Below are 72089 nucleotides of genomic sequence, written 5' to 3'. Positions count from 1 at the left end.
TGTTTTACTGGGAATAAATTCCGCAACATTTTTATTAAAAGATGTACTCTGATTTTTTTTATAAAGAATCAACAAAATCAGTCTTTTCTGGCTGTGAAAATGGGGATGTCACATTGGGTGCTGGCCTACCCCTTTGATCCTTTTGACCAGTTTCAGGGATTATTTCACCCCCTACTACTACCACGTAATAACATTGCATACAAGCACGTAAATCTCAACCGATAGTGACATACCAGACAATTATCTCTACTGTAACAACTACTAGTGAGCTGGCATTCGTGCCTACGACCCACTCATACCGGGAATGCAACTCACTTCAACTCTGTGTCGAAATCGTTCTCCTTGGATGGCTTGAGACTCCTTTCCCTAAAGCATAACAAGTCCCCTAGTTAGTTATTAGGTCCAGGTATAACTCTCTTATCACCCAACTTCTAATTCATGTCCTAAGGCAAGGCCCCCTAGTCCTTGCTGTCACACCCCAAAACCAGGAACGGCGGAAACGTTCTGGGGCGGAGGACGTCATGTATAATATCAACAACAATGTAAAGTAGTAAACAAGAAACAACATCATCCATTGCATTAATAATATAATTATTATACAAATGTGTTCTGTCAAATTTTGATAAACACTAAAGCATAAATAAAAATTGAAAGATAAGTCTTGAACAAGCTCCATCTTCCTTTCTCCTTGCATCGGTACCTGTCTATGATGACCTGAGGATACAAGAAATTTTGAAAGCGAGTATCAGCTTTAAAGCTGGTGAGATCATAAGTATTTAGTGTCTTAATTTGTATGTGAGAAAATGTAAGTATATGTACTTAAAAGTATTGAAAGTGTACATGAACTGTAAGTGTTTGAAAAACCATAGAATCCCTATGATTCCTATTAATAACAAAAGGAGTCTTCTACCAAGACTTAACTGTTCTGTATGTGGTCTTCTACCAAGACCTAACTGTTCTGAATGTAGTCTTCTACCAAGACCTAACTGTTCTGAATATTACCCTTTGGTACTAGGGTAACTATCATTGTTAACTTTAAGACATCCGTAGACGTACTCTTACCTCTATTGCTAACAGCTGGGTATAGGAATAGTTAATCCCTTAATCGTATACCTGTAATGGTACCAACCGTTTGACATCCGTGGATGTACTTTCACCTCTGTGGCTAACAAAGATTTTAGGAATGGTCAATTCCACAACTGTATCCTTGGGGTACTAGGATAATAAACCCAATCTATCTCGTCGGTTATGTGATTGAAATCACAAGGTAAGGATAAGAATGAGGGTTTTGATAATAGAGTCGATACATATAAAATGTAATAGGACTCCTCCTGATATATCTATGTAACAGTGCTCTTATAAGCATGATCATGTAAAAGTAAACATGCATATGTACTTATGTAAATGTGCTCATGTAATTGTAATCATGTAAAAGTAATCATGTATATGTACTGTTTCTCGTTCTAGTATATGTATATGTATTGTTTCTAGTATCATTGTATATGTATTGTTTCTAGTATATGTATATGTATTGTTTCTAGCATCATTGTATATGTATTGTTTCTAGTATATGTATATATATTGTTTCTAGCATCATTGTATATGTATTGTTTCTAGTATATGTATATGTATTGTTTCTAGCATCATTGTATATGTATTGTTTCTAGTATATGTATATGTATTGTTTCTAGCATCATTGTATATGTATTGTTTCTAGCATCATTGTATATGTATTGTTTCTAGTATATGTATATGTATTGTACTGTGTTACCCCGATGGTAACTAACTATTGATGTACTGATAAATATGAATATGGAAGTACTTTTATGTCTATACATGTATATATTATATATAACTAATGTTGAAACGACCTTCGGATGGTCACCCGAAGTCCCACCAGACCACATCTCAGTGCGCGAAAAGGAAATAGGGCGGATGGCTTTCCTATGCCCTTTAAACATTACTTATATAGATATATATATATATATATATATATATATATATATATATATATATATATATATACACATATATGGGCATGCAATTTATAAGAAGTAAAACAAAGTTATATAAAAGCATAAGTAAGTTTTGTAAAACAATTGAAACAGAAATACTATTTTAAGAGAAGATCGACTTGATGTCAATCTCTAAAACAATTTGGAGGCATATGTATAATAAAACAGTTTTGAGTATAAAGGAACATTTGTTTGAAACACAGTTGTAAATAAGTTTGAAGTATGATAAACAGAGTAAGAAGTACAGTGTAAGAAGTAGTTTGAAAACATATAAAATGTTTATAAAAATCATTTGAAGGAAACTGTTTGGTAAAACGGCAAATGAGTAGCCAAATCTTTTGAATGCTGTATATTAATCACATGTGATCGATGTAATAAGTAATAATGTCCTACTTACAAATCACATGTGATTGACATAATAAGTAGCATGATTCTACTTGTATCCCCCCCCATAAAACATTTGAAATAGTTTAAAACATTAGTTAAGGGGTATGAACTCACATGCGGTGAGTCGTTTGAATTGAGGTATCGGGTACCGTGCTAAGTGTCAAACGGAGACTTGTTCATACGTTCGAGCCTAGTTATCATATAATAAGCATATATATAACTAATTAGCCACATAATAACTTAACAAAGTAAGTTAATACAATTAGGAACATGTAAACACTCTTATGAGTGTTTAAGGTTCAAATGGTTGCATCTAAGTTGCTACGGGACAAGGCAAACGGGTTTGAAACATCAAATGGCCTTGCATAGGAGTTCACCACCCAACAAACCCCACACCTTGGAGTTTACGGCCGTAAACTCATGGGTTTATGGCCGTGAACTCCTCAAAGGTTGGTTTTGGTTGTTTTAGGGTGCTATCTTGATCCTAGAACACTCTTAGCTTTGTTGGAATAACACATGAAGTAGTTTAAGGCTCTAGAACACTCCATATGGGAGTTTACGGCCTAAAGGCATTCACCCTAGAGTTTACGGCCGTAAACTCTTGGATTTAAATTGATTTGAGGCTCTTAAACATCAAGGATGGCTTCCATGAATTTATCTAAGGCTAATGGGGACAAGATGCACACATTTAGGGCATCACTTGGAGTTTACGGCCCAAGATATGTTCATTGGCCATAAACTCCTTTCAAGGAGTGGTTTTGATGTGTTCTACTCTCCATTCTAGTCCCAAGTATGCAAGGTAAATTGTCTTAAGGCCTTAGGTGTGCTTGGAATGATTTTTACATAAGAAGGAGGGGTTTACGGCCCAAGATCCTCTCCTTGGCCGTAAAATCCTAAAAGTCTATCCTTTTGAAGTGTTTTCAAGTCCAAAACAAGCACAAGTACTAGTGGTTAAAGTCCTAAGGCTCAAGGAAGCAAGTTAGGGCATGTTTGTCCATTTGAAAGGGGTTTACGGCCCAAGAGTTCTTTGGCCGTAAACTCCTCTAACTTGTTGATTTCGGACATATAAATGATGTTATAAAGCACATAGCAAGTATCAAAACATGTTTAGGAAAGCAGACTCACAATCTGGGATGAAAACCCGAAGATCCGTCAGAGAGAATTGGCTTTTCTCTAAATGGAATTCAACTAATGAACTAATTTGGTTCAGAATTCTATTTATAGTCCTGAGATTTTTGGCAGAATATATTTCTGATCTCGGAATGGATTCTAATGATTCTAGGATAATGGAATTTACAGTGTTGCACAAAATCCTAGTGCAACCACTCTCCTAATACCCCTTTTTGGGGTAAAACCCTAAATCCGCCAAACTTACTCCAAAAGTTTGAATTTTCATTGTAACTGCTCTACTTCTATTGGATTGAAGTGGTTTGATTTAGAATGGAAATTTCGGGTTGTCACATCATCCCCCTGTTAAAGGGAATTTCGTCCCGAAATTAGAATTTAGGCAAGGAAGTATGCACGAATGATCGACACGTGAGGAGGAAACTTCCTAATCGATTGGTTCTAGCGCACTTAAGTGAAATCGGGCTCTCGGTTGGTATCCCAATGAACCTTCACTAACTGGCGACGACGTTGCTTCGTCCGCTTGACCTCTCGGTCGAGGGTCACCACGGTTCTAATACGAAGGCGAGGATCTCGACGAGTGGATTTGTAAGAGTCCTAATGGAAAGGTATAGTTTCACGATCGAGATGCAAAGAGTAGAAAGTATGTTACCGAGTTCGCGGAGTAGATCTATTTTGTGTGAGGCACAGGACCGATTCTGATAAGAATCTCGGAGGTCCTGTCTAACTTGGATTTAGCTTTCCACACTTTACGAAGCGTATAAAGCCATTCCCAGAGTGAGTTATTCTAAAGAACTTGGTTACTCACTTGGAATTTCAAAGGTTCCTTTTTCTTGAATAACTTCCCAGTCAAGGTTACCCCTTGCTGGGTCAAAATCGTACGAGTTTCTGTAGTTTGCGAGGAGTTCTGAATGAACTAAGGCGGTAGGTCGATAAGACCTAGAGTTTGGCGAAGGAATGTCGGCGTCTCTGATATCGATACCTTCTTACTACAAGGGTAGATAAGTAAGTCATTACAAGGAGAAATGACGAACTGATCCAGGTAAGAAAGACGTACTCTACTCGTTTAGCTCATGAAAGCTATGGGCGCATTGGTCCTATCCGGAGGGTATCACTACGGACTCGAAGTGTCCGCATCGAGTTCGGGAGATAGTCTTCCGGACATCTTTCCCTAACACTCGAACTGGTGATATTCGGATCCCGGATTCATTCCTGGAAGTAGTTTCTTTCTTTGCGATTGCTCAACCATTTTGTCTACGTGCGGCAGAGATAACGATTTCCAATGAAAAATCTCGACGGGGTCCTCAATAATCGAGGTACATGCAATGCGATCCGTCGATCTCTGGAAGAATATGACCGAGGTTCTCTAGGGTGAGAAACCTAATCTTCTAATTCTATTTATGTGTAGTTTGCTAAGTTGTCCAAACTGTCCTTGTATCTCCGTGGGTGTTTAAACTATAGGGCGACCTGTTTTCGGGAGTCGTACTGGGTTCTATGCTTGTTCTTATGACGATGTGATTACTCGTATTTAAGCAGTTCTCCGTCCTGAAGTTCATTTTAGAATTCATACCTAGTTTCACAGTCACTCTTTTGTGTATACGAGTCATATATAATTAAGGTTGAAAAGGTAGTCGAATAACTGGTTCTTCTTTAAGTTCACATCCCATCGGGGAAAAAGAATTTAAAGTGGAATCATCAATTCTAAACCTGTAGAATCTTGATTATATATCACTCTTATGCATACATTCTTCAGTGATAGATCAACCGCATGAATCCCTGGATTAAACTTGACGTACTGCACGAGTGGTACTTCGGGGATTTCTTCGGAAAGAAAATAACTAATAGGTACTCCTAGCATGAGTACCTCGGCGTTCTGGTGTGACGGTTTCGCTAAAAAAGTGATCTTAGAAGAAAGGGGTGTACGTATGAAGCTGTTTTCGTGAGGATCAAATTGAATCGAGTCGCATGATAATGTCGAAATCATACCGAAACTTAAAGACATTAGATTTGAACATAAGACGTTTACAGACAAAACACAACCGTGCAACCATGAACAGAGTTACAGTACTTTAGGTTTACCACAAGACTATTTTTGCGAATAAGATATACTACAAAAGACAAGTATACGCAGCATGAGAGTCCTTATACAGATAGGATCTCGCAAAAGGTAAGACTCTAGTTGCACTAGTTCTAGATAGTTTATAAGTCTGTTACAACGAAACGCCTAATTTATATATATAACGTGGTTCCTGAGCAGGCTCTCCTACAGCTGTGATCCTGAGAATCTTCCCGTCTGCGCCAGAGTTCTGCGTTATCGGGCAATCCTTTTGGAGGTGTCCAATTTCGCCGCATTGGTGACATATATGGACAGTACCCACATTGGTGGTGGAAGTGAAACGTCGGGTAGGAGTTATGGAAACGTAGGTTCTTTCCTTTTTCGGGCAATCTCTTTTATAGTGCCCATACTCACCACAGTGATAGCAAGTCGGATTTCCATCGGCGTTGGGCGAGTTGTTGATCGGTTTTGATAGACTCTTGCGGTAACGTTTGGTGTGCCCCTTTTTGTTGCAGTTTGAGCATTGCTTCCTCCGACAAGGTCCAAGGTGGTGAAAATTACATTTGACGCAATTTGGGAGATTTCCCGCATATTTTCGGGCTGGGTTAGGGACAACTGGTGTTTCCGAAGGGATGGTAGTAGGAGGTATAGATGACGTAGTTGTGAAGGTCGTTACCCGTGGTTGTTTCTTGTTCGTCCCTTTACGCGATTTGTCCTTCATTCTATCCCAAAACTTCCGTTTGTTACTCTTCGTCTTGGAAATTGGGGTGTCATGGTAGTTTGCCGCTCGCTGCGGTACTTGATTGTTACTTGGATTGGAATTGTTGCTACTAATCCCGCTAACATTTGCATCGTTAGCGTGAAGGTGGGTCAGAAAAGCTGACACGACAGCCGAGACTGCAGCTTGAACGGTAGCTGCATCGATCTGGAGGGTTGGTGCTTGGTTGATGGGTTGCTCGTTTTTCTTTGGCGACATGATTCTGTAACATGAAAGAGTAAAGATTTGTAAGCGATTCTGGTTGACCCTGATGTACTTAGATTGTTCATGAAAAGAGTAAGAGTATGATCTCAAAAGTTTGACCTACATCCCTATGATGCAGTCCCGGTACTAAAGGGTAGTATGTTCGTATAATGGTCTCAAGACGTTTGTCGTTCGAGCTGAGGTATAGTGGGTTAGTGAATAACAAGATCCAACCACTGAAAGAGACTTGGAAATGCCTCTGGTGATAAATCGCTACAGTCCAATGATTTGACTAAAGCATGATTCAGATAGACTCTTATGAATGAATGACAAGAGTACTTGAATGAAGAATGACACAGAAGTTAGCCGGCTGTCAATATCTGTGATATTCACGATGTAAAGATTCTGGAAAATGACCTTGGAAAGGTCTTACATCATATACACTAAAGATAGTTCCTGACAGCATAAAGACCTAACTAAAGTACTTACGGTACAGGATAATTTCATAGAAAATGCCACATCGGGCATAGACAGAAAACACGATTCCTTTTTATAAGGAAAAATTAAAGTAACGGGTCTACTACTGTAATCTGATGTAGGGCTGTCCTGCCTTGAATCTCATTTCGGGCCACTCTACGGACCAATATTGGCAAGACCACATCTGCTAAGCCCTCATTGCTCCAGTCGTAAAAGCTTCGGTCGCCATCAAATAGCATAGGCTGATCTTGTCCTTGGCTCCATATTTCCAAGCATTCCACTCATTCAGGGTCGGGCCATGAAGAGCCGTACGAGGGTTAGGAATTGGAAAGGGAGCTGCTCGGGGTAGGTTTTCAAACTCTGGTTCGGAGTTAGCATCAGACGAAAAGTCTTCCTCATAACCAACCAGCTATGACTTCATTTGTAAGATACTGGTTGTCAAGGGGATGGAGTCCAGTTATGATTTCTTTGCGAGAATATTAGGGTAAAAGAATAATTATTAGACGATCTATCTAGATAATTATGTAGAAAATCTTCATCAGTTACATCGCTATTTGTGAAGTGCATACCAGCTATGTGTAATCTAAATAGGATAGACCTTCGAATAAGTGACCTTAATTCCAAATTCACACAGAATAGGGGTAAGGCAAAATTATCACAGATTCTGAGTCTATAACATTCTAATTATATGTAGCCTCAGTGTATCCACTTAGAAACTATCAACTTAGTAATGAAGATCCCGTTTTAATTCTCAAGTATAAAGTACTCATAGTAACACCAAAATACACCTATAGTATTTTAAATTTATTGTTAGGTTCTATTGTTCTCATTGTGGTAGGGTTGGTAAGATTTTAGCATTGTTGCAACCACACACCTAAACTTAGGCACATGCTAGTCAACCCTCGGATAATATAGGCGATCAGGCTATATCTTCCCAGTTTTGACCATATGTCTCTAAGCCCACTTGTGTTGTCCAACAATCGTAATTCTTTTTGTACTGTCCTAGTGACACTGATTTTAGTATGAATGCAGCACGTATACCTACTTAAATATTTTACTATTTAAAGTATAACTCTTGTTCAGAGTATTTTTAATCCCTTATGTATTTATAGTTAGTATATCTTTTATGGGTTGATATACTCAATTCACTATAAACAATGCTCTGATACCAATCTGTCACACCCCAAAACCAGGAACGGCGGAAACGTTCTGGGGCGGAGGACGTCATGTATAATATCAACAACATTGTAAAGTAGTAAACAAGCAACAACATCATCCATTGCATTAATAATATAATTATTGTACAAATGTGTTCTGTCAAATTTTGATAAACACTAAAGCATAAATCAAAATTGAAAGATAAGTCTTGAACAAGCTCCATCTTCCTTTCTCCTTGCATCGGTACCTGTCTATGATGACCTGAGGATACAAGAAATTTTGAAAGCGAGTATCAGCTTTAAAGCTGGTGAGATCATAAGTATTTAGTGTCTTAATTTGTATGTGAGAAAATGTAAGTATATGTACTTAAAAGTATTGAAAGTGTACATGAACTGTAAGTGTTTGAAAAACCCTAGAATCCCTATGATTCCTATTAATAACAAAAGGAGTCTTCTACCAAGACTTAACTGTTCTGTATGTGGTCTTCTACCAAGACCTAACTGTTCTGAATGTAGTCTTCTACCAAGACCTAACTATTCTGAATGTAGTCTTCTACCAAGACCTAACTGTTCTGAATATTACCCTTTGGTACTAGGGTAACTATCATTGTTAACTTTAAGACATTCATAGACGTACTCTTACCTCTGTTGCTAACAGCTGGGTATAGGAATAGTTAATCCCTTAATCGTATACCTGTAATGGTACCAACCGTTTGACATCCGTGGATGTACTTTCACCTCTGTGGCTAACAGAGATTTTAGGAATGGTCAATTCCATAACTGTATCCTTGGGTACTAGGATAATAAACCCAATCTATCTCGTCGGTTATGTGATTGAAATCACAAGGTAAGGATAAGAATGAGGGTTTTGATAATAGAGTCGATACATATAAAATGTAATAGGACTCCTCCTGATATATCTATGTAACAGTGCTCTTATAAGCATGATCATTTAAAAGTAAACATGCATATGTACTTATGTAAATGTGCTCATGTAATTGTAATCATGTAAAAGTAATCATGTATATGTACTGTTTCTCGTTCTAGTATATGTATATGTATTGTTTCTAGTATCATTGTATATGTATTGTTTCTAGTATATGTATATGTATTGTTTCTAGCATCATTGTATATGTATTGTTTCTAGTATATGTATATATATTGTTTCTAGCATCATTGTATATGTATTGTTTCTAGTATACGTATATGTATTGTTTCTAGCATCATTGTATATGTATTGTTTCTAGTATATGTATATGTATTGTTTCTAGCATCATTGTATATGTATTGTTTCTAGCATCATTGTATTTGTATTGTTTCTAGTATATGTATATGTATTGTACTGTGTTACCCCGATGGTAACTAACTATTGATGTACTGATAAATATGAATATGGAAGTACTTTTATGTCTATACATGTATATATTATATATAACTAATGTTGAAACGACCTTCGGATGGTCACCCGAAGTCCCACCAGACCACATCTCAGTGCGCGAAAAGGAAATAGGGCGGATGGCTTTCCTAAGCCCTTTAAACATTACTTATATATATATATATATATATATATATATATATATATATATATATATATATATATACATATATGTGCATGCAATTTATAAGAAGTAAAACAAAGTTATATAAAAGCATAAGTAAGTTTTGTAAAATAATTGAAACAGAAATACTATTTTAAGAGAAGATCGACTTGATGTCAATCTCTAAAACAATTTGGAGGCATATGTATAATAAAACAGTTTTGAGTATAAAGGAACATTTGTTTGAAACACAGTTGTAAATAAGTTTGAAGTATGATAAACAGAGTAAGAAGTACAGTGTAAGAAGTAGTTTGAAAACATATAAAATGTTTATAAAAATCATTTGAAGGAAACTGTTTGGTAAAACGGCCAATGAGTAGCCAAATCTTTTGAATGCTGTATATTAATCACATGTGATCGATGTAATAAGTAATAATGTCCTACTTACAAATCACATGTGATTGACATAATAAGTAGCATGATTCTACTTGTATCCCCCCCATAAAACATTTGAAATAGTTTAAAACATTAGTTAAAGGGTATGAACTCACATGCGGTGAGTCGTTTGAATTGAGGTATCGGGTACCGTGCTAAGTGTCAAACGGAGACTTGTTCATACGTTTGAGCCTAGTTATCATATAATAAGCATATATATAACTAATTAGCCACATAATAACTTAACAAAGTAAGTTAATACAATTAGGAACATGTAAACACTCTTATGAGTGTTTAAGGTTCAAATGGTTGCATCTAAGTTGCTACGGGACAAGGCAAACGGGTTTGAAACATCAAATGGCCTTGCATAGGAGTTCACCACCCAACAAACCCCACACCTTGGAGTTTACGACCGTAAACTCATGGGTTTATGGCCGTGAACTCCTCAAAGGTTGGTTTTGGTTGTTTTAGGGTGCTATCTTGATCCTAGAACACTCCTAGCTTTGTTGGAATAACACATGAAGTAGTTTAAGGCTCTAGAACACTCCATATGGGAGTTTACGGCCTAAAGGCATTCACCCTAGAGTTTACGGTCGTAAACTCTTGGATTTAAATTGATTTGAGGCTCTTAAACATCAAGGATGGCTTCCATGAATTTATCTAAGGCTAATGGGGACAAGATGCACACATTTAGGGCATCACTTGGAGTTTACGGCCCAAGATATGTTCATTGGCCGTAAACTCCTTTCAAGGAGTGGTTTTGATGTGTTCTACTCTCCATTCTAGTCCCAAGTATGCAAGGTAAATTGTCTTAAGGCCTTAGGTGTGCTTGGAATGATTTTTACATAAGAAGGAGGGGTTTACGGCCCAAGATCCTCTCCTTGGCCGTAAACTCCTAAAAGTCTATCATTTTGAAGTGTTTTCAAGTCCAAAACAAGCACAAGTACTAGTGGTTAAAGTCCTAAGGCTCAAGGAAGCAAGTTAGGGCATGTTTGTCCATTTGAAAGGGGTTTACGGCCCAAGAGTTCTTTGGCCGTAAACTCCTCTAACTTGTTGATTTTGGACATATAAATGATGTTATAAAGCACATAGAAAGTATCAAAACATGTTTAGGAAAGCAGACTCACAATCCGGGATGAAAACCCGAAGATCCGTCAGAGAGAATTGGCTTTTCTCTAAATGGAATTCAACTAATGAACTAATTTGGTTCAGAATTCTATTTATAGTCCTGAGATTTTTGGCAGAAAATATTTCTGATCTCGGAATGGATTCTAATGATTCTAGGATAATGGAATTTACAGTGTTGCACAAAATCCTAGTGCAACCACTCTCCTAATACCCCTTTTTGGGGTAAAACCCTAAATCCGCCAAACTTACTCCAAAAGTTTGAATTTTCATTGTAACTGTTCTACTTCTATTGGATTGAAGTGGTTTGATTTAGAATGGAAATTTCGGGTTGTCACACTTGCCCTAATGGGCCTTTTCCCCCAAGGCCCAATCCATAATCAACTTAATGCCCAAGTCCATTACTTTAAGTTTTAAAGCCCAATAAGGCCCAAAAAGGCCCACAGACCATAAATCTCAGTCCTAGGCGCAGAGGCCTTACTCTACAGTGGCTCTTGAGGCCCAACAAATTCAGGCCCAATCTTCTAAAGCCCAAAATTCCATGTTAACCTTTATGTATGGATACGCGTGGCGTACCTAACACGTACACCCTACGTACGTTGGCCTTGACTAGAAGCGGGAAACTAACCCGAAACGTGCAACGTACTAGGAGGTATGCCCAACGTTCCTGCCAATCACCCTAAAATTCTTCTTTTGACTTAATCCATTAAGTCCCAACATCCAGAACACAAATCTAGGCTCCTAACAACGTCCTCAACCATAAAGTTACAAACTTTACACCTTTGCATGCATTTATGGGGATTAAGGCACACATTAAGTCCATAAGCTCACGTAGAGGCCATCTAGCACTTGCATGGTTGGGGCTAAACCATCAAGATCTGATTTTTATGGTTCTAAATGCTTCCAAGAGCATAAAAGGACAACTCTTAGGGATATATTCTTCCAAAACTCAAAGGACTTCAAGTATGGGACCAATATGTGACATAAAACAACCCAAAACCAAATCTAAGCATGAATTAGCCAAGTTGAAAGCTTTATACCTCTAATGGGTCAGAGATGATGCCAAACTTTTGGATCTACAAGCCCTTTCCAAGCTCTTGCTCCTTCTTCAAACTTCTTCTTCTTCAAAACCACAAAAATTACACCAAAAACTCAAAGTAAGCTCCAAAATACAAATAAAAGGGTTAGGGTTCGAGTTGGGCACTAAAAGGAAAAGGGAGGCTAAGAGGATAATGGTTTTGGAGGTTATAAGTTGTTTAAATAGGGTGCAAACCCTAAAATTTAGGGTTTGCATCTGGTCACCCTACGCCCAACGTACGCATGTGACTCTCACGATCTGCGCCTCATATGTGTACGCCGTACGTACACCCTGTACGCCCAGCGTACGCTCTGCCCCAAAAATCCTACATTTCATAATTAATACTTAAATAAAAAGCAAATATAATACCTGATAAATCCCAGGCGTTACATATACCATGTAATATCATAAGTGAATATACAATATAAACAACATATGTCATATAATATTCACATATGATTATACCTTCATATGTGAATATATTGTGTGATAATTAAAATGTGATAAATCACTATTATTATGAACTAACAATATATTGTTAACATTTTTAATGTGAATTCACATGTTTTGCAGGAATCGTTATAACTCAATAAATGAATAACATTTCAATCAATGTCTGGTTTATATCTCAATGGTTGATGATTGGATTATGTAATTGAGAATATATCATTGAGGAAGACAATATATTTTTTATTCATGTATAAATGTTATACAATTTAATATATTCTTCATTTTAATCATGTTAAATTCAAATGCAAATCGTATTCATTAACCAATACAATGTTTTTTGTCTTAGTATAATGTTGAATTTATATATAAAATAATATTGTTACAATATACAAAAAAACATTTCACAAACAAACTATTATGATGTATTATTTATTTTTATATATAAAGGATGTATTCACAAAATAAATAAATCAATATGCAGAGTTTATTCACATAAATAAAAATAACATATTATAATCATGTTTTTACTAGTGGGATTGAAGTTAGTAACATCATCAGTAAATATATCGTAATGATTTCCAAACTTTATTCATATATGAATAAATAACATGTTATCATGATGTCATTACTAGTAGGAATGGAAATTTAGTTGCATCATCAAAAAAAATTGTCGCATTGAAGTTTAGTCTCCCAATTTGACGAAATTCGCATATTTAATGTAAAATGATGTGATTTACAAAACTCACTGCTTGCCGTCACATACAACATTTTTCGGCCATTGGATTGTTTGGGACCTCCAAATGACGTTTTTCTATTTTTATAATTTTCCAAAAAAAAAAGATATCATTTATTCACAAATGAATATAACATTAATAAAAAAATATGTTTATATGATTATTTTATTAACCTAAAAAGATTAGTTGTATGTGAATAAATATATATTATTATCAGATACTTTTTTATCTTTAATTTTATATATTTTTTAATTATGTAACATTAATATAAAAAAATATGCCTATATGATTATTTTATTAACCTAAAAAGATTAGTTGTATGTGAATAAATATATATTGTTATCATATACTTTTTTATCTTTAATTTTATATATTTTTTGTTATTGGTTTCATTGACATTTTTATTCATTTGTATATATATATATATATATATATATATATATATATATATATATATATATATATATATATATATATAAAAGGGTTTTTTGTTTTTCATAAAACCTAAACACACACACACACACACATATATATATATATGTATATATATATATATATATATATATATATATAGGTAAATTTAATTGAGAAAAAATAAAAAATTAAGAATGGATGAATCATTTTCAGCCAATCATCTTTATATATGTAAAACACATTATGGTTAAGTCATTAATGATACGATATTCTTCTAGATCGTTCATTTGTTCTTCATCAACAACACCCATTATTCATTCATCTGGATCGTTTCTTTGTTCTTCATCAACATTATATGTTCTACTAATTGTTCGTTATCAGTGTCAGATGTTCTTCATAAAAGAAAACATTGATATTTCATAAAAACATCAATTCTTCATCAAAAATCTTTGTTTATTCATCTAAATGTTGTGATTCATGATCAAAACCATTTATTTGTACTATTAAATATAAATCATGATTCAATCTTGTCTAATTTCATTGACATTAAACAAAATCATTAAAAATAATCCATATTTATCAATGTCACATCATTTAGTGATCGAAACAACATATAGCAATTGAAAGTTAATCAACATCACCATATATTTGAAGAATTTTATAAAAATCGCTTATCAGGTTCGAAAAACTTCATTTTTCATACATATTTTCAAATTTTTTGATCTAATCCTACTGATTATTGATTGATTTTGATAGGATTTGATTTGTGTTGTAATTATTGGCTTCAATTGTTATTTTTTTATCATAATTATATAAGTTAATTTATTTGCACGCCAACTGTTCAATAAATGCATAAACTAAATATATCACGTAATATTCACAAGTGAATATGCCTTTACACGAGAATCAATGTATGTCTTTTAAAAACACTGAGCAAATACATGTAATATTCACACATGAATGTAATTCTTTTGTGAATTTTTTTGTGAATAACATATAAAAATTATATTTACATGCAAATACATGTAATATTCACACATGAATACATGTAATATTCATAAATGATAACGCATTTTTACAACTAGTTGTCACTTGTTGTTGAACCGTCATCGGAGCCCTGTCGTGTCTCCGTTGGACCACCGTCGGATTAACACCAAATTAAATGGAATTTTTTGGTCATATTCATAGCTTAATAGTGCACACATTATAGTTCTCACTTCTTTGATAATACTTTTTAACAAATAACATTTCATTTTTGCAATCAAATATACAAAATTTTAATAAAAAAATAAAATTGTTCCTTGACAAATTCAGTTTCTTTTTTCTAAATTGTAGTCTTCTTTAAAAAATACATATCCTCTAGTAAGCTATATTCACAATTTAAAATATCATATTCGTAGTAAAAAGAACATATTATTTCATTAATACACACTTTAATATTTTGATGCAAATCTTTATTCATATTTTAACATATAATTTTTATCAAATATAAAACTTAATATAGTCAATTTTTTAGTTTAATACATGAAATTTACAACATAACATAATACAATACATTTTACACTAAATCATATATTTAAAGAACTCAAACTCAAACTCTAGCATCAACACCAACTAGCACACGCCACCATCAACCACATGTGTCACCGTTGTAATCATTTTTCGTTCCAAATCAGATCTATATATAAAATCATCAATTGACAGCTTAAATACAATATTCATAATTTAATACTTAATCCACTTATTTAGAGTTTAATGCAAACTAATTATAAAAACTAATATTAAGTATTTATACAACACAAAAAATAAATATATTCACAAGAAAATTAGTACAAACATTCATACATAAATCATTAATATTTTAACACGAAATTTAATAAAAAATCATAGCTCAATACAGTTAATTCATAGTTTAAATAAAAAATTCACAACTTAATACAAGTAGTTCACTGTTTAAATCACAAAAATCATATTTTAATACAAAAAATTCATCGCTTAATATATTCAATTCATAGTTTATACAGAAAGTCACAACATAATGCAATTAATTCACTGTTTAAAACACTAAAATCACAATTTAATGAAGAAAAATCGCAACTTAATACAATTACGACAGTTTATCACACTGGCAATCTATAAGTGAAACTCAAGAGTGTCCAACTAAATTTATGTTACATAATAAATTAATCAAAACTTGTGGTCATCGGATTAGATTGACAATAATATTATTTAATGCAAGTATAATATTAATTTTAATACAAAGATTATTTATAATTTTAAACAAAAAATTAGTTAATGTCTTACAATTATTTACAATAAGTTTTCAAATTTTGTTGCTAATAAAATAATTGTTTTATGTAGTAAGCAATAAAGTAATTAGAAGAATTAATATATATATATATATATATATATATATATATATATATATATATATATATATATATATTCGTGATGTCTGATATATTTATGTGAGTATTGTTTTTTTATAAAAGAATATTATTTTATAATGTTAATATCAAGGGATTTAACCAATCACTAAATTTATATAAAATATCTAATCTAATAAATGAAGATCTGTTTTGCTATATATCAATCTCTCATAAATTTTAACACTTGTCACTTTGTGGTATTTTTAAATAAAAAATATCCACATGTCAATTTTTAGTTTTTTTTTTTATTTTTGAAATTAAAACCCTACATAATACATATAGTTATATAAGTAAAGTATTAAATGTGATAAATATGATTTTAAATTGCAATAAATATGTTCTTTCCTTCCTAATTTTAAAATTTAAATTTAAAAAATACTTAATGTTTATATTTTAATATTTAATTTTTTTTAATTAACTCATGTAATACATAAGTATTGCACCTACTTAACTCTATATGATCAATGAAAATTTTATCCGCCTATGGAATCACTAAGTTATAGAAATGAGTTTACAACTATGACATATTAAACCCCTAAATATATAATCAATACATTTTATTATTTTATTATCTAAAGTTTTAAACCTTATGTCATAGGTAGCTTAGCTATGACAATATTCACTGTTTTTTTTTCTATATCAGGAAATCACTAGTGCACTGGATAACTACAATAAAGCCTTGTTGGAATTGATGTTTACACTACTTTCATCAGATTTCTACTACTTTTTCTTTTACAATCGTACTTCATAGCTTCAATTTTTATCAATATACTATTAACTATTTTACTTATAAAGACAAAAATAGAGTAGCAAAAATGACTTACAAGTTAATTGAAGAATAGAGAAAATGAAGACAAGAGGGAGCAGTCAAAAACACAAAAAAAATGTATTATAGAGATCTATAAGAGATGTAACTACAATACCAAATATAAGAACTAGCATTCACAAGTAAGAACTTATAAAAAATCATATATTTAAAGCTTAAATTTTGTAAAAAAAATCATGTGTTCGAATCATAAAACTAATATTTTTTTTTATATTAGTTAAAAATAACATTAAAAGGACAAAACAATTGGGTAAACATTTAAACATCAGAATTGGCATTATTATTTGATAAAACACTATTATAACACACTCTAAATTCAATTCATGGCATAACAACTAAAAAACCTAAACTATGAACAATAATTATAAGCAAATATCATAACAAATTAGAAAAAAAACTTGTATTGATAGGTTAATAGTAGTGGATTCATAACTTTGTAGTAGTTCAAACTAATATTAAGAAAAGTAAACAATGAAAGAGATAGTAAAACATTAAATTCACAGCTTAACAAAAGGACAAACAATAAACACAAAAATTGACATACTTGATGCAAATCTAGTGGTGTTTCACTAGATATCAGAGAAAAAGATATGGAGAAAGTTTGTGGTATTTCACCATATCTGAGACTTGAAGAACACGAAACCAAATCTCATCGGAGCTTGTAGATGTTGACGTCGTTGTCGACAAAAATCATAGATTTGGACTCGAGCCCACAGATCTAGACATTTTTGGTAGCGAAAATCATAGATATGGACCAGAAAACTTCAAATCTTCCAGTGGAGGAAACAACGATGATATATCTAGTGCGAGTAGGATTTGATGCGACGAAGAAGGAATGTTTTACTGGAGATCTAACGTGAAACACTTCAAATCAGCATCAAATCTAGTAGTTTTTCACCAAAGATCATAGAGAGAGAGAAAAAAAAAATCAAATGCGGCTGCATATCTTATGGTGTTTCACCAGATATAAGATAATGACAACAACAACAGTGACGATCGTTGATGATAGTGGTAGATCTTCGTCGTTTTTCGGACCTCTAGATATGCAATAGAAAATCATTGGTCTAGTGGCGATAATCGTGGATCTAAAGCAGAAAATGTTAATATGGAATCGGGCATAGCATGGAAGTTGTTGGTCGTTGGTACGAGGCAGCGACAACGGTGATGAGGCGAAAGACATGGCATTGGTACTCGGTGACGTGGTGGTGGTCGGTGGTATGGTTGGAGTGTTCTTAAGTTTTATGAGAAAGTTTTGAAAGAATTTGAGGGCTTAAGTGTTTGATATCTTATACATAATAATGACTTTTAAGTTTAATTTTTCAAAATTACCATCAATCCCTTATTGTTTTATTTCCAATTATCTAAACATAAAAATCATCAAATAATTAGAATCAACTAAAATACTCTTAATAATAAGCTAAAAAGTGGTTCTTAGAGTTCTTAACTTTTAATGGTTCTTATTTGATATTCTTCACCAATCATTTCGTCGAAGACACAAACGTTAAACTCATTTACTTAGTTGTGATGTGTTCGCACGAGATGCACGTGCATGGAACGTAATACAGAATCGAGGGAATAATCATGTGTGACGAACGTTCGTGGAACGTCATTCAAATAGGTTTTCCCTTTCTTTTTCATTTATTTTGGTTTTTCTATATTTTTTTTATTTCTCATTAAAAGAAAAATTAATTTTTTTTTCTTAACTAGATATATACTCGGTTTTAATATTTTATATTATTTTATTTTTTTTTGTTTTAATTATTTTTTCTGTTTTTTTGTTTTTTTCATTTTTTTAATATCTTCACTACATACTTGAAGGCAGTAAGGTTTTTTTTTTTTTTTTTTTCTTTTTTAATTTTTTTAATTTTGTATTTTTTTTTTTTTTTTTTTTAATTTTTTATACTAAATATCTATCAGTTTGAGTTTTTAATGTTTAGCAATTATAAAATTTTATGTAAGAATATTAAGGATCATAATATTTTCCATTCATATTAATTTAGTTCATAATATATTGAATTAAATAAAGTATTTGTTTCAATACAACATTTGAATCATTATAATTTTCGAATCATTTAATTTTTAATCATAAATAAACATAATAATTAATGATTATTAAATATTTTAGTCAAAATATTTTTAGATCATAACAAGTTAAGGATCGTAAACATATTGAATCATAATATTTTTGAATAATAATTATTTTGAATCATCTCTATTTGCATCATATTATGTTCAACATTTTCTTAAAAAACTTATAATCTTCTAAAATCAAATTTGGTATCTAAAACACCTTAATATTTAATAATTTATTTTACAAAGTGATTATAATAGTGAGTGGAAGTATTCTTTAAATTTTTAGAAATTTTTGGATAGTTTTTTTCTGTGCTTTTTAATCAATATAAAAAATAAAAATAAAAATTTAGTTTTTTTCTGCGCTTTTTAATCAATATAAAAACTAATAATTCAAATTAAAATTTTCATTATTGTGCTCATTTTGTAGAGAATTAAATTTGAAGAACTTTAGTTTTTTCCGATTTTTTTCAAAGAAAAAAAAAGTTAAGGCCGAAAAACTAAGCGGGTGGAAAAAAACTCACAAGCCAATAACGACTGGACACTTGTCATGCTGGGGAGGGGGATAGAGACATATGTCAGCTCCCGAAGAGGCCACATGGTCGGATTTTTCTTTTCTTTTTTGTTTTAATCTTTTCGTTTTTGTCACTTGTACCCTTATCAAAATCTCGTAATTAATTACGAAAAAGCCATATCATCTCATGGCATTTTGAAGATAAATAAAATCAAATCCTAACAATTTATTTTTATCAATATTAAGGCCAAAAATTGTCCTCGCATTTCCTACCCTTTTTTGAGTTCGTACCTGATCATATATATATATATATATATATATATATATATATATATATATATATATATATATATATATATATATATAATATTATCCTCACATTTCCTACCATCTTTTGTTTTCGTAACTGATCATATATATATATATATATATATATATATATATATATATATATATTATTGTATTCTAATTATCTATTGTGTGCATGTAGTATTGATTTTGCAGCAACCATTTTAGTTGTTTTAAGAAACTAATTAATGCATATTTATATGGTAAAGATACCATGAGTATTAATTAAATCTTCAGCATTTAATATACATTAATTACTTTCTCAAAAATAACTAAAATGATTGATCAATAATCAATCCTATATAAACACAATATATATATATATATATATATATATATATATATATATATATATATATATATATATATATATATATATATATATGAGGAAATTACACGAATGGTCCCTATGGTTTGAGATAATTTGCACGCTTGATCCATAACTTATTTTTTTAACTCAGAAGGTCCCTATTATTTGTTTTTGTTATGTGCTTAGTCCCTACTATTTGTTTTGTTACACGCTTGGTTCATATATTACTTAAAAAGACTATTAATTAAATAGAAAAAATGGTGGGTAGTTAAGGTAAGGTGAAGGGTGGGGTTGGGGGTGTGTTTATTTAAATAAATTAAAAAATCAAGGGAAAATAATCTTCTTAGGTATGATAGGGACCAAATGCGTAAACAAAAAAGTAGGGACCTTCCGAATTAAAAAAAATAAGTTAGGGACCAAATGCGCAAATTACTCTAAACCATTGGGATCATTTACTCTCTTTTTTTCTCTCTCTCTCTCTCTCTCTCACTCTCTCTCTCTCTCCCTCTATATATATATATATATATATATATATATATATATATATATATATATATATATATATATATATATATATATATATATATATATCCGTTAAGATCTCAAAGTTTCTCGAGAAGTAAAGGTGGAATGTTGGATCAAAATAACTCATTAAGAGCATAAGTGTCATCTTACCACTCCCATTTAATTTTTTGTATTATTGGAAGTACTAGATGTGAGACTCATGTATTACATGGGTTTATTTAAAAAAATAAATATGAAATTTTAACAATTTGAAAAGTTTGAATTTATAAGAAAAATAAGAAAATTTTTTTAATTAGTAAACTAATGAGACTTTAGTATATGGTATGCATTACATATATAAATCATTTCTAGTAAATACCTTACATATATATTATCTTACATATTAAATGTGAAATTTTAATTTAATAAAATAAATATTACAATAAAATGACAAGTAGAAAATAGAAAATTCAAAAAATCTAGAAAATGACATAGGTCCAAATGAAGGAGAAGAGGACATGTGGCAAAAAAACCTTCATTTATTAAGGATGATTAATAAAAAGTTCTTAAACTAACATTATAAAACAAAATTTTGGATTTTATTATAAAAAAATAATTTTTATTTTTTTAAATTGAAGATTTTTTATTTTTCTTAGAAAGCATAAATTTTTTTTAAAATAATTTTTTTTAAAAAAACTTCATATTTTTAAAAAACATGAAATTTTAAACTTAGTAAATTAAATAAAAAAAAAACTAGACTTTTTTATTTCTTTTTAAACTATAGTTTGTTTTTTAACAAAAATAAATCAATGTTTTTGGAGAACATATTCATATTTTTTCAAATGCATTTATACATATTTCTTATACTATAATAAAGGTAAATATATAAATAAACCATAGTTTACTTACTAATCTATAAAGACAGTAATACAAGTAGTGTGTCACACCCCCGAAATAGACGGCGGAATCGTCCAGGGGCTCTTGTGACTATCAATTGAATTATTATCACAATGAATATACGTGAAACATAACACAATCATCAGCAAAGATTACATATTACAACTTGTATTGTCCACATCAAGTACATTGTCTTAGATTACATGTTCTCAAATATTAACTGTACGCTGATTTGACATTTCACAAAATAAATTTACTACACTTGAAAGTTCTCCTGCTTAACGGTTACCTGTGAATACAAGTTATTTTGAAAACAGTCAACATATATAATATTGGTGAGTTCATAAGAATCTTTGAATGAAAGTCTTTGTACTGTTTGTAAAACACAGAAAATCCGATATTTTCTGTAATATGATTCTGAAAATGATGTGAAAATCGAGTATAGATGCATTTGTGAGTTTCATAGTAAAAACATGTATAAGTAAACGATCCAAAATTTCCTTGTATTATATCTGTTGTAAGTGGAAGGTAATGAATAATAGTCTTTTCTCCTAGAAAATCAAATATTTTCTGATTTATAAAAGTGTGGTAGTCCTTGCATATCGTATGAATTGTCTCATATTAATATGATTTAAGCACTTGGATTCCCCGTAATGTATTAATATTAGTGGTTCTCAGTGTGAGTCGTTATAATCATGCATGATAGTGACTAATTTGTCTGTCTTGGTGTTTTTCCAAATGCCGGTTTTGATCAATGTTTTGTTACCCTAGACTGGCATAGTCTAACTGTAGCGAACAACTCAGGTTTGGGGGAGTCACCACCGTATAGATCTATACACAAACTCTCGCTCTCCCTCTAGGACGCTCTGATTATAACTACAGGCTACGACCATACACTCAATGGTGTCAACTGAGAAGTCTCACTAGATCTCAATTATTGCCACATGAATATGTATAACGTTATATGTATTTAGAATTTCGAACACTAAATGATACATGAATATGAATGGATAAAGCCCAAAAAACATGAAAAAAAAAGATAACTATGGCTTATTAGACATGTAAGTTATTTCTAGGCTTGTTAAGTACGCAAATGGACACGTTGAAGCTAATTAGGCATATGATGAATTATTCCATACTAAATTAGCATGTAAATAGGCCACTAAGGCCTAATAACATGTAAATGCTAATCTACGCCCATTAAGCATGTAATTGGATCATAAGGCCCGATACACATGAAATGATTATATTGGGCCCGATAGACATGCAAATGGGTCACAAAGGCCCAATAAGCATGTATAGTGAATACTAGGTGAAAGACCCTAACTTTCGTATTTATGAAAGACCCAAACTTTCACACTCGACAATATAGTTACTACAAAACATGCTACTTGCATATTCATAAAACCAATATTTTACATTGATAAAGAGATTACAAACTACTGTATACAAACCGACTATTTTAAAGTGTTATATGTTACATAACTTCCCAGGATTCTATAGTTTTATACATATGGGAGTGCAAAATACAATAGTTTCAAACTATTCATAAGCTTCTATCGATACAATAGTTTCAAACTATTCAAAAATCTTCTACCAGTATATAACTATACTGGATGTTTATCTCCTGCAATTTGTTAAACATCGAGAGGGTAAGCGGTGACGCTTAGTGAGTTTAATAATAGATACAATATAACGTTATGCCATATATATACTTTAATAGGGCAGAATCAAAGAGGAACAAGGAACAACAAGGGCATATGTGAATCATGTGACAAACATTCCATATCAATCATTGATTTGATTTAAAGATATACAATCAATGAGAAATAACAATTTCCATGCTTGATATACATCAATAAAGTTTGGCCCAAACGGCACAGAAGATATACAACTTCGGATTAACATTTCGGTAGATTTCAGGCTTATAGCCCTGTCTAACCTTCTGCGACTACCATAGAATAGAATTCATTCTCTTACGGAGACATGTTCCACATGGTCAGAGGAGACATACCAATACCAACGTGAATCTAAGTCCTTTCACTGATCACATGGTCAAAGGTACTTTGCTATTAAAAATAGCAAATAAAAATAACCCGGAATAATAACACTGAAAAGCACGTAGCACATATAACACATAACATACAATTATTTCTATATATTAAACTCACCGTGAAATACCCGGGGGCTAAAATATTAATTTGGGCAGTACTGCGGCTCTAAATATAACTTTCGTCGTTGAAAACCGGGAGTTTTCTTGAAAACCGGGCTCTGCGAAGGTAGAGCTTCGAAACCGAAAAGATAAATTTTTCGGGCTTCTCGGGAGTCTTGGGGCGTGTTTCGGGCTTTGGAATCAGTACCGGGGCTTTCGGGGAAGTCGGAATAGTAAAAATATCAAAAAAAAAAGGGTGAAAGTGGCAATTTTCCAAAATTCCCCGAGAGGTCTCGCAGCCCCTTGTATTTATAGGGAGGTCCGAAGTCGACTAAGGAAGGGGAGTCAGCAACGAGGACACGTAGCATCAGCAGGGCGAGGGTGCGCAGGTGGCTCGCACGTGGGTTGCGCATGCGAGGGGCTCGGTGTCGGCTTCTGATTGGACTAAGGTCTAGTCTGAGGCTTCGGACGTGGCACCCCTGCGAGGCTCGCACACGTGATAAAGGGCACGCGTTGGATTCTTAGCGGACCGGACTCCGGATGCGAGGGAAGGCGACATGTCTCGCCAGCTGGCTTCGGTGACTCACCAATTTCGGATACGTGGCATCTTTTGAGCGAGGGTGACGTGGCCGAAGCCACCTATGCGAAATTTCTTGGTTTTCGTGCCAAAACTTCAAAACTCCATAACGTTCGCATACGAGCTCAGTTTTTGACGTTCTTTATATGCACGTGTAGCTAAAATTACGCTCTATAACTTTCGTTTAGACTTCATCGGCTAATTTTGAATTTAATTTTAATATTATTATTTTTAACAGAACGGGACAGGAAAATCCGTTAAAAATTCATAAGTTCTTCATCCGACATCCGTTTTCGTCAGACTTTTTACCGTTGTACTACATATGACGAGTCCTTCGATTCTCATTTAGGATGCATCGGTAAAATATCGCTCGATCTAAAATTCGAGTTTTTAGCTGTCTACTGCTAAGTTGAAACTTCGAAAAATCATAACTTCCTCATACGAAGTCAGATTTTGGCGTTCTTTTTATCGAATTTCTCGGTTTAACGAATACTACGACTTTCATTTAGATTACTAAGGCTAAAAAGTAGTTTATCAAAAACTAACTTTTTACGTCATTCGGCGCCGTGTCGGTTTTGTCGCAGATCTTCGGTTGGTCATAACTTCTTCGTTATAACTCGGATTTTGACGAGGTTTTCACCTACAAATTTCTGACGAGATTTTCTACAACATCAAATAATAAAATTTTACTTATTTAAAATTTCATATTTTCGCTAAATTTCACTATTTGGCTTTTAATTGGAATCTCATAAGACTTCCAATATTTTCTGAGTGATTCTAAACATAGTTTTACTTCATTTCTAGTAAAAACCATCTGTTAGAACTCAACACTCAATTTTACATAATATTTCACAATTTTATTTACTTATAACATGATTTCACAACGTGTATGTTACAAATACCTCCTCCTTTTGAGGATTTCGTCTCTAAAATTACATCGATTAAAATAAATGGGGATATTTTGCTCTTATCTCATTCTTATTTTCCCAAGTATAATTTGGGCCTTGATGGTGTTTCCACTTGACAAGCACCAACTCCATTTCTTTATTACGTAGATTAGTTGTTCTTTCATTCACGATCTCTTCCAGCTCTTGTACATATCTTAACTGATTATCCAATTTCACTTTGGATAATGGAACTGTCTCATCATTGATGCTCATACATTTGCACAGATAGCTCACATGAAATACGTCATGAATACCTACCAAATCTTCAGACAATTCTAAGCGGTATGCTTGCTTTCCAATTCTTTGGATGATTTTGAAAGGACCAACAAATCTGGGACTCAACTTTCCTTTCTTCCCAAATCTCATAAGGCCTTTCCATGGAGATACCTTCAACATCACGAAATCACCCACTTGGAATTCTATGGGTCGTCTTCTCTTTTCTGTATAGGACTTATGTCGATCCTGGGCCGCTTTCATTCTTTCTTGTACAATTTGAATTTTGTCGGTGGTGTCTTGAATCATTTCAGGGCCTCCAAGGATCTTCTGTCCTATGTCTCGCCAACATAATGGAGTACGACACTTGCGACCATATAATGCTTCATATGGTGGCATTTTGATTGAAGCATGGTAACTATTATTATACGAGAATTCGACAAGAGGTAAGTATTTATCCCAATTACCACTGAACTCCAAGACACATGCACGAAGCATATCTTCTACTGTTTGGATTGTTCTCTCTATTTGACCATCTGTCTGGGGATGATAAGCTGTGCTGAGAGCAACTGAAGATCCTAATTCACGTTGCATACTCGCGCATATTTCTTTAGTGAAGTGAGTATCACGATCGGAAATGATCTTTAGTGGTGCACCATGTCTTTCCACAATTTCATCCAAGTATACTTGCGCATATTTCTCCATTGGAGCCGTTTCACGCATGGCAAGAAAATGAGCGCTTTTAGTCAGGCGGTCGATAATTACCCAAATGCTATCATGCTATCTAGCAGTCTTTGGCAATTTGGTAATGAAATCCATGGACAATTCCTCCCATTTCCATACAGGAACACTAAGACTTTCTGGGGTTCCATAAGGCTTTTGGTGCTCTTCTTTGACTTGTAAGCATACTAAGCATTCCTGTACATATCTTCCAATGTCTTTCTTCAATCCAGGCCACCAATAATCAGCTCTTACATCATAGTACATTTTACTTGTACCAGGATGGATTGACAGTTTAGATTTATGGGCTTCATCTAAAAGCTTTGGTCTTAATCCACCAATCTTTGGAATCCATAGACGATTCTTGAATACCTTTAATCCTCGCGGATCATCAAGTAGAGCATCATTATAATGTATCATCCCTTCTTTCTTCACATTTTCTGGCTTTAGGGCCTCTTCTTGCCATTTCTCTAATTCATCTAAAATAGTGAATTTTACTGTAGTATGAGTAATGGCATAACACATACTATTGCGATAAACTTTTCTGCTAAGTGCATCAGCCACCACGTTAGCTTTTCCACGATGATATAAGATTTCACAATCATAATCCTTGATCAGCTCCATGGCTCGTTGTTTTCTCATATTCAAAGTTTGCTGACTGAATATGTACTTGACACTTTTTTGGTCGGTAAATAATTGGCACTTTGTACCAAAAAGATAATGCCTCCAAAGTTTTAGGGCAAATACCACTGCAGCGAGTTCGAGATCATGAGTGGGATAATTCTTTTCATAATCTTTCAGTTGTCTTGAGGCATAGGCTGTCACTTTGCCACGTTGCATCAACACACAACCGAGTCCCAATCTTGAAGCATCGCTATATACGGAGAAGTCATCATCACCTTCTGGGAGTGATAAGATTGGAGCATGAGTCAAAAGATCTTTTAGAGTTGAGAAAGCTCTTTCTTGGGTTTCACCCCATTCGAACTTCACTTCTTTCCATGTAAGACTCGTGAGAGGTACGGCTATACGAGAAAAGTCTTTAATGAATCTTCGGTAATATCCCGCGAGAACTAAGAAACTACGAATTTCGGAAGCATTACGGGGCACTTCCCAATTTTGAATGGCTTCGATTTTGATAGGATCTACGGATACACCATCACTAGAAATAACATGGCCGAGAAATTGAACTTGGCGAAGCCAAAATTCACATTTCGAGAATTTAGCATATAGTTTCTCCTTTCGAAGAAGTTCCAATACCGCACGAATATGAATGGCATGATCAGCTTCAGACTTGGAATAGATTAGAATATCATCAATGAACACGATGACTGATTTATCAAGCATTGGGTGGCATACCCGATTCATCATATCCATGAATACAGCCGGAGTGTTTGTTAAACCAAACGACATAACAAGGAATTCATAATGCCCATATCGAGTACGAAAAGCAGTCTTCGGTACATCCTGCTCGTGAACTTTCAACTGATGATAGCCAAATCTTAAATCAATTTTTGAGAAATAGCTAACACCTAATCGAACAAATTGTCGATGCGAGGTAGTGGATACTTGTTCTTGATAGTCACCTTATTCAGCTCAGAATAATCAATGCACATCCGCATTGATCCATCTTTCTTCTTGATGAACAGTACCGGAGCACCCCAGGAGAGGTACCCGGTCGAATGAAACCCTTGTCAAGTAGTTCTTGCAGTTGGATCATCATTTCTTTCATCTCCGATGGCGCAAGACGATAAGGAATCTTTGCAAATGGAGCAGCACCAGGCACAAGGTCAATTCAGAATTCTACTTGCCTATCCGTAGGAAGGCCAGGCAAGTCGTTGGGGAAAACGTCAGGATATTCGTTAACAACGAGAACATCATTTACATTTTTCTTCTCCTCGTTTGAGACATCAACTGTGTAGGCCAGATAGATAGAACACCCTTTCGAAATGAATTTACGAGCTTTAAGGAAAGAGATTATTTTTAAGAGTCTTTGTTCTCCATAGACATAGATAGGATTCTCCCCTTCAATAGGAATACGCACTATCTTTTCATAGCACAAGAGTTCTGTGTGGTTCTTTAATAACCAATCCATGCCGAGAATAACATCAAAGTTGGGAAAGGAGATAGGGATCAGGTTAGCGAGAAAAGTATAGCCTTCAATTTCTATAACACAATCCCTATAGACTTTATCAGCAAGTAATGATATACTTCCCGCAGTATCTACATGAAATGGTTGCGCGAGTACAAAGAAATCAATTTGAAAGGCATGCGCAAATTCGTAAGACACAAAAGAATCTGAGGCACCAAAATCAAATAAGATGTGAGCAGGTCTAAAGTTGACAAGAAATGTACTCGTCACAACATTCGGGTCCTCACATGCCTCCTCTGAGGTAATCTGGAATGCACGACCCCTAGCTTTTGGCACCTCCTCCTTTTTAGTTGGAGTACCCTTTGATTGTTGAACAGGGACTTGACTTCTCGCTGGTTGTTGAATAGAAGCTTGACTTCCCGTCATCTGACTAGTAAGAGTAGGGCAAAAATGCTTCTTGTGGCCAGTAATACCACATGCATAGCAAGTAACATCTTTTCTTGGGCAAGCTGGCTTTATATGACCTTTTTCTCCGCATCCATAACAGACAATGGATTCCTTGTCTATTTTGCATTGGCCCGGATGATTCCTTCCACAAATACGACATGAAGGCGATTGCATAGAAAAAGATTGCGATCTACCGCATCCATGAGAGACACTTTGAGTTTGAACTTGATTACCGGGCTCACTCCGAACGGATTGAGCTGGTAGAAAAGAAGGAACAATTCTTTCAGTATGTGGATGCTTTGGAGCAGTAACAGTGGCACCACGTATGTCTAAGTCATGCTCACGTCTTAGAGCATATTCAACGGCTTTATCGAATGACAAAACTTCTCGATTGGCAACGAAATCGTGGATCTGATGTCGTAGTCCCTCCATGAATAACTGAATTTTCTCGTCTTCAGTTGGAATATACTGTTGGATAAGGTGTTTAAGTCCATAACTATTTCTGGTATGTACTTGACCCGATCCGGCATGGTCCATTTGGGTTGCATGGCACCATGCAATTGGATAGACTAAATGAGAGAAATAACACTTGGAGATTATTAATATATTATAAGCTCTAATATATTAATAATATTATTTGATTAGTTTGATCAATAATTAATTTAGAATTAATTAAGTGATCAAAAGAGAACTAATTAAATATATGGGTTGATTATGTAGATCATCCATATCTTGTATAGTGGGCTAAGAGGCTCCATGGATTATCAAGTTGGGTTCCACCCATAGGATGCTCCATGGGAGTTACAAACCCATGGGTCATGGAAATGAAGAGTCATGACACATTAGGGTTTACATGGTGTAACCCTAGATGTGTCAACACTATATAAGAATCATAGTCTCCACCAAAATCGGCTACACTAAGGAAACAAGAGGGCTAGACCGATTTCAAGAAGTGTGCATTCTCTCAAAAGTCTTTCCAAGAGCATTTGGTGTTGTGTGAAGCATTTGAGGCATCACACTTGGGGTGCTAGGCTCATAAGGTTTCAAGGAACATAAGCAACAACAAGGTAAGTTATTCTATCTATCATTCAAGTTAAAATTGTTCCCCATGTATGCTAGTTAGGAATATAGCCTTGGAATTCAACTTTGCATGATAATTAGACAAACATAGATCCAAGGTTATTAGGGTTGCATGTACACTTAGGAAGTGTTAGAATGCTCAAAACCCAACAGTGGTATCAGAGCCAAGGCTTGTTTGCTTTTTATTTGTGCTTAAAAGTTGAAAAAAGTCGAAAATCTTGTTGTCTGACGAATGGACTCGTCGAGTCCATGGGGGGACTCGTCGAGTTCACTAGTATCTTCAACCTACTCGGCGAGTAGGTTCATGCACTCGGCGAGTAGGGTCGACAGAGTGCAGAATTTCGACTTTAGTTGCTGGAAATGGATTAGAAACATTATCTTAAACTGTTTTGGTACTTGAAAACTTGTTTTAGATGGTGTAATGTCTTTTCTAATTCATTTACAACAACTAGTTATCAAAATTACAAAGTTTTAAGTGTAATTTTGATTTATGAATGTGTTCATATTCATGTTCTTGTTCTTATGATGTTTTAGATGATCATAGGAATTATTTGTAACCTATGTGGTAGATTAATTCTTGATCATAATGTGTTTTAATGGAGTCCATAACTTATCCTCAAGTTATGGAAAACCAAGAGTCACACTTGAATTAAAAACCATTAAAAAGAACACAAGAGTTAGAAAAATGAAGAGTTTTCATTTTATTACTCTATTAAACTCATAAGTTACAAGAAATGAAAAGTTTTGAAAGTTACAAAACTTGCCCTCAAGTTTTGGAACAAGTAAAGTTATGTTAAAACTTTAGTTCCAACCCTTAGAATTTTAAAAGTTAAAATTCAATCCGTATACTTATATTATGATGATTTAATAATTATATATATATATATATATATATATATATATATATATATATGTATAAGAACAAAGTCGTCTTACCGCTAGTACGCCTCATTCACGAAGCTGGTCTATAAGGTGGGTATAAGATTGTTGCCTATAAAATGGTGACTTAATGGGTGTCTACTCTCACTCACCGCTTGCTTGACTGGTGGAGGGTCGTTAGCCGAACGGGTAAGACAAGGACTTATAAATTCTCATTCAAAGTATGATGAATATTGTAAAGTAACTAAATGTTTTATTAAATTCCCAATCTTAGTTACTTTAGGAAAATGTGAATAAGGTGCTAATCCATGAAATTACACTTTACACTTTGTCTAAGTCGTTGGTGGAGCGTGTGTGGTTAACCGACACACTAACTTCGACTTAACAAGGTAGGTAAAGGGTGACTTAAGGTTTATTATAGTATCGATGGAGCGTGTGTGGTTTACCGGCACATCGATTGAGTGATAAACTTTAAGGGTACCAAGTGATTTGCATGGTTACTTCACACCTCGTTTTGTGATCCTCGGTATCCCAGTCACAAAAATTGGAGGGCACACTCGAGATTGAAACATGCCTTTGAAAAGCTCATTGAATCTCAAAGAATCAGGGAATTTCTAAGAACCAATCAAAAACCTTATACTTAAATGTTTCAGTTTTCGTGGTGGAAATTGGTGAATCGTCATTCACCTACCTTTCAAATATGGTATAGCTTAGATTACGGCATACCTCTTCAAAGTTATATTATATTGTGATTGGATCCTAGCCTTAATATTACATTTGGGTGTTTTATTAAGGACTCTCTTATATCTATACTAATCTTGTTCTCTTCTGTCAGATGTCTTCAAACAATGTTGCTTCTGGCTCGAATCCTAATGGCTCCTTTACTCTTATGAGCTTGTGTGGGAAAGTTACCTTTGATGGATCCAACTTCAATGAGTGCATCAGAAACATCAGGATGATTACCCGCTACGAGGACAAATAATATGTCCTTGACAAGGAGCTTAAGGATATTGATGAGACCACTGCAACTCCTCAGGAGATCGCTGACTTTCAGGCACATGAAAGGGATGCTACGAAAGTAGCATGCATCATGATGGCCACAATGACGACGGAACTCCAAAAGTCCTATGAGGATTTCTACCCTTATGAAATGCACCAAGATTTGATGGAAACATACCATCAAAGTGCACGACAAGAGAGGTACAAAATCATCTGCTCCATGATAACAACCATGATGAAGGACGGGGATTCCGTCACGAGCCACATGCAGAAAATGCAAAGGTATGTGGATCGATTGCTGAAGCTTAATGTGAACTTCCCTGAGGAGCTTGCAATAGATATAATTTTGCGCTCCTTGCCATCGTGCTATGATCAATTCCGCATGACATATCACATGAATAAGGAAGAGGTCACCCTCAGCAAACTTCAGGGACTTCTCAAGACCGCATAATCAGGTCTTAAAGGGAAGTCGGTTGCTATCACTCCTACTCCAAACTCAAATCCGGTTTTGGCAATCGGGAAAAGTCGAGGGAGGAAGAGAAAGAGATCTTCGAAGGGTACCAAGGCTCGGACCCTTGATGGCTCTTCTTCAAGTGGAACCAAGAAAGGTTTCATTACTCCTTCTTCTGACCCAAAAGAGGTTGAATGCTTCTATTGCCATGAAAAGGCTCATTGGAAGCGGAATTGCCCAAAGTACCAGCAGGATGTGAAGGATGGGAAAGTCAAACCCAACCATGCAGGTATTTACACTATCATTTCTAATAACTCACCCCATTCTAAATCTTGGGTCCTTGATACCGGTTGTGGTATTCATATTTGTTGTGACTTGCAGGGACTAAGAAGAAGTGAGGATGTGGAGCAAGGAAGAATAAACTTGATCATGGCGAATAGGAAAGCTTCACCTGTCACCAAGATTGGAGTTTATACTTTATCGCTAAGTAGTGGGTTTAGTTTAGATTTGAATAAATGTTGCTACTCGCCAGGAATGGCAAGAAATATTATTTCCTTTCATGCTTTGTACAAACAAGGGTTTACCTTTTCGTTTAATAATGAAGTTGGTTCTATTGATGCTTTCTTTAATAATGTTCTTTATTTTAAAGCATTACCCTGTGATGGTGTGTATGAAGATGTATCTGTTGTAGATAATTTAGGAAATAATGTTTTGTGTATTGATTCTACTAATAATAATAACTTGGATAAAGCATCATTATGGCATTGTCGTCTTGGACATATAAGCAAGAAACGCATAGGCCAACTCCAAAAGGATGGAGTCTTAGAGTCGTTTGATCTAAAATCAGATGATAGTTGCGAATCATGCTTACTTGGAAAAATAACAAAGTCACCCTTCACAGGCTCGTGTGAAAGGGGTGAAGGTTTGTTGGACCTTGTACACACGGATGTGTGTGGACCATTCAAACATGCCACAAGGGATGCTAATCGTTATTATTTGACTTTTACTGATGATTACAGTCGATATGGATATGTCTACTTAATCAAACATAAGTCAGAGACTTTCGAAAGGTTTAAGGAATTTAAACAGGAAGTCGAGAATCAATTAGGCAGGAACATTAAGATGCTTCGATCCGATCGAGGAGGTGAGTATCTTAGTTCAGAGTTCCTCGACTATCTTAGGGAATGTGGGATTGTCTCAAAATTGACACCTCCCAGGACACCGCAGTTGAATGGTGTGGCTGAGAGGCGTAATCAAACCTTGTTAGACATGGTTCGTTCCATGATGAGTCGAGCTACGCTACCAATCTCATTCTGGGGGTATGCCTTAGAGACTGCCGCCCATATTCTTAATCTAGTCCCTAAAAAGAAAGTTGCCAAAACTCCTCACGAGATGTGGACTGGTAAAGTACCTAAACTAGACCACATCAAGATTTGGGGTTGCGAGGCTTTCTTGAGATGCGAGACTCGTGATAAGCTCGAACCTCGAAGCGAGAGGTGTATTTTCATTGGCTACCCACAACAATCCTTTGGTTACCTCTTCTACAGACCTAGTGACAATGTGGTTTTTGTAGCAAGAAGAGGAGTCTTTCGAGAAAGGGAGTTTATAAGCCAAGGAGACAGTGGGAGGCAAATTGATCTTGAAGAAATTCAAGAGTCAAGTGGTGAAGGAACTTCAAACTCTAGCCTTCAACTTGAGGAGGAAACTCCTGTTGAGCCAATTGACGAATTTGTACCTCTGAGACGTTCCACGAGAGTTAGGAGTGCACCTGAGCATTACTATGGATTCCATGTTACTGCAGAAGGTGAGACACTTATTAGTGATGGGACACTAGTAAGTCAAGATGACCCTAACAGCTACGAGGAAGCCATGGCATGCCCCGAGTTTGCTAAATGGAAAGAGGCTATGGATAGCGAGATACAATACATGTATGACAATCAAGTTTGGAACTTGGTTGAAAATGTACCAGGTCGTAAGACGGTAGGGTGCAAATGGATCTTCAAGAAGAAGACCGACATGGATGGTAATGTACACACTTATAAGGCTAGACTGGTTGCAAAGGGGTTTTCACAAATTCCTGGAGTGGATTATGATGAGACTTTTTCTCCGGTAGCCAAGATTAAGTCTATTAGGGTTATGTTAGCCATAGCCGCATTTCATGACTATGAAATTTGGCAAATGGATGTCAAAACCGCTTTCCTTAATGGAAAATTGGCTGAAGATGTTTACATGAGTCAGCCAGAAGGTTTTGTCAGCAGCGAGTACCCTAATAGAGTGTGTAAGCTTGAGAAATCCATCTATGGGTTAAAGCAAGCACCTCGCAGATGGAATCTTCGCTTTGATGAAAATGTCAAGGAATTTGGCTTTTCTAGGAGTGAAGATGAATCTTGTGTGTATGTCAAGGCTAGTGGGAGTATAGTTAGCTTTTTGGTATTGTATATGGATGACATACTACTCATAGGAAATGACATCCCAACTCTGCAGGAAGTCAAGTCCTGGCTTAAGAAGTGTTTCTCTATAAAGGACCTAGGAGACGCTGCCTATATTCTAGGGATAAGGATCTTGAGAGATCGGAGTAAAAGACTAATTGGACTTAGTCAGAGTACCTACTTGGATAAGGTGCTGAAGAGATTCAGCATGCAGGATTCCAAGAAAGGAGAGTTACCTATCCAGAGTAACGCCAGATTGAGTAAGACACAAAGCCCTAGCAATGAGGCTGAGATGGCAGAAATGAGTCGAATACCTTATGCTTCAGCTGTAGGATCGATCATGTATGCTATGACGTGTACTCGACCTGATGTAGCCTTTGCCCTAAGCATGGTTAGCAGGTATCAGGGGAACCCTGGCAAGGCACACTAGACTGCGGTAAAGAATATTCTTAAGTACCTACGAAGGACTAAGGACTGGGTTCTTACCCTCGGTGGGAGTGATGACTTGAGAGTTGTAGGTTATAGTGATGCTAGCTTCCAGACTGATAGGGATAACTTCCGCTCTCAGTCGGGCTGGGTCTTTACCCTAAACGGAGGAGCAATTTCTAGGAAGAGTTCCAAGCAAGAGACAGTGGCAGATTCTACTTGTGAATCAGAGTATATTGCAGCTAGCGAGGCGGAAAAGGAGGCGATATGGCTGAAGAACTTCATTGGAGACCTTGGAGTTGTACCAGCTATTAAAGAGCCAATGGAAATTTTCTGTGATAGTGAAAGTGCTATTGCCTTAGCCAACGAACCAAGGGATCACGGGAGATCCAGACACATCGACAGAAAATACCATTTCATCAGACATCGGATCGAAGAAGGACTCCTCGTGGCAAAGAGGGTATCATCAAATGAGAATCCGGCAGATCCCTTCACGAAGGGACTGACTCGGGTTAAGCATCTCCAGCATGCTCGGAGCATAGGGCTGAAGGATGATATTAGATTTAGTAGTTAGATAACCTCGAAATTTGTAAAGTGTAATTGACATTTGATGATGAATAAAAGTGTTTTATTTATGAGTAAAGTGTTGCTATCGCTTGTCGATCATTTACTATATTTGTTTTGCATGTTTTGACTTCCATAATAATGTATGTTTGGTATAACATATTATTCAAACCTCCACAGTCGGTCATATGTCGGAAGTAGGTATGAATCAAGACTGTCATGTTTGGTTGTAGAGGTCTTGGACAAGGCTACAACAATCATGAGTGCTCATAAGTTCTGAGCATTGGACTCAACCCACGCTCACTGGAATCACTTCTTGGAACTATATCTCGAGTGATCGTGAGACGGTAATATCATATAAGTCTTCAAACCTAGAGATATGATTTTTTACTTACAAGTTGGTTATGCATTGATTGTACGAAAACGCATTGGTAACTCCATGTTATAAATCGTGCTCTTGTGTGTAATTCAATGAGAGGTAGAACAAACATATGAGTTGAAGTTTATCTGTTCCTTCTTGGATTAGAAGCTGATATCTGGGCCCCTTGATGATTTTGTTTTGACCCATGTACTGGGCCCGGTCAGAACTAAGTTGATGTGTTCAATTAAGTTCGTTGTCAAACAAATCGGAAATCGGGAAACAAACTGTTGGACAATAAGTAAGACATTGTTCCATGTATTTGTCCGACTGATATCTAGAACAGAGGATTATATGATCACTTATCTTAAATGGCGTACCATCATCTTCTTAGTTCCGAGAAACCTTGAAAAGAGCTACGATTATCGATCGGTTCCTGAAGCTATACTTGCAGTAATAGTTATTAGACTTATCCAAGTGGGAGACTGTTGGATAAGGTGTCTAAGTCCATAACTATTTCTGGTATGTACTTGACCCGACCCAGCATGGTCATTTAGGTTGCATGGCACCATGCAATTGGATAGACTAAATGAGAGAAATAACACTTGGAGATTTATTAATATATTATAAGCTCTAATATATTAATAATATTATTTGATTAGTTTGATCAATAATTAATTTAGAATTAATTAAGTGATCAAAAGAGAACTAATTAAATATATGGGTTGATTATGTAAATCATCCATATCTTGTATAGTGGGCTAAGAGGCTCCATGGATTATCAAGTTGGGTTCCACCCATAGGATGCTCCATGGATGCTCCATGGGAGTTACAAACCCATGGGTCATGGAAATGAAGAGTCATGACACATTAGGGTTTACATGGTGTAACCCTAGATGTGTCAACACTATATAAGAATCATAGTCTCCACCAAAATCGGCTACACTAAGGAAACAAGAGGGCTAGACCGATTTCAAGAAGTGTGCATTCTCTCAAAAGTCTTTCCAAGAGAATTTGGTGTTGTGTGAAGCATTTGAGGCATCACACTTGGGGTGCTAGGCTCATAAGGTTTCAAGGAACTTAAGCAACAACAAGGTAAGTTATTCTATCTATCATTCAAGTTAAAATTGTTCCCCATGTATGCTAGTTAGGAATATAGCCTTGGAATTCAACTTTGCATGATAATTAGACAAACATAGATCCAAGGTTATCAGGGTTGCATGTACACTTAGTGTAACAGCCCGGAATTTCAGGTATTACTTTAAACTATTTTGGGGAATATTTAGGGGGGACTCGGCGAGTTGATGCCTGACTCGCCGAGTAGGACCACGGTCTTGGTCACAGATTCGCGACTGGACTTGACGAGTCCATTAGGGACTTGGCGAGTTGACGCTGTTCAGCAGAAACCCTAGCCGTTTTGATTCTGAATCGTATATAACGTCTTTAGGGCCGTCATTTCTCGTCTTTTGACCGATTGGAGATAACCTAAACGTTTGTGGGCATCTGGAGCAAGAGTGAAGGCTAGTGGAAGATTGAAGGAGTTGTTAGGCAAGAAGAAGCAAGGTTGTGGTCAAAGGAGGATCAAGAGGATTGAGCTCTGAAGGTTGGGGACACAGAGAACACGTTTTCCAGGTAATACTTGGATCATTTCTGTAGTTTTGGTGTTGTACACGAATCTAGGGTTTAGGAAACCCATTTAATGATTAGATAGATTATAGTGTTGTTACAAGCGTTTAAATCCCAGTAATAGTATGTTTAAAGGTCCAGGAAGTCCCATATCTATATATTACGGAACCATGCGAATTACAGGAGGCAGTTGATTGACTGCATGGCGTGGACTCGCCGAGTCCAATGATCAGACTCGGCGAGTAGCTTGAAGATCCGCTTGGACTCGCCGAGTTGTTCTTCAGACTCGGCGAGTAGCTTGAAGACTTACTGGGACTCGTCGAGTCGTTCTTTAGACTCGGCGAGTGGAGTCAGGGTGGCCCCGCGATTCTTTCACAAGGACCTCGTCGAGTCAAGGGGGATACTCGACGGGTAGAAAGGGGAATAACAGGGATGTTGGGGAGGACGTTTAGACTCGCCGAGTCGCCTTTGCACTCGACGAGTCCGGTCGAGTTGACCATTGACCTGTATGTAATTTCGTAGGGTCAGTGTATTGTTTGATAAGATCATTAATAAAGGTATGTGGTATTATAGGGAGTCTGCAGATTAGCGGATCGAGTGCGAGTAGCTCCAAGGGTTTATAGCTTGCATACTACGATGTGAGTTTTCTCACTACACTTCACCCGGAAGGGTTTGACTGTGAGACCGGAAGGTCGTATGTGATATATGTTATTTATGCTATAACTAGAAAGGTAAATGCTATGCATGCTATGTATGTTTATACGGGCCGGAAGGCGATATGTTATGTGATAGAAAGAACAGGTATGATGTATGAAATATGTGCTATGTATGTTATGTTATATGTATTATGTGTTGTAAATGTTATGGGCCGGAAGGCAACACACTATGGGCCGGAAGGCAATATGATACGGGCCGGAAGGCGATATGTTATGGGCCGGAAGGCGATTATGTTACGGGCCGGAAGGCAATGTTATGTGGACCGGAAGGTTAGGGCCTGGAAAGGCGTATGTGTGTAAGTCGTATACTGGGGAACTCACTAAGCATTTATGCTTACAAGTTGTGTTTATGTGTTTCAGGTACTAGTGATGACTGTGGGAAGGCGCCGGCGTGACGCGTACACACTGCCATTGTTGGAGATCTTGGGGATTCGTTATTTGTATTTTTGAAATGAACTTGGAATTAATACTTTTGTCGAATAATGTTGTTCAATTTTAAATGAAAATTTTATTTGAAAATTTGAGCTGTTACACTTAGGAAGTGTTAGAATGCTCAAAACCCAACATATACTTTGTAGCAAACCTTGCTCTTTGATTAAACTGAGTTTCATACTCATTCACAGTCATTCCTCCTTGTTTAAGCTCGAGGAATTCCTTCTCCAATCTCCTCCTGATGTCTAGAGGACAATACTTCTCTAGCAAACGAGTTTTAAACATTTCCCAGGCTAAATTCTCCTGGTCAAACCCGTTGAGAGCTTCATATGTTGCTTCCCACCAGACCAAGGCTTCTCCGATGAGCATTGCGGAAGCATAGTTAGCCTTGTCTTCATTATCCACATGAGAAATACGAAACACTTTCTCTGTGTTTTCAGGATCCAAGTAAGAACAATAATGGGATTGAGAACACCGGAAATCTTTGAACGAGGGACGCTTCACCTCTCCTTTTGAAGATTCTCCAGTGGCTTTCTCTTTTCCCTTATCACCATTCTTTTTGTGTTCTTCGAGAGTCTGTCGAATAACACCGGTAAGTTTACCCAAGAGTCGCTCCTCACGAGGAGATACTCGAGTATTCACTTCCTCGGGTTTAGGACCTCCACCAACCTCAGGGGTATGGCTATTAACCTGTTCAACCATTGTTCTACAATACGAAGTGACATTGTATTTTAGAATATTAGGGTTTATTATTACCTAATACTTTTACTTATGTATTTCCTACGGTTTGTATCCCTATACTTACAATGATTAAGTTCATATATTGAACTTCCAATAGTTTAAGTCTAAATACCAATCCGTGGAATTTAGTTCACTCAAACTACTGCTTTGATACCATGATTGAAAGACCCTAACTTTCGTATTTATGAAAGACCCAAACTTTCATACTCGACAATATAGTTACTCCAAAACATGCTACTTGCAAATTCATAAAACCAATATTTTTCATTGATAAAGAGATTACAAACTATTAGATACAAACCGACTATTTTAAAGTGTTATATATTACATAACTTCCCAGGATTCTATAGTTTTATACATATGGGAGTGCAAAATACAATAGTTTCAAACTATTCATAAGCTTCTATCGATACAATAGTTTCAAACTATTCAAAAATCTTCTACCAGTATATAACTATACTGGATGTTTATCTCCTGCAATTTGTTAAACATCGAGAGTGTAAGCGGTGACGCTTAGTGAGTTCAATAATAGATACAATATAACGTTATGCCATATATATACTTTAATAGGGCAGAAGCAAAGAGGAACAAGGAACAACAAGGGCATATGTGAATCATGTGACAAACATTCCATATCAATCATTGATTTGATTTAAATATAGACAATCAATGAGACATAACAATTTCCATGCTTGATATACATCAATAAAGTTTTGACCCAAACGACACAGAAGATATACAACTTCGGATTAACATTTCGGTAGATTTCAAGCTTATAGCCCTGTCTAACCTTCTGCCACTACCATAAAATAGAATTTATTCTCTTACGGAGACATGTTCCACATGGCCAGAGGCTACATTTCACTGATCACATGGTCAAAGGTACTTATTTGCTATTAAAAATAGCAAATAAAAATAACCCGGGAAAATAACCCGGAATAATAACACTGAAAAGCACGTAGCACATATAACACATAACATACAATTATTTCTATATATTAAACTCACCGTGAAATAACCGGGGGCTAAAATATTAATTTGGGCAGTACTTCGGCTCTAAATGTGACTTTCATCGTTGAAAACCGAGAGTTTTCTTGAAAAGCGGGCTCTGCGAAGGTAGAGCTTTGAAACCGAAAAGATAAATTTTTCGGGCTTCTCGGGAGTCTCGGGGCGTGTTTCGGGCTTTGGAATCAGTACCGAGGCTTCGGGGGAAGTCGGAATAGTAAAAATATCAAAAAAAAGGGTGAAAGTGGCAAATTTCCAAAATTACCCGAGAGGTCTCGCAGCCCCTTGTATTTATAGGGAGGTCCGAAGTTGGCTAAGGAAGGGGAGTCAGCAGCGAGGACACGCGGCATCAGCAGGGCGAGGGTGCGCAGGTGGCTCGCACGTGGGTTGCGCATGCGAGGGGCTCGGTGTCGGCTTCTGATTGGACCAAGGTCTAGTCTGAGGCTTCGGACGTGGCACCCCTGCGAGGCTCGCATACGTGATAAAGGGCACGCGTTGGATTCTTAGCGGACCGGACTCCGGATGCGAGGGAAGGCGACATGTCTCGCCAGCTAGCTTCGGTGACTCACCAATTTCGGATACGTGGCATCTTTTGAGCGAGGGTGGCGTGGCCGAAGCCACCTAGGTGAAATTTCTTGGTTTTCGCGCCAAAACTTCAAAACTCCATAACCTTCGCATACGAGCTCCGTTTTTGACGTTCTTTATATGCACGCGTAGCTAAAATTACGCTCTACAACCTTCGTTTGGACTTCGTCGGTTAATTTTGAATTTAATTTTAATATTATTATTTTTAACAGATCGGGACAGGAAAATCCGTTAAAAATTCATAAGTTCTTCATCCGACATCCGTTTTCGTCAGACTTTTTACTGATGTACTACATATGACGAGACCTTCGATTCTCGTTTAGGATGTATCGGTAAAATATCGCTCGATCTAAAATTCGAGTTTTTAGCTGTCTACTGCTAAGTTGAAACTTCGAAAAATCATAACTTCCTCATACGAAGTCAGATTTTGGCGTTCTTTTTATCGAATTTCTCGGTTTAACGAATACTACGACTTTTATTTAGATTACTAAGGCTAAAAAGTAGTTTATCAAAAACTCACTTTTTACGTCATTCGGCGCCGTGCCGGTTTTGTCGCGGATCTTCGGTTGGTCATAACTTCTTCGTTAGAACTCGGATTTTGAAGAGGTTTTCGCCTACAAATTTCTAACGAGATTTTCTACAACATCATATAATTAAATTTTACTTATTTAAAATTTCATATTTTCGCTAAATTTCACTATTTGGCTTTTAATTGGAATCTCATAAGACTTCCAATATTTTCTGAGTGATTCTAAACATAGTTTTACTTCATTTCTAGTAAAAACCATCTGTTAGAACTCAACACTCAATTTTACATAATATTTTACAATTTTATTTACTTATAACACGATTTCAAAACGTGTATTTTACACTAGGCTCAATAGTCGTACCGTTGTTGTATCTTGTTTGTTTATTAGAGTATAGTTCATTTAGTTGAAACATTTATCCCTAATGTTATAAAAAGTCTGGTGCTTTGTTATGATAATTTTTTTTAGTTTGTTACGTCAAAATTCTATAATTTCAACTCTTGTTTTATAAAATCACACTTTAAGTCCCTTAAGAACGAGATTCAACATGTAAAGTCTTATTTGACATAAAACGTCCCTTTTTTGGTCTATTTTAGTTAAAAATAACCTTTTAGCCCTAAATGTTTAGTAATTGACAGATTTTGCCCAAAAATACATATATTGACATTTTCAGCCCATTTTTGCAGAAAATTATGTTTTCAGCCCCTTATTTGAATAAAATGACGTTATCAGCTCGCTTTTTTTAAAAAATTCACAATTTTGGCCCCATTTTGAAATAAGTCATTTCAGCCCTTATTTTCGTTTTTTTTAGTTTTGGCTCAAGTTTTGATTTAAATAACATTTTAATCCTAAAAAAACTGATATTTTTGCTATTTGGGCCCAAAAAGCAGTAAGGCCCAAATTAAGGCCCATAAAGCAAAATATTACACTTTTGGTCCTTTGCAAAAGTATAGTTGTTATAAAAACTCATTTTTATACAAATGTGACTCTTTTGATCCTCACAAAACCGCAAGTGGCAAAATTTATCCCAATCTTTGGTTTACTTGTCAAAAACGGTCCATATATAAGATTTTTGTTTTGTTTTTCACATCTTAGGCATGTATAACACTTTTATCTTTGTAGTACGATGTATAGAGTGTTTTAATTTATGAATCGCACCCATTTTTGTTAGAGTTTTCGAGGTTCATCAATTTTCATCAAATAATCACAACATAAACCAAGAAAATCACACAAAACATGCATAAATACATAGATCTACACATAAACACTTATATTCTCCCCCAAAACATGTAAAAACCGAAAACAAGGGGGTATGAACTCACCTTTGCTTTGATGTTTCGGTTTTGAAGAAGAAATGGAGAGATTTTGGTTCGAGCAAGCTTCTTGAGTGATTTTTGAACTTAGGAAGTTTCTAAGAGTATGATTATGGAGTAAAGTTATGTAAGAAGGAGTTCTAACTGTTAAATGGAACGAGATGTTTGTGTTTGATAACAACTTACCAAAGGTTGAAAATACTTGATGAAGATCCTTGAAACACAAGCAAAATTTCAAGATCTTTGATACAAGAAGGAGGATGATCTTGAAAGTGTTTTGGAGTGATTTGAAAGTGTGTGTGTGTGTGTGTGTTGCTAGCTCTCGGCCGAAGGAATAAGAAGAGAGGGGGGAGAGAGAGGTGAAGATGTGATGGGTGCTTAGAAGTATGAGATTTATATAATTTTTTAGTGGGTAATTAGCATGGAGAACCACAAGATAAACATGAGGTGGCACCATCTAACTCCATGCATAATCTTATTTTTTTTATAAACCTATTTGGTCGAGAATGGGCTCAATGAATGAAGGTGAATTAGATTTGGGCTCAAATCCTTGGCCTTGATCGAATTTCATAGGTCCAATATTATTTTTTTAGCCCATTGGGCCCTTAGGATGGTTCACGACCCATTTGAATGAAAGAAAGGGAGTTTATGGCCAATTAAGGCCCATTAGGGTTAGAATGAATCATTCTAGGCCCATATGGTCCAAAATGTTATAGATTTATGAACTGGGTCCATTTATAATCCAAATAGGGTTTCTAAGCCCAATATAGTTGAATTTAATGCTTATTGGTCTATTAGGCCCAATAAGAAAATCCTAGTCCATATAGAACTTGAATCGGGATTTTTAGGATTTTTAACTCCCAATTGACTTTATGAAATGTTTTGCATAGAGTTTTGAATCTCAATTGTAAATCTTGACTAAGTTTGTGGTCATAGAATGAACATGGTGCATGATATCGAGTTAGCGTTACAATTATTATCATATATGACGTCTACATGATCACATAATTTCCTGGAAAAATGCCAGTTGTGACATCATCCCCCCGTTAGAGGTAATTTCATCCTGAAATTCTTTTGAAAACTAGGATTATGAAGGAGAGAATAAGCGAGGGTACTTTTGCTTCTTTGATCTTCGCGTTCCCATGTGAATTCCGATCCATGCTTGGCATTCCATCAAACCTTCACAATTGGAATGCGGCTCTGTTTTGTATGCTTCACTTCTCTATCCATAATCTCGACCGGTTCTTCGCGAATAAAAGATTCTCGTTTATCGATCTCTTCCAAAGGAATGACAAGAGTTTCATATGATAGACACTTTTTGAGATTCGAGACATGGAACACGGGGTGTATGTTGCTGAGCTTGACAGGTAGTTGTAGCTTAAAAGCCACTGGACCAATCTGAGCAAGAATGTCGAATGGTTTAATGTATCGCGGGTTCAGTTTTCCCCGTTTCCTAAAGAGGATCATCCCTTTCTATGGAGAGACCATCAATAACACTTGGTCCCCAACTTGAAATTCTAATGGCTTTCGCCGCTTGTCAGAATAGCTCTTATGTCGGTCTCGTGATGCTTAAAGTCGATCTTTGATTTGGATTATCTTTTGGGTCGTTTCACGAATGATTTTTGGTCCTATGAGAGTACTGGCTGGTGATTGTCCTTTTTGTAGTTGGGTGTCACCCACCTCGATGCAGCATAGAGGCGATCTGCATTTACGACCATAAAGAGCCTCGATTGGGGAAACCTTGATGCTTGTATGGTAACTGTTGTTATACGAAAATTCAATCAAAGGCAAGTGAGCATCCCATGACTTGCGAAAGTCGATCAGACAGGATCGGAGCATATCCTCAAGTGTCTGGTTGGTTTTCCTTCTCAGACCATCCGTGTGTGGGTGGTAGGCAATGCTCATATCTAGATGTGTTCCCATTGCCTTCTGAAGAGATTGCCAAAATCTTAAAGTGAACCTACTATCTCAGTCTGAGATAATAGACACTAGCAGTCCATGGAGTCTCACGATCTCCTTGATGTAGATTCGGGTCAACTTTTCCATCTTGTAGGATTCTTTTATTGGCAGGAAATGAGCAAATTTTGTTAACCTATCCACGATTACCCAGATAACATCCAATCAGTTTGATGTCTTTGGTAGTTTGGTCACGAAGTCCTTAGTAAGCCTTTCCTATTTCCACTCGTGTATCACTGGCTGTTGCAATAATCCCTAGGGTTTATGGTATTCCGCTTTCACCTTGGCGCAAATAAGACACTTGCCCATGTAAGTGGCTATCTCTGCCTTCATATTTGGCCACCAATAATGTTGTTTGATATCAAGATACATCTTATCTGACCCATGATGAATAGAGTATCGCGTCTTGTGGGCTTCATGCCTGACTACTTCTCTGAATCTCCCAATCTTAGGAACCCAGATTTTGTTCGTGAAGTAGTGAGTTCCGTCCTATTTAACTTCAAATCCCTTATCCATTCCCCATAGTGATTCACTAGCAACATTCTCCAGTTTTAATACGTCCAATTGGGCTTCCTTGATATGTGAGGTTCGGTGTGATTGAATGGTGATTGATAGAGTTTTCACGCGACGACTTGAATAATCCTTTCGACTTAGGGAATCGGCTACCATGTTAGCCTTGCATGGGTGGTACTTGATCTCAGACTCGTAATCATTTAGTAGCTCAACCTCTCTTCGCTGCCTCATGTTTAACTCTTTCTGATTCAGAATGTGCTGAAGGCTTTTATGGTCGGTAAAAATGGTGCACTTTGTACCATGAAGGTAGTGCCTCAAAATCTTTAATGCGAATACCAAACCTCCCTACTTGAGATCATGAGTGGTGTAATTTACTTTATGCGTCTTCAATTGTCTGGACGCATAAGCGATCACTTTTCACCGTTGCATAAGAACACAACGTAAACCCTGATTTAAAGCATCACAGTAGACTACGAAGTCTTCAGTTCCCTCCGGTAAGGATAGCAATGGTGCACTACGGAGGGATTGCTTCAAGGTTTGGAAGGCAATATCTTACATCTCAGTCCAGTTGAAAGGTACGCCCTTTCGTGTCAATGTGGTAAGAGGTTTGACTATCTTGGAGAAGTTCTGATGAACCTTCGGTAGTAGCCTACAAGACCCAAGAATTGGCGAATTTTTGTTGGTTTTGTCAGAATTGCTTAGCCTTCAATGGCTTTTAATTTGGAAGGATCTACATGAATCGCATCCTTGCTGACAACATGTCCTAAAAAATTTACACCGCGGAGCCAAAACCCGCATTTAGAGAGTTTCAAATACAACTATTCAGCCCGTAGAGTCTCTAAGATCTATCGGAGATGTTGGCTATGCTCTTCTTTGATTCGAGAGTATACGAGAACATCATCGATGAAAACGATCATGAAATTGTCAAGGAATGGATGGTAGACTCAATTCATGAAGCCCATAAATGCAGCGGGGGTATTTGTTAGACCAAAGGGCATCACGACAAAATTCATAATGTCTGTAGCGAGTTCGGAAAGCAGTATTTGGAGTGTCCTCATCTCAAACTTTAAGTTGATGATAACCGGATCTCAGATCTATCTTCGAAAAGTAACTAGCCCCTTGAAGTTAGTCAAATAGATCATCGATTCGGGGAAGTGGATATCGGTTTTTGATGGTGAGCTTATTCAGTTCCCTATAGTCAATGCACATCCGGAAGGATCTGTCTTTCTTTTAACGAAAAGAACTGGAGCTCCCCATGGAGAGAAGCTTGGTCTTATGAATCCTGTATCCATGAGTTCACTCAGTTGGCATGATAATTCTTGCATTTCATCGGGAGCCAACCTATAGGGTGATTTGGTGATTAGAGTGGCTCCAGGCACGAGGTCGATCTGAAATTTGACTTGCCTTTCTGGGGGTATTGCTGGAAGATCTTTAGGAAATACATCTGGAAAGTCGCACGCCACTGGGAAGTTATGAATGTTTATCTCTTCCTTGGTTTTATCTACGAAGTGAGTGAGGAATGCGTAGTTCTTCTTGTATAGACACTTTTGTGCCTTGATACACGAGATAGGTGAAGATTTGTGTCGGGTTTATCTCCATAGATTATTAGGGTTTCGTGATTGGGAAGATGAAGGTGAATGGCCTTCTCGTGACACATAATATCAGCATGATGGGGGCTTAACCAATCCATCCCAATTATCACATTAAAACTCCTAACATTTACATGCATCAAATCTATTTGGAAAGATTGGTCGTTTAGTGTTAACGTGCATCCTATATAGATATCTTTGGTTGTTTCAGTCTTCCCATTATCCATTTCCACCGTGAAGGCTTCATGGAGCTTTTGGGGTCGTTGATTTAGTAAATGTTTAAACTTGTTACTAATGAAACTTCGCTCTACTCCACTATCAAATAAGATGCATGCATATGTGTTGTTAAGTAGGAACGTACCGGTAACAACTGTTGGGACCTGCACTGCTTCACCTTGACCCATTGTCAGCACTCTCCTTGCTGCTCCTGCCCCTTGATTATTTGCTTTGAGGCAATTGCACCGAAAATGCCTGGTTTCTCCACACCCATAGCAAGTGTAACTAGCCCCAACATTGTTGTTAGTGTTGTTGTTGTTGTTGTTGTTGTTTTTGTTGTTGTTGTTGTTTTTGAGGTTGTTGTTGTTTGATTGTTGGTTTTGTTGTGGATATGTCCTGCAGAATCTAGCAGTGTGACCCTTTCAGTTGCAGCTCATGCAGTGCATCTCCTTGCATTCTCCCTGATGGTGAAAATTGCATTTGCTACACTTAGGTAGGGTCCCTGAGTATTGCTTGGGATTATTTGGTGTGGATGAGGCTAGAGCGTGTGGTGTGGTGGTAGCTTGAGTTGCACCATGGACAATCATAGTTTGTTGTTTCTTTGATGATTCATAGTTTTGTTTTCTCTTTCACTTGTTGTTTTTCCCTTTCTTGCTTTCAACTTCTTTCTTAACCTTCACTTCTCCTGTTTTGGTACCCTTTTTGTTGCCATGATCATACAATTTCTTGGTCAGCCTCTTCGCGCTATCATATGTCTCAGGGTTTGCCGCAATGACATTCCCTTGGATAGGCATGGTCAATCCCCAGATAAACCTCTCAATCTTTTTCCCTTCTAAGGTGATTATTCCAGTACACAAGAGAGATAGCTCACTAAACCTGGATATGTATGCGTCGATGTCGGAATTTTGAATTGTGAGGTTCCACAGTTCTTGTTCCATCTTTTGAATTTCACCTCTTGGACAGTATTCGACCAACATCATTTCCTTAAGTTCTTCCCATGGCATCGCGTTCGCCACCGTGAGTGTCATGGCCTCTATGTGGCCATTCCACCATGAAAGAGCTTGATCAATGAATGTGCAGACCGCAAACTTGACCTTGCACCCATCCGGACACCCGCAAATTTCAAAAACTGCTTCCACCTTCTCAACCCATCGCTTCAAGGCTATTACGCCTCCTGTTCCGTTAAAGGTTCGATGTTTAGTATTGGTGAAGTCCTTGTAGGTGCAGGTTCGTGTAGTTTCGTGGATAGTTCCCATATTTGTGCTTCTAGTTCCCTACTCGTTTCCTTCTTCGTTGTTTCCGTTGCGAATCTGCGTAAGTGTTCCAGTGACCGCAACGGACACTGCTGCTTGGAATGCAATTGAGTTTATTTCCAGCGGGGTCGGTGTTGCATTGTTTCCACGGTTGGGTCTTTGAGGCATCTTTTTGTCAAAGAACGGAAAGATGTTGAGTACGTATCACATTCCAAGTTTAGAATCCCAAAGACTCGGCGTATCGAGTGTGTATTTAAGTGATTCCATGTATTTACATAAAACAAGGAAATAAAACACATAGCAAATAACAACATCATGATAAAAACATAAAGTATTTCCATTAATACTAATTGTTTTTAATACATGAAAATTTGCCGAAAAGGCATAGAATACATGGGAAAAACATATGATCCGCCAGCATGACGACCCTATGAGTAGTGTAATCACTTAAACATATGGTCGATAGTACATAGTGCAAAACATAAAGAAGGAAATCGTAATGGGAGTACGTGAATAGGTGCTAACTACGATAGGATGGGTTTGCTAACAACATCATATGCCGAAATGTTGTGTGACTAGATTAGCCATTTCTGTCATCTCTCTGACCACTTTGTCTCTCTCGTGCTCGGCCTGAACCGCTTGGGCCACTATCGCTAGAAGTTGTTGCCGAATATTGGCAACCACCTCCTCTATGGAGTGACTCGTATCTACAGGATCCTGTAGTGCTATGTAGTGATCCCGTCCTGTCTCAAAAGTAGGAGGTTCACTAGGTTCTTCATTCATTTTTCCATTCTCCTCTGTGACCTCATTGTATTCCCTAAACTCATAATCTGTCTCCACATATTCTTCGGGCCTGACACCGGGGGCCGCCTTCACCGCGGGGTCTTCCTCAACTACTCTGTGGGCCCCTAGTTTCTGGTAGAAATGAATTCTCTGTTGTGCTTCATCCATGGTGGTTGGGTAAGGAACTGGGAGTGAGAAGTGTGTAAAAGGGGTGTAAGACATTGTAAAAAAAAGAATTCACATATGCATATAGTATTTCAAAAATACACCTATAGTATTTCAATTATTTATGTTTGAATTTCTGAGAAGTTTTGGATATGAGGTAAATTTCTAGGTCAATTTCCCAACATGATTACCCCCAAACACATGTTGGTCATGTGTTGAATAAATATAGTCGATCAGGCTATATTTGCTCCCAATATGACTACATAACTACCTAGGTTTAATCACAATGTTCCATTTCCTCTAGAGCCTTTTAATGTTATAGCTTTTAATGTATGCACTTTATTTTAGAGTGTTTTAGTCCCATTTTATTTATAGTTGCATATCAAGTATGGTTAGATATGCCAGTTCACTATAAACAATGCTCTGATACCAATCTATAACACCCTCGAACCAGACGGCGGAATCATCCATGGGCTTGTGTGACTATCAATTGAATTATCATAACAATGAATATTCAGGAAGCATAACACAATCATCACCAACCATTACATATTACAACTGGTATTGTTCACATCAAGTACATTGTCTTAAGTTACATGTTCTCAAATATTAATTGTACGATGATTTGACGTTTCACAAAATAAATTTCCTACACTTGAAAGTTCCCTTGCTTAACGATTACATGAGAATACAAGTTATTTCGAAAATGGTCAACATATATAATGTTGGTGAGTTCATAATCATGTTTGAATGAAAGTCTTTGTATTGTTTGTAAAACCCAGAAAATCTGATATTTTCTGTAAAAAGAGTCTGAAAAATGATGTGAAAATCGAGTATAGATGCATGTGTGAGTTTCATAGTAAAAACATGTATAAGTAAACGATCCAAAATTTCCTTGTATTATATCTGTTGTAAGTAGAAGGTAATGAATAATAGTCTTTTCCCCCAGAAAATGTGATATTTTATGATTTATAAAAGTGTGGTAGTCCTAGCATATCGTATGAATTGTTTCGTATTAATATGATTTAAGCACTTGGATTCCCGTAATGTATTGATAATAGTGAATCTCTGTGTGAGTTGTTATAATCATGCATTATAGTGACTAATTTTCTTGTTTTGGTATTTTTTTCATACTCCGGTTTTGATCAAGGTTTTGTCACCCTAGACTGGCCTAGTCTAACTGTAGCGAACAACTCAGGTGTGAGGGAGTCACCCCCGTATAGATCTATACATAAACTCTCGCTCTCTGTAACACCCAAAGTTTCAAAGGCCAAGAAAGGAAAGAAAGACCCTAATTTAAGGGCCGACTCGGCGAGTCCAAGGAGGGACTCGGCGAGTCTGAGTGGGATCCGGGTCGAGGTGTAAGCGACCGACTCGACGAGTCGGTCAAGGTGAGTCGGCGAGTCTGGTCTGTGCGTGGAAAACCCTAAATTCGAGACTTGGAGCCTATATAAATGTCTTAATCTTCTTCCTAGGGTTCCTTACTGCCTCTTTAGCCCTGGATATCAAACCCTAGCCGTCACATCTCCTAGTTAAGCCTTGGAAGGTGCATTAAAGCTTGGAAAAGGAAGAAGGAACTTGGAGGAGCAAGAAGGAGATATAGATCTGGGATTGTGAGTTCATTCTGAGCACTTGGAGGTAATAAACTAGTTCCTGGACCCCTTTTTGCACCTAGATCTATGTGTGGTTGTTGGGCTCTTTTGCCATAATGTTATTATTTTGGGTTAGAAGCCGGATCTGGAGTTGCTACTTCAGATCCAAGTGTGTTAAGGCCTGGAGAAGCATAAAGTATCAGCAATTAAGTCGATTTGGAAACCCCTTGGCCTTACACCCTAGTTTATGGCATATTTTGCTTAGATCTCCTTCTCTACACGTAAAGTTTGCAACTTTACGTGTGGAATAGGCTTGGGAAGGGTAGATCTACAGTTTGGAGTCCATGCATGACTCTAAAATCCTCTGCATGTAAGGAGATCTGAAGGGACTCGGCGAGTCCTTTGAGTGGACTCGGCGAGTAGCATGAACTTGTGGAGAAACTCGATGAGTGAGATGAACAACTCGTCGAGTCGTATGAAGATTGCCTTGTACTCGGCGAGTCTGTTCTTGGACTCGGCGAGTCAGGTCGCGAAACCCCAAACCCTTCGAGTTGTGACTCGAATCAGTGAGTCGGGTGGAGGCTCAGTGAGTTGGACAGGTCTGGACTCAGAAATCGGTAGACTCGGCGAGTCATGGACTGACTCGGCGAGTCGAGTCAGGAATGGAAGGAATCTGATCATTTTGAACTCGGCGAGTCAGTAGGGTGACTCGGTGAGTAGGGTTGACCCGGAAGGTTGACTTTGACCAGTACTTTGACCTTGGACCAGGGTGGACTTGGTTGTCTTTCGGGGGTCAGTTAGACTCAGTGTTGCATTGATATTGGTAGTTCGGGGAGCAAGAGGAGCAGGAGTTTTGTGAGTTGTCAGGCAGCAATTAGTGAGAGCATCAACAAGTTCAGCCAGTGCAGGTGAGTTTCCCTTTGTGTGAATGGGTCTAAGGCTACAATGCCGGCCCATGTAGTTATGAGTAGAAGACCCGGGGGTTAGCCCTAGGCACAGTATGCTAGTATTGTTTGCAGGACGAGGTCCAGTAATAGCGGGCGGGTGCCCAAGGAATTGTTTATATATGACATTTTATACTTGTTGTCTGTGTGATACATGTATGTGTCTGGTAGGGAGGTGAGTGTGGGCGAGGTCCCGTATCTCACCAATTGCAGAGTGTGGATGGGGTTCCATATCTCACTAGTAGCAGATTAGGGGCGAGGCCCGAACTAGAACAGGAGTGAGAGTGGGCTAGGCCCGTACCTCACTACCATTAGGAGCATGGATGGGGTTCCATGACTCATCAGTAGCAGGACATGGGCGAGGCCTAGGATAGGCGAGGACTTAGGACATAATTAGTTGCATGTGTCAGTTATGTGTTGTGAAATGTTTATGTGTTATTACTTGTTGACGGGCGAGGCCCTGTGACAGGCGAGGCCTAAGTAAAACAGATCTGTATCCGAGCGGGGCTCGAAGCTAGGCGGGGCCTGGAGCGGCGGGGCCGTTGTAGCGGGCGAGGCCCAAGATAGGGGGCGTGGCCCAGTATGTGCATTATGTGGTTATGCATGGTATGTGGCAGGGTGGGGAACTCACTAAGCTTCGTGCTTACGGTTTTCAGTTTTGGTTTCCGGTACTTCCGGTAGCGGAGGAAAGATCTCGGGGTGATCGCATGGCACACACCATAGATTAGACAGCCTGGGAATGTTTACTCTGATAACGAACATGTGTTTTGAAAACTTATACTCATATTATGTTTTGGAATGATGACTTTACTTTAAGTAATGATTTATTAAAAGAAATTTTTGGTCTTAAATTTTGGGTCGTTACAAGTTGGTATCAGAGCCTTGGTTTGAGGGATTCGAACATGCTCTAAGGGTGTGTCTGGACTCAAACTGTGGAATTGGTAAGGAAGTTTTCAAAATGAAAAGACATTTTTGTAAAAAGAGTTTTGAGAAACGAAATAGTTTTAGAAAAGCAAAAGGAATTCGGAAAGATAAAATTTTTGAAAAGAGAAAAGAGGTGTGGTGCATGCAATCAACCGAGCTCAAGTAAGTACCCCAAAATACCCATACAAGTTTATGTTTTGATTATCAGTTAATAGAACAACATGCTAGATTAGGACTAAGGATCTAGGGAGGATGCCTTATGTGCCTATTATATGAGCTTTTGATCTGCATGATAGTGCTGAATAATCAATAGTAGGATGGCCTGATTAGGTTATGCCTGAGTTTATGAGCTGTGTTGCATGCTAGTTCAGATTCTCGCTATGTGGATATGATTGCTTGAGTATGTTATGGTTAGATTTTCCCTTATCTGAATGCTGCTTGCTTTGTGCATTGTGGGATTCTAAGTGATGGGAGTTAGCCATTAGGTGGATACGTCACGTCACATGTGATCAGGGTGGAATAATCTCAGAGTGTTGGATTTGGTCCTATTGCGCAGCTCTTGCTTGAGTCCAACCGTTGTAGGAACGAGTCCTTTACTTGAAGGATTATCTGTGCCTCATCACATGTGATGGTATCCAGATGATGGCTAATTGGCATTGCGAGGAGGCCTTCAGCAGCTGAGGAATGGTTTGAGTTGAGTCAAAGGTTTCCCTAGGGTAAGCCTAGGATGAGGTAGTGTTGGGAGCAGTAGAAGTAGAAAAGGGACCTGGTGGAGTCAAAGCAATCCCTGAGGAAAGTACGGATAGATGTGTAAGGTAGTATGGGCCCGTACTACTGAAAGCAGAGGATCCGTACTCGATTCGGGAAAGGCCGAGACAAGACCGGGAACCTGGTAGTGAGTATGTTTGTGTTGGATAAGGTGTCTAAGTCCATAACTATTTCTGGTATGTACTTGACCCGACCCGGCATGGTCCATTTGGGTTGCATGGCACCATGCAATTGGATAGACTAAATGAGAGAAATAACGCTTGGAGATTATTAATATATTATAAGTTCTAATATATTAATAATATTATTTGATTAGTTTGATCAAGAATTAATTTAGAATTAATTAAGTGATCAAAAGATAACTAATTAAATATATGGGTTGATTAAGTAAATCATCCATATCTTGTATAGTGGGCTAAAAGGCTCCATGGATCATCAAGTTGGGTTCCACCCATAGGATGCTCCATGGATGCTCCATGGGAGTTACAAACCCATGGGTCATGGAAATGAAGAGTCATGACACATTAGGGTTTAACCCTAGATGTGTCAACACTATATAAGTAATATAATCTCCACCAAAATCGGTTACACAAAGAAATAGAGGGCTTGGCCGATTTGAAGAAGTGAGTATACTCTCATAAGTTCTTCCAAGAGCATTTGGTGTTGTGTGAAGCATTTGAGGCATCACCACTTGGGGTGCTAGGCTCACAAGGTTTCAAGGAACACAAGCAACAACAAGGTAAGTTATTCTATCTATACTTTATGTTAAATTGTTCCCCATGTATGCTAGATAGGAATATAACCTTGGAAATCAACTTTGCATGACAAATTAGACAAACATAGATCCAAGGTTATTAGGGTTGCATGTACACTTAGGAAGTGTTAGAATGCTCAAAACCCATCAGTGGTATCACAGCCTAGGCTTGTTTGTTCTTATTTGTGCTTAAAAGTTGAAAACAGAATCGAAAATTTGCTGTCTGCGATCGGACTCGTCGAGTCTATTGGGGGGACTCGTCGAGTCCATGTGTATCTTCAACCAACTCGGCGAGTCATGTTCATGCACTCGGCGAGTAGGGTCGAATGAGTGCAGAATTTCGATTCAGTTGCTGGAAAATGAATTAGAAACATTACCCTAAACTGTTTTAGTAAATGTAAACTTGTTTTTGGTGGTGTAATGTTTTGCTAATTCATTTACAACAACTAGTTATCAAAATTACAAAGTTTTATGTAATTTTTGATTATGTTCATATTCATGTTCTTGTTCTTATGATGTTTTAGATGATCATAGGAATTATTTGTAACCTATTTGGTAGTTTAATTCTTGATCATAATGTGTTTGAATGGAGTCCATAACTTATCCTTAAGATATGGAAAACCAAGAGTCACACTTGAGTTAAAACCATTAAGAAAACACAAGAGTTATAAAAATGAAGAGTCTTCATTTTATGACTCTATTAAACTCATAAGTTACAAGAAATGAAAAGTTTTAAAAGTTACAAAACTTGCCCTCAAGTTTTGGAACAAGTAAAGTTAAGTTAAAACTTTAGTTCCAACCCCTAGAATTTTAAAAGTTAAAATTCAACCCTTATACTTATATTATGATGATTTAATAATTATATATATATGTATAAGAACAAGTCGTCTTACCGCTAGTACGCCTCATTCACGAAGCCGGTCTATAAGGTGGGTATAAGGTTGTTGCCTATAAAATGGTGACTTAATGGGTGTATATTCTCACTCACCGCTTGCTTGACTGGTGGAGGGTCGTTAGCCGAACGGGTAAGACAAGGACTTATAAATTCTCATTCAAAGTATGATGAATATATAAAGTAACTAAATGTGTATTAAATTCCCAATCTTAGTTACTTTAGGAAAAATGTGAATAAGGTGCTAATCCATGAAATTACACTTTACACTTTGTCTGAGTCGTTGGTGGAGCGTGTGTGGTTAACCGGCACACTAACTTGGACTTAACAAGGTAGGTAAAGGGTGACTTAAGGTTTATTATAGTATCGGTGGAGCGTGTGTGGTTTACCGGCACATCGATTGAGTGATAAACTTTAAGGGTACCAAGTGATTTGCATGGTTACTTCACACCTCGTTTTGTGATCCTCGGCATCCCAGTCACAAAAACTTGGAGGGCACTCCCGAGATCGAAACATGCCTTTGAAAAGTTCATTGGATCTCAAAGAATCTAGGAATTTCTAAAACCAATAAAAACTAAATATTTAATATTTCGGTTTTCGTGGTGGAAATTGGTGAATCGTCATTCACCTACCTTTCAAATATGGTATAGCTTAGATTACGGCATACCTCTTCTAAGTTATATTATATTGTGATTGGATCCTAGCCTTAATATTACATTTGGGTGTTTTATTAAGGACTCTCTTAAATCTAAACTAAACTTGTTCTTCTTTTTCAGATGTCTTCAACTAATGCTTCTGGCTCGAATCCTAATGGCTCCTTTACTCTTATGAGTCTGTGTGGGAAAGTCACCTTTGATGGATCCAACTTCAATAAGTGGATCAGAAACATCAGGATGATTACCCGCTACGAGGACAAAGAATATGTCCTTGACAAGGAGCTTAAGGAAATTGACGAGTCCACTGCAACTCCCCAGGAGATCGCTGACTTTCATACTCATGAAAGAGATGTAACCAAGGTGGCTTGCATCATGTTAGCCACCATGACAGCTGAACTCCAAAAGTCTTATGAAGACTTCTACCCTTATGAAATGCACCAAGATTTGATGGAAAGATACCATCAAAGTGCACGACAAGAGAGGTACGAAGTCATCTGCTCCATGATAACAACCATGATGAAGGACGGAGAATCCGTCACGAGCCACAGGCAGAAAATGCAAAGGTATGTGGATCGGTTGCTGAAGCTCAATGTGAACTTCCAGGAGCTTGCAATAGATATCATTTTGCACTCCTTACCATCGTGCTATGATCAATTCCGCATGACATATCACATGAACAAGGAAGAGGTCACCCTCAGCAAACCTCAGGGACTTCTCAAGACCGCAGAAACAGGTCTTAAGGGGAAGTCGGTTGCTATCACTCCTACTCCAGACGCAACTCCGGTCTTGGCAATCGGGCAAAGTCGAGGGAGGAAGAGAAAGAGATCTTCAAAGGGTACCAAGGCTCGGACCCTTGATGGCTCTTCTTCAAGTGGAACCAAGAAAGGTTTCATTACTCCTCCTTCTGACCCAAAAGAGGCTGAATGCTTCTATTGCCACGAAAAAGCTCATTGGAAGCGGAACTACCCAAAGTACCAGCAAGATGTAAAGGATGGGAAAGTCAAACCCAACCATGCAGGTATTTACACTATCATTTCTAATAACTCACCCCATTCGAAATCTTGGGTCCTTGATACAGGTTGCGGAATTCATATTTGTTGTGACTTGCAGGGACTAGGAAGAAGTGAGGATGTGGAGCATGGAAGAATAAACTTAATCATGGGGAATAGGAAAGTTACACCTGTCACCAAGATTGGAGTTTATACTTTATCGCTAAGTAGTGGGTTAAAATTAGATTTGAATAAATGTTGCTATTCGCCAGAAATGGCAAGAAATATTATTTCCTTTCATGCATTGTACAAACAAGGTTTCACCTTTTCGTTTGATAATGAAGTTGGTTCGATTAATGTTTTCTTTAATAATGTACTTTATTTTAAAGCATTACCTTGTGATGGTGTGTATGAAGCTGTATCTATTGTAGATAACTTAGGAAATAATGTTTTGTGTATTGATTCTACTAATAATAATAACTTGGATAAAGCATCATTATGGCATTGTCGTCTTGGACATATAAGCAAGAAACGTATAGGCCAACTCCAAAAGGATGGAGTCTTGGAGTCGTTTGACCTAAAGTCAAATGATAGTTGCGAATCATGCTTACTTGGAAAAATGACAAAGTCACCCTTCACAGGCTCGTGTGAAAGGGGTGAAGGTTTGTTGGACCTTATACACACGGATGTGTGTGGACCATTCAAACATGCCACAAGAGATGCTAATCGTTATTATTTGACTTTTACTGATGATTACAGTAGATATGGATATGTCTACTTAATCAAGCATAAGTCAGAGACTTTCGAGAAGTTTAAGGAATTTAAACAGGAAGTCGAGAATCAATTGGGCAGGAACATTAAGATGCTTCGATCCGATCGAGGTGGTGAGTATCTTAGTTCAGAGTTCCTCGACTATCTAAAGGAATGTGGGATTGTCTCACAATTGACACCTACCAGGACACCGCAGTTAAATGGTGTGGCTGAGAGGCGTAATCGAACCTTGTTGGACATGGTTCGTTCCATGATGAGTCGAACTTCGCTACCAATCTCATTCTGGGGGTATGCCTTAGAGACTGCCACCCATATCCTCAATCTAGTCCCTACAAAGAAAGTTGCCAAAACTCCTCACGAGATGTGGACTGGTAAAGTACCTAAACTAGACCACATCAAGATTTGGGGCTGCGAGGCTTTCGTGAGACGCGAGACTCATGATAAGCTCGAACCCCGAAGCGAGAGGTGTATTTTCATCGGCTACCCACAGCAATCCTTTGGTTACCTCTTCTACAGACCTAGTGACAACGTGGTCTTTGTAGCAAGAAGAGGAGTCTTTCGAGAAAGAGAGTTTATAAGCCAAGGAGACAGTGGGAGGCAAGTTGATCTTGAAGAAATTCAAGAGTCAAGTGGTGAAGGAACTTCAAACTCTAGCCCTCAACTTTAGGAGGAAACTCCTGTTGAGCCAATTGACGAATCTGTACCTCTGAGGCGTTCCACGAGAGTTAGGAGTGCACCTGAGCATTACTATGGATTCCATATTACTGCAGAAGGTGAGACACTTATTAGTGATGAGACACTAGTAAGTCAAGATGACCCTAACAGCTACGAGGAAGCCATGGCGGGCCCCGAGTCTGCCAAATGGAAAGAGGCTATGGATAGCGAGATACAGTCCATGTATGACAATCAAGTTTGGAACTTGGTTGAGAATGTACCAGGTCGAAAGACTGTAGGGTGCAAATGGGTCTTCAAGAAGAAGACCGACATGGATGGTAAAGTACACACTTATAAGGCTAGACTGGTTGCAAAGGGCTTCTCTCAAATTCCTGGAGTGGACTATGATGAGACCTTTTCTCCGGTAGCCAAGATTAAGTCTATTCGGGTTCTGTTAGCCATAGCCGCATTTCATGACTATGAAATTTGGCAAATGGATGTCAAAACCGCTTTCCTTAATGGGAAGTTGGCTGAAGATGTTTACATGAATCAGCCAGAGGGTTTTGTCAGTAACGAGTACCCTAATAGAGTGTGTAAGCTTGAGAAATCCATTTATGGATTAAAGCAAGCACCTCGCAGATGGAATCTTTGCTTTGATGAAAAGGTCAAGGAATTTGGCTTTTCTAGGAGTGAAGATGAATCTTGTGTATATGTCAAGGCTAGTGGGAGTATAGTTAGCTTTTTGGTATTGTATGTGGATGACATACTACTCATAGGAAACGACATTCCAACCTTGCAGGAAGTAAAGTCCTGGCTTGGAAAGTGTTTCGCTATGAAGGACCTTGGTGAAGCTGCCTATATTTTGGGGATAAGGATCTTGAGAGATCGGAGTAAAAGACTAATTGGACTTAGTCAAAGTACCTACTTGGAGAAGATTCTGAAGAGATTCAGAATGCAAGACTCCAAGAAAGGAGAGTTGCCCATCCAGAGTAGCGCCAAGCTGAGTAAGACACAAAGCCCTAGCACTGAGGCTGAGATAGCAGAAATGAGTCGAATACCTTATGCTTCGGCTGTAGGTTCGATCATGTATGCTATGACATGTACTCGACCTGATGTAGCCTTTGCCTTGAGCATGGTTAGCAGGTTTCAGGGAAACCCTGGCAAGGCACACTGGATTGCGGTAAAGAATATTCTCAAGTACCTACGAAGGACTAAGGACTGGGTCCTTACCCTCGGTGGGAGTGATGACTTGAGAGTTGTAGGGTATAGTGATGCTAGCTTCCAGACTGATAGGGATAACTTCCGCTCTCAGTCGGGCTGGGTCTTTACCCTAAATGGAGGAGCAATTTCTTGGAAGAGTTCCAAGCAAGAGACAGTGGCAGATTCTACTTGTGAATCAGAGTATATTGCAGCTAGCGAAGCGGCAAAGGAGGCGTTATGGCTGAGGAACTTCATTGGAGACCTTGGAGTTGTACCAGCTATTAGAGAGCCGATGGAAATTTTCTGTGATAGTGAAAGTGCTGTTGCCTTAGCCAAGGAACCAAGGGATCACGGGAGATCCAGACACATCAACAGAAAATACCATTTCATCAGACATCGGATCGAAGAAGGACTCCTCGTGGCAAAGAGGGTATCATCAGATGAGAATCCGGCAGATCCCCTCACAAAGGGACTGACTCGGGTTAAGCATCTCCAGCATGCTCAGAGCATAGGGCTGAAGGATGATATTAGATTTAGTAGTTAGATAATATCGAAATTTGTAAAGTGTAATTGACATTTGATGATGAATAAAAGTGTTTTATTTATGAGTAAAGTGTTGCTATCTCTTGTCGATCGTTTACTATATTTCTTTTGCATGTTTTGACTTCCAGAATAATTTTGTTTGGTATAACATATTATTCAAACCTCCACAGTCGGTCATATGTCGGAAGTAGGTATGAATCAAGACTGTCATGTTTGATTGTAGAGGTCTGGGACAAGGCTACAACAATCATAAGTGCTCATAAGTTCTGAGCACTGGACTCAACCCACGCTCACTGGAATCACTTCATGGAATTCTATCTCGAGTGATCGTGAGACGGTAATATCATATAAGTCTTTAAACCTAGAGATATGATTTGTTACTTAAAAGTTGGTTATGCATTGATTGTACGAAAAACGCATTGGTAACTCGATGTTATAAAATCGTGCTCTTGTGTGTAATTCAATGAGTAGTAGAACAAACATATGAGTCGAAGTTTATCTGTTCCTTCTTGGATTAGAAGCTGATATCTGGGCCCCTCGATGATTTTGTTTTGACCTATGTACCGGGCCCGGTCAGAACTAGATTGATGTGTTCAATAAAGTTCTTTGTCAAACAAATCGGGAATCGGGAAACAAATGTTGGACAATAAGTAAGACATTGTTCCATGTATTTGTCCGACTGATATCTAGAACAGAGGATTATATGATCACTTATCTTAAATGGCGTACCATCATCTTCTCAGTTTCGAGAAACCTTGTAAAGAGCTACGATTGTCGATCGGTTCCTGAAGTCATACTTGCAGTAATAGTTACTAGACTTATCCAAGTGGGAGACTGTTGGATAAGGTGTCTAAGTCCATAACTATTTCTGGTATGTACTTGACCCGACCCGGCATGGTCCATTTGGGTTGCATGGCACCATGCAATTGGATAGACTAAATGAGAGAAATAACGCTTGGAGATTATTAATATATTATAAGTTCTAATATATTAATAATACTATTTGATTAGTTTGATCAAGAATTAATTTAGAATTAATTAAGTGATCAAAAGATAACTAATTAAATATATGGGTTGATTAAGTAAATCATCCATATCTTGTATAGTGGGCTAAAAGGCTCCATGGATCATCAAGTTGGGTTCCACCCATAGGATGCTCCATGGATGCTCCATGGGAGTTACAAACCCATGGGTCATGGAAATGAAGAGTCATGACACATTAGGGTTTAACCCTAGATGTGTCAACACTATATAAGTAATATAATCTCCACCAAAATCGGTTACACAAAGAAATAGAGGGCTTGGCCGATTTGAAGAAGTGAGTATACTCTCATAAGTTCTTCCAAGAGCATTTGGTGTTGTGTGAAGCATTTGAGGCATCACCACTTGGGGTGCTAGGCTCACAAGGTTTCAAGGAACACAAGCAACAACAAGGTAAGTTATTCTATCTATACTTTATGTTAAATTGTTCCCCATGTATGCTAGATAGGAATATAACCTTGGAAATCAACTTTGCATGACAAATTAGACAAACATAGATCCAAGGTTATTAGGGTTGCATGTACACTTAGGAAGTGTTAGAATGCTCAAAACCCATCAGTTTGGTCTCGCAGTAGTGAGGAGTATTCTGATTAGTGGTTATATTGTATGTTTCAGTATGGTGACATTGCAAGAAGGACCAGCGGGCGGATCAGGCGCCGGAGAGGGATTAGGCTCGGGTTTAGGGGCCGAGCAGTTCTAGGAGCGGATGAGAGAGTTGATATCAGCGGAGGTTACGCGCAGTATTCTAGCTCAGACTCCTGTCATCTTTGGCACGGTCAAGGAGGGTATATTGGAGATTTTGGATGAGAGGCTGGGAGCCTTCCGTACTGAGATGATGGCTTTGTTGGGAGCGCGTACCTTGACATTTCGGGAGTTTAGGGCTTGCGGGGCACCAGATTATCATGGGGCTAGGGACCCCATCGCTAGCAGCAGATGGTTGGCTGATGTTGCTAACGCATTCCATACGAGCCGATGTCTTGAGGAGGACAAGGTCAGACTCGCTTCCTGTCTTCTGAAGGATAGAGCGAGAGATTGGTGAGAGGAGATTGGTCACGCTTTGGGTGATGATGCCGCGTTGGACGCGATGACTTGGAGTGATTTCTCAGCGAGGTTTAGAGCGGAGTTTTCGCCGATTATTGAGGTGCAGCAGTTGGCCCGGGAGATTCAGGATTTGATGCAGACTACTGAGACTGTAGCGGAGATCACCGCCAAGTTCAGAGAGAGAGCCCTTCTTGTTCCGCAGTATGTCGCGGATGAGGAGATGAAGAAGGCACGATATCACGAGATGCTGAGGGATGACATCAGGGAGTTCGTGAGCAGGTCCGCATGTAAGACTCTGGAGGATATGATTTCTCGGGCCAGGGAGAGGGAAATTGATTTGGAGCAGATCCGGAAGAGGAAGCCGGATGAGGTTCAGGTAGCCACGAGTTCGGGCAAAAGGCCCAAGGGAACGGATTCGAGGTCGAGGGATTATCAGGACCGCAGTCGATGCGGAAGGTGTAGCAGGACGCACGGGGGCGCGTGTAGGAGTGGTAGTGGTGGTGAGTCTGGCTGTTTCAGGTGCGGTCGGACTGGTCATTTTAGCAGAGATTGTACTGCTACCATCACTCAGGGATCAGACTTGATATGTTTTCACTGCAATCAGCGGGGCCACAAGAAGGCCCAGTGCCCTAGTTTGTTTTCAGCAGGACGGGTGATGGCACCCGCCCCTGCAACTTTTAGGATCACAGATGGTCGTCAGGGCCGTGCGGAGGCGCCTGCGGTAGGAGGCAGGGCTTTTCAGATGGCTACTTTGGAGATGCGAGCAACGCCGGACATTGCAGGTATGCGACTTCCGTTTTCAGTTCTTTTATTTTGTGCATGATTATATTATTATGGTTCTGCATCATTAGCAGTTGAGCATTTTATTTTCGAGCGGGTTCATTGTGATCGAGGTATATGCCATTTGCATACCTTGGTTATTGGTTAGTAGTTAAGGGATGAGTTGTATCGAAGAAGGTTACTTTGAGTGCAGTATCCGTAGCATGCCTTGGTGAGACTTGGTATGTCTCGCTAGTTCGGAGTCGTATAAGTTTTAGGATGGATAGGTTGGATCCTTAGCTATGGTAAGCTTGGGATTCCTCAGCAGATTGATTATGGTAGCAAGGATTGGGATTTCTTCTCATCGATCATCGAGGTGTAAGCAGGATCCAAGTGGGGGAGAATCCTCCGAGTGTATAAGGGTAAGGGCACGCGAATCCAGACCGGGTACATGATTTCTGAGAAGGAAAGGGGGTAGTTCAGCGTTTAGAAGTTCAGGGTTGGGAGTTTGAGAACTTCCCATCAGTGCGTGCGTGTGAAGGGTAATGGTGGGTATGTGGTTCGGATTCAGGTTAAAGGGCCGCATGTAGAACTCGTGTGAGTCGGAATGGAGATCTTGAGGTCAAATTGCAGGAGATGTTTTCGTGCTAGCAGTCAGTGGTGGAAGTATTGTCAGACTACGGGGTAGCCGTAGCATTTCGTAGTAGCTTCGTTGGCGGAGTCGGGGCGAGGCCCTTATCTCCTAGCATTCAGATATGGATCGGGAATGGGAATGGATGAGAATGGTATGGAGTTGCCGATATAACCATTGAGAGATGGGACCTTGGAAGAGGCTGCTCTAGGATATAGTCGGGTGAGACCCATGGGCGAGGCCCGTATGAGGATAGCAGTGTAGGTGAGACCTGAGAGCAGGGTGGCTCAGTAGTATGGTTGGGTGAGACCCGTGGGCGAGGCCCGTGAGTTTTAGCAGCACAGGTGGGACCTGGTAAAGATCTTAGCGTCTAGGCAAGGGGATCGGGGATCCCAGGAAATTGTAGTGACAGCATGGTAGAATAGATTGAGCAGTATAGGTGGCGGAAGTATCTTCGAATGTCGCTGGGAGCGACTAGTGGTTGTGGTGGGTCAATAATCGGTGAGGGTCGGTAATCCAGTTGTTGATAGGTTGGTAGGGACCAGGATGATCTCAGTTCATTCGGAAGCCATATAAGAATAGCAGGATTTCTAGTCAGTAGCAGTGCGGGGATGCAGAGTATGGTGGAATTCAGTTAGTCGATCGTGGGGTGCTCGACACCAAATGATAGCAGGATGAATGCCCAGAGGGTACTGGCAACGATAACCCATACTGGGAGTGGCGGGAGTAATAGATTTGGTGAGGAAAGGGTCTTCACAGTGGTAGAAGGGATAGATGGTTATGGAGCGTTGCCTTGGGGAGACAAGGAAATCGCGCAAGGAAAGAAGGGGTGGACCCCTATGTTGCAGTACCCGGAGATTACCAGAAAGATTGTCGGTTGAGTAAGTTGTGTTTCCAGGATGTTCAGGTTCAGGATGCATCCAAAGTTATTATCTGTAAGGATTGGCGTTGGTCTGAATGACTGAACGGAAGGCCAACAAAGTTAGGCAGCTGGTGCTAGAATGGATGGTGGGGCTTTGGAGGTTGATCGCCGACAGTAGAGTACAGTAAACTTCGAGGATGAAGTTTAGTTTAAGTGGGGGAGAGTTGTAACACCCAAAGTTTCAAAGGCCAAGAAAGGAAAGAAAGGCCGTAATTTAAGGGCCGACTCGGCGAGTCCAAGGAGAGACTCGGCGAGTCCGAGCGGGATCCGGGTCGAGGTGTAAGCGACTGACTCGGCGAGTCTGGTTTGTGCGTGGAAAACCCTAAATTCAGGACTTGGAGCCTATATAAATGTCTTAATCTTCTTCCTAGGGTTCCTTACTGCCTCTTTAGCCCTGGATATCAAACCCTAGCCGTCACATCTCCTAGTTGAGCCTTGGAAGGTGCATTAAAGCTTGGAAAAGGAAGAAGGAACTTGGAGGAGCAAGAAGGAGCTATAGATCTGGGATTGTGAGTTCATTCTGAGCACTTGGAGGTAATAAACTAGTTCTTGGACCCCTTTTTGCACCTAGATCTATGTGTGGTTGTTGGGGCTCTTTTGCCATAATGTTATTATTTTGGGTTAGAAGCCGGATCTGGAGTTGCTACTTCAGATCCAAGTGTGTTAAGGCCTGGAGAAGCATAAAGTATCAGCCATTAAGTCGATTTTGAAGCCCCTTGGCCTTACACCCTAGTTTATGGCATATTTTGCTTAGATCTCCTTCTCTACACGTAAAGTTTGCAACTTTACGTGTGGAATAGGCTTGGGAAGGGTAGATCTACAGTTTGGAGTCCATGCATGACTCTAAAATCCTCTGCATGTAAGGAGATCTGAAGGGACTCGGCGAGTCCTTTGAGTGGACTCGGCGAGTAGCATGAAGTTGTTGAGAAACTCGACGAGTGAGATGAACAACTCGTCGATTCGTATGAAGATTGCCTTGTACTCGGCGAGTCTGTTCTTGGACTCGGCGAGTCAGGTCGCGAAACCCCAAACCCTTCAAGTTGTGACTCGAATCAGTGAGTCGGGTGGAGGCTCAGTGAGTTGGACAGGTCTGGACTCAGAAATCGGTAGACTCGGCGAGTCATGGACTGACTCGGCGAGTCGAGTCAGGAATGGAAGGAATCTGATCATTTTGAACTCGGCGAGTCAGTAGGGTGACTCGGCGAGTAGGGTTGACCTGGAAGGTTGACTTTGACCAGGACTTTGACCTTGGACCTGGGTGGACTTGGTTGTCTTTCGGGGGTCAGTTAGACTCAATGTTGCATTGATATTGGTACTTCGGGGAGCAAGAGGAGCAGGAGTTCCGTGAGTTGTCAAGCAGCAACTAGTGAGAGCATCAGCAAGTTCAACCAGTGCAGGTGAGTTTCCCTTTGTGTGAATGGGTCTAAGGCCACAATGCCGGCCCATGTAGTTATGAGTAGAAGACCCGGGGGTTAGCCCTAGGCACAGTATGCTAGTATTGTTTGCAGGACGAGGTCCAGTAATAGCGGGCGGGTGCCCAAGGAATTGTTTATATATGACAGTTTATACTTGTTGTCTGTGTGATACATGTATGTGTCTGGTAGGGAGGTGAGTGTGGGCGAGGTCCCGTATGTCACCAATAGCAGAGTGTGGATGGGGTTCCATATCTCACTAGTAGCAGATTAGGGGTGAGGCCCGAACTAGAACAGGAGTGAGAATGGGCTAGGCCCGTACCTCACTACCATTAGGAGCATGGACGGGGTTCCATGACTCATCAGTAGCAGGACATGGGCGAGGCCCAGGATAGGCGAGGCCTTAGGACAGAACCAGTTGCATGTGTCAGTTATGTGTTGTGAAATGTTTATGTGTTATTATTTGTTGACTGGCGAGGCCCTGTGACAGGCGAGGCCTAAGTAAAACAGATCTGTATCCGAGCGTGGCTCGAAGCCAGGCGGGGCCTGGAGCGGCGGGGCCGTTGTAGCGGGCGAGGCCCGAGGTAGGGGGCGAGGCCCAAGATAGGGGGCGAGGCCCAAGATAGGGGGCGTGGCCCAGTATGTGCAGTATGTGGTTATGCATGGTATGTGGTAGGGTGGGGAACTCACTAAGCTTCGTGCTTACGATTTTCAGTTTTGGTTTCAGGTACTTCCGGTAGCGGAGGAAAGAGCTCGGGGTGATCGCATGGCGCACACCATAGATTAGACAGCCTGGGAATGCTTACTCTGATAACGAACATGTGTTTTGAAAACTTATACTCATATTATGTTTTGGAATGATGACTTTACTTTAAGTAATGATTTATTAAAAGAAATTTTTGGTCTTAAATTTTGGGTCGTTACAGTCTCTTTCCAGGAGACTCTGATTATAACTACAGGCTACGACTATACACTCAATGGTGTCAACTGAGAAGTTTCACTAGATCTCAATTACTGCCACATGAATATTTATAATGTTATATGTATTTAGAATTTTGATCACCAAATGATACATGAATGTGAAAGGATTAACAAACATTAAAAAAAAAAAAAAAAAAAAAGACAGCTATCTGCCATTAAACATGTAAGTTATTTCCAGGCTTTTTAAGTATGCAAATGGACATGTTGAAGCCCATTAGGCATATGATGAATTATTCCAGGCTAAATTAGCATGTAAATGGGCCACTAAGGCCTAATAACATGTAAAGAATAATTTAGGCCCATTAAGCATGTAATTGGATCACAAGGCCCAATAGACATGAAATGATTATATTGGGCCCAATAGACATGCAAATGGGTCACGAAGGCCCAATAAGTATGTATAGTGAGTACTAGGCCCAATAGTCGCACCGTTGTATCTCGTTTGTTTATTAGAGTATAATTTATTCAGTTGAAACATTTATCCCTAATGTTATAAAAAGTCTGGTGTTTTGTTATGATAATATTTTTATTTTGTTAAGTCAAAATTCTATAATTTTAACTTGTGTTTTATAAAATTACACTTAAAATCCCTTAAGAACGAGATTGAACATTTAAAAGCTTATTTTACATAAAATGTCCCTTTTTTGGTCTATTTTAGTTAAAAATAACCTTTTAGCCCACATGTTTATAAAACATTATATTTCAACCCTAAATGTTTACTAATTGACGGATTTTGCCCAAATATATATATATATATATATATATATATATATATATATATATATATATATATATATATATATATATATATATATAGTATTGTCATTTTCAGCCCATTTTTGCAGAAAGTTACATTTTCAACCCCTTATTTGAATAAAATGATGTTATCGGCCCAATTTTTATAAAATTCACAATTTGTGCCCAATTTTGAAATAAGAATCATTTCAGACCTTATTTTTGTTTATTTTTCAGTTTTGGCTCAAGTTTTGATTTAAATAACATTTTAATCCTCAAAAAGTGATATTTCTAGTATTTGGGCCCAAAAAGCCGTAAGGCCCAAATTAAGACCCATAATGCAAAATATTACACTTTTGGTCCTTTGGAAATTATAGTTGTTCTAAAAACTCATTTTTATACAAATGTGACTCTTTTGATCCTCACAAAACCGCAAATGGCAAAAAGTATGCCAATCTTTGGTTTACATGTCAAAAACAGTCCATATACAAGATTTTTGTTTAGTTTTTCACATCTTAGGCATGTATAACACTTTTATCTTTGTAGTATGATGTATAGAGTGTTTTAGTTTAGGAATCTCACCCATTTTTTTTAGAGTTTTCGAGGTTCATCAAGTTTCATCAAATAATCACAACATAAACCAAGAAAATCACACAAAGCATGCATAAATACGTAGATCTACACAAAAAAACTTGTATTCTCCCCCAAAAACATGTAACTACGGGGTATAAACTTACCTTTGCTTTGATGTTTCAGTTTTGAAGAAGAAATGGAGAGATTTTGGTCCTAGCAAGCTTCTTGAGTGATTTTTGAACATAGGAAGTTTATAAGAGTATGATCATGGAGTAAAGATATGTAAGAAGGAGTTCTTAATGTTAAAATGGAAGGAGTTCTTAATGTGGAAAATATTTGATGCAGATCCTTGAAACACAAGCAAAATTTTGATATCCTTAATGGAAGAAGGAGGATGAACTTGAAAGTGTTTTGGAGAGAAATTGAAAGTGTATGTGTGTGTTGCTAGCTCTTGACTGAAGGAATAAGAAGAGAAGGGAGAGAGAGGTGAAGACGTGATGGGTGCTTAGAAGTATGAGATTTATATTTTGTTTGGTGGGTAATTAGCGTGGAGAACCACAAGGTAAACTTGAGGTGGTACCATCTAACTCCATGCACAAACTTTTTTTTTATCAAACCATTTGTTCGAGAATAGGCTTAATGAATGAAGGTGAATTAGCTTTTGGGCTCAAATCCTTGGCTTTGATTGAATTTCATATGCCCAATATTATTTTTCGGCCCATTGGGACCTTAGGAAGGTTCACAACCCAATGAAGCCTATGAATATAGTTTACGGTGCATTAGGGCTTATGAAACTATTTATGGCCTATTAGAGATAGATGGATCATTCTAGGCCCACATGAACCAAAATACCTTAGTTTCATGGATGTGGGTCCAATTAGAGCCAAAATAGGGTTCCTAGGCCCAAAATAGTCAATTTGAAAGTTTATTGGTCAATTAGGCCAAATAATAGGATCCTAGTTCATAATGAACTTGAACCGGGATTTTTAGGGTTTCCAACCTACAGTTGAATATGTGATATGTATTGTATTAGTTTTTGAAGTTCAATCACAAGTTTGGATTTAAATGGATGATTTCATGTTAGCATGTAGCATAATATCCACATACAGTACTAGTCTTACAACAACTGATGTTTACATGAAAAACAGAATTTCACTAGCTAAAAATGTTAGTTGTGACATCATCCCCCCGTTAGAGGGAATTTCGTCCCAAAATTCTTTCGAAAGGTATGATTATGAATGAGAGAATAAGTGAGGGTACTTTTGCTTCATCTGGTCTTTGCGTTCCCATGTATATTCTGGTCCACTCTTGGCGTTCCATCAAACCTTTACAATCGGAATGTTGTTCTGTTTCGTACGCTTCACTTCCTTATCCATTATTTTGACTGGTTGTTCGATGAACAAATGATTCTTTTTTATTTCGATATATTCTATAGGAACGATAAGTGTTTCATCTAATAAGCACTTTTTCAAATTCGAGATGTGGAACATGGGGTGTACGTTGCTGAGCTCCGAAAGTAGCTGCAGATTATAAGCTACTGGACCAATTCGGGCAAGAATCTCGAATGGTCCGATGTATCGTAGGTTTAGTTTTCCACGTTTCCCAAAATGGATCATCCCTTTCTAGGGAGATACCTTTAATAGCACTCAATCTCCGACTTGGAATTCTAGAGACTTTCATCGATTGTAAGTGTAACTCTTTTTCTGGTCACGTGATGCTTGGAGTCGAGCTCTGATTTAAATTATCTTTTTTGTAGTCTCTCGAATGATTTCTGGTCCTGTAAGGGTGGTATCCTATCATTGTCCTTTTGCTAGCTGGGTGTTACCCACCTTAACCCAGCAGAGAGGCAATCTACATTTGAGACCATATAAGGCCTCAAAAAGAGAAACCCTTATGCTTGTGTGATAGTTGTTGTTGTACGAGAATTCAATCAAGTGCAAGTGGGTACCCATGACTTGCCGAAATTAATCACACAGGCTCGGAGCATGTTTTCAAGTGTTTGGATGGTTCGTTTGCTTTGTCCATCGGTTTGAGGGTGGTAAGTAGTGCTGATGTCTACCTGTGTTCCCATAGCCTTCTGAAGTGATTGCCAAAATTATGAAGTAAATATACTATCCCGATTTGAGATTATAGATATCGGCACTCCTTGGAGTCTCACAATCTCTTTGATATAGATCTGTGTTAATCTTTCCCTCTTTTACGATTCCTTTATTGGTAGGAAATGAGCGGATTTTGTTAACCTATCGATAATTACCCAAATCGCATCCAATCCGTCTACTGTCTTAGGTAATTTGGTTACGAAGTCCATAGTAATCCTTTCCCATTTCCACTCGGGTATTACTGGCTGTTGTAATAGTCCCGAGATCTTTTGTTACTCCACTTTCACCTTGGCACAAGTGAGACACTTGCCCACTTAATTGGCGATCTCTGCCTTCATGTTTAGCCACCAATAGTGTTGCTTAATATCCAGATACATCTTATTCGAACCTGGGTGGATGGAATATTGCGTTTTATGGGCATCGTTCATGATCATTTCTCTAAATCCCCTGAGTTTAGGGACCCAAATTCTATTCATGAAGTAGTAAGTTCCATCCTTCTCGACTTCAAAGTTCTTATCCATCCCATGCAGTGTTTCATTCGCGATGTTCTCTAGCTTCAATGCATCTGTTTGGGCTTCCCTGATCTACTAGGTTAGGTGGGATTGGATAGTTATCGATAGGGTTTTCACCCCGCGGCCTGAGAATTCTTTTCTACTCAGGGCATCGCCAACCATTTTAGCCTTGCCTGGGTGGGACTTGATCTTGAATTCATAGTCATTTAGCAGCTCAACCCACCTTCACTGCCACATGTTTATCTCATTCTAGTTTAGAATGTGCTGGAGGCTTTTGTGATCAGTGAAAATGGTACACTTTGTACCGTAGAGGTAGTGCCTTCAAATCTTTAGGGCGAATGGCACAACTCCTAGCTCGAGATCATGGGTTGTATAATTTACTTCATGCATCTTTAGTTGCCTAGATGCTTAAGCTATCACCTTACCACGCTGCATGAGGATACAACATAACCCTTGATTCGAAGCATTACAGTAGACTACGAAATCTTCAGTTCCCTCCGGTAAGGATAGCATTGGTGCACTATAGAGGGCTCATTTTAAGGTTTGGAAGGCGGCTTCCTGCTTTTCCATACACTTGAAAGACACACCCTTTTGTGTCAAGGAGGTGAGGGGTTTGGCTATCTTGTAAAAATTATGAATAAACCATCGGTAGTAGCCTTCGAGACCCAAGAATTGTCGGATTTATGTTGGTGTTCTCGGGATTTCCCAAACTTCAATGGCCTTTATGTTGGAAGGATCTATGTGGATCCCCTCCTTGCTGGCTACGTGACCCAAAAAGTTTACACTGCGGATCCAGAACTCACACTTGGAGAGCTTTGCATATAACCTTTCAGCTCTTAGGGTTTCCAAGAATTGATAGAGGTGTTAACCATTCTATTCTTTGCTTCGAGAGTATGTAAGAATATCATCAATGAAGACGATCACAAAATTATCAAGGAATGGGCGGCAAACTCAATTCAAGAGGTCCATAAATGCAGCGAGGGCATTTGTTAGACCTAAGGGCATCACAACAAATTCGTAATGAATGTATCAAGTTCGAAAGGTAGTTTTTGGAATATCCTCTTCTCGAACTTGAATTTGATGATAACCAGATTT

This window comes from Lactuca saligna, chromosome 3, assembly GCF_052625555.1.
Source record: "Lactuca saligna cultivar CGN05327 chromosome 3, ASM5262555v1, whole genome shotgun sequence".
Classification (NCBI taxonomy): Eukaryota; Viridiplantae; Streptophyta; class Magnoliopsida; order Asterales; family Asteraceae; genus Lactuca; species Lactuca saligna.
Note: the sequence above shows the minus strand (reverse complement) of the source record.